Source organism: Cupressus sempervirens, chromosome 4 (genome assembly GCF_028749045.1).
Source record: "Cupressus sempervirens isolate cs-2001-9-10 chromosome 4, ASM2874904v1, whole genome shotgun sequence".
Taxonomy (NCBI): Eukaryota; Viridiplantae; Streptophyta; class Pinopsida; order Cupressales; family Cupressaceae; genus Cupressus; species Cupressus sempervirens.
This window is the reverse complement of record NC_143121.1, coordinates 566,379,481-566,451,569: the sequence shown is the minus strand read 5'-3', so window position 1 is coordinate 566,451,569 and position 72,089 is coordinate 566,379,481.

Genomic DNA, 72,089 nt, shown 5'->3' with positions numbered 1-72,089 from the left:
TCCTAATAGGGTGAATTAAATCCTTTAGTAGGATCACACCTAACAATGTGGTTTGTAAACTTTAACAGGGTTCTCTCCTAACAAGGCTCACTTCAGAAGAGTGAAAAATAGTAACTAGTTGCAATTGTTGGTTTTCCCCAAATTGGCTTTCCATGTTAAATCTCGGTTTCTCTTGTGTTCATGTTATTTAATTTATTCAACTAAGTTAATTAAGGTTAAACACACTAAACATCTTAATAAGTGATTATTTCAATGGTTACAGTGTGTTCATGTGTTAACCGAGTTACAACAGTATCTCAGTTTCAGTACAGTTTTCATTTTTGTATTGACATCTTAAGGGATCTTGGATTTTTTTTTGTAGTAACTGATTCACCCCTCCCCTCTCATTTACTCCTCTTATATTTCCAACAATATATGCACAAGAAGATGGAATTGACTATGGAGAGACATATTTCCCAATTGCAAGATAAGGAGTAAGAACTTTGCTTGCTTACTCTACTTACAAAGGATTTAAAATTTATAAAATCAATGTTAAGTTAGCATTTTTGAATGGTATACTGAAAGAAGAGGTTTGCATAGAGTAACTTGAAGGTTCTTTTGATCCAAACAAAAATAACATGGTGATTAGACTACACAAAGCTTTATATGGTTTGAAGCAAGCTCCCAAACCATGGTATGAAAGATTATATAAATATCTTGTGAAGATTGGTTTTGAGAAGACTAATGACAATAGCAATCTGTAATTAAAGATAGAAGGAAGTAAAGGAATCTTACTAGCTAAAATATTTGTTGATGATATCATATTTGGAGGACAAAATGCATTGTGTAAGACATTGGCAAATGAAGTGATGAAAGAGTTTGAGATGTCTCTATTTGGAGAAATAAAGTTCTTTGTTGAATTACAAGTTTATTAGATAAAATATGGTATTTACATCACTCAGTTCAAGTATGTAAAGGAAATATTGAAAAATTTTGGTATGGAAGATTCAAAACTAGTTAGTACTCCTATGGTGATAGGACATAAACTATCCAAAACTGATGATTCTACTTAAATAAATCAAACATTGTACAAGTCTATATTTGGCAAATTGTAATATGTAGTTCATGGCAGACCTAACATTGCACTAGCTATTGGGTTTCTTACAAGATTTTTTACAAATCCTAAGGAGAGTCACTTAATGGTTGTTAAAAGGACTATGAGATACTTCTAAGGTACAGAATACAATGGTCTATTCTACATGAAAAACGACAAGTTTGAATTTAGAGCCTACATAGATGTTGATTGGGCTGGAAACATTGATGAAAGGAAAAGTACAAGTGGTGGAGAATTTTTATTAGGAAAAATATTAGTCTCATGGACTAGTAAGAAACATAACTATATTTCACAATCAACTATTGAAGATGAATATGTGGCTGCTATAGTGAATTGTACAAATGTGGTATAGATTAAATAGTTACTCAAAGGAATGAATGAAGAAATCACTAAACATGTGGTACTCTACTATGATAATACAATTTCTATAAACATATCTAAAAGTCCTATGATGTACACAAAGACAAAGCACATTTCAATCAAGTATCATTACTTGAGAGAATTGGTTCAAGACAAATAAGTGAGAATGGAATATGTAAACACAAAGGAACAAATAGTTGATATATTCATAAAGGCTTTACCTAAGGATACACATGAATACCTTAGATGTAAACTAGGGGTGATTCCCCTATCCAAAGCTACTTAAGAAGTAAGAGTAGCACCTTGCATCAATTGAGTTGAATATAACATATTTTACAATTTGATGCAATAGATCTTACTTTAGGAGATGCCTAAATTAAGGAAGAAGTTGGAAATAGAAGATTTATAGCCACATGAAAGGTGATAGAGGGAGAACCTAAATTGATTATATCTACATGTATAAATGAAAATTCTTTGGCATTGTTGTCAGAGAGGGAGATATCAAAGAAATTAGGGAGATATCAAAGAAGGAAGGATAAAGATTGCCAAAGAGGGACAAGACTAGATGAGGGAGAAATCTAAGAAAGAGATCAAAGTATACAGAGGAAGGCACACATATTGATAGAGGGAGAGATTTCAATATAAGGTATTAAGTTTCCTTTTGGTATTGTTGTTGGCATTAGTTTTTTATTAATGCCAAAGAGGGAGATTGTTGAAGAAGATTTTTGAAGTATAGAAACCTATCATAGAAAAATCATTATTTTGTCATTGGTTTCAAATCTTCTACTTTTTGGTGAGATAATTTCTTACTTTGGTCTGAATGCTATCATTTGGTTGATTGATGAAGAGGATTTGAAAATAAAAGATAACAAAAAAATCTAGAGAAAGGTTGAGTTATATGGCGTATAAAAGGAGCACTAAGACAAAACAAGACTTTGATGATATAGCGTATTGTTTATCTACTTAAGGCTATAATAAAAGGATACTTGAGAAAAGAAAAGAAGAAGGATAAGCAAAGAAATGTATCTTCCAAGCCTGACCGAGTAAATAGTGGAAGATGAGAAAGTTAGTACAGGATGAGCAAAAAGTTAGTTGAAGTCATGCAAAGTAAGTTTAGTATGTGTCAAGAAAAGAGAAATTTAGTAGGTGCTAAGTGAAGAAAGTTTAAAATGTGCCAAGAAATAGTAAAGGATTAGCTTATGTCAAGAAACCCAATGTTAACCAAGCATCAAAAGACAATTTTTTTGAAAAAAAATGTTATTTTTGAGTGATAGTATTGGTGTTTGAAACTACTGAACAACAAAATGCTCAATACCAACATGGTAATACTCATACAACCTAAGGAATAACCGATTCCTATTAGCAATTATATGTGAAAATCATTTGGATCCAACTTCAACAAAACCAAAGATGGTTTTCTACTCTTTAGGTTCTGCTAAACCAAGATGGGTATACCTAAGGGATAATTTACCAGGATACTATTTTATGAAACTTAATTTAGTTTCATTCTGATTTTCATCTTTTACCCTATCACATATGAAATTTACTCATTTATTGATACTCTTTAATTCATATATATCCCTTTTAAGTAGATTTTGGTCATGACAATTTTCCTTGAGTTTATAAAATCCTTGGTAATAGTAGCTACCTATGACTTAGAAATAATGTATAAACGAGTGCTGACCAACAATACAACCTTGACTAAAAATGATTTTGAATTTAAAACTGATTTGGCATGCAGAAGCAAGATTTACTCTCATCTTTCATTGATTTCTATGACTAGTTCCTTATCCATTGGAAAAAAAATTACTATTGGAGGGAGATCTAATTCAGACAACTTTTGAATGAATTTATCAATAGAAATCACCCATTCCCATTCTTATAAAATATCCTTCCCATAAACTCATGAATTCTATTGATCTACTGAAGCATTCATATAATTCATTGAATTAAAAGCAACAATAGAACCAATACACAACCAATCCAAATTGCATTTAGCCACATGAACCTCATTCAAATGACCTCAAAATAAACAAGCTCATGGAATGGAGACAGGAAATGATGACATAGAACAATGGTGTAAATACCCCTTTGTATTACCTATTTGAAAAGAGTAATATAGTAACCAATAGAAATTCAACAAAGACCAAAAAATTCAACTAGTTATGTTATATTTTCTGAGAAAAGTACACTTGAGAGTATCTAAAACTACTACATGAAACAGGACCAACTATACTATTTCTTGACAATTTCAAAAAAATACATCAGAATTTAGACCATCATATTACCTTGAAAACTCATTTATATAGGCATGAGTTACAACAAGAAAAGGGAAAATGTGATTGATAGGTGTCCCTCAAAAAAATACTTACATACACCTATCACAAAAAGACAAACTGCGACTAACATAAAGACTAATACATCAAACATTTTTTTGGTGGGTCCCTTTCTATTACTCCACTTGGAAAGACAAAGACTATGATCAGATTCTTTGATCATTCTAATTCCTCAGAGTAAGTGGTCATCAAGCTTGAAAATGATGAGTCATCTCTAGTTACCTACAAATTTACCTTCCTTGTCTTTATCATTAACTATAAGGATGACTTTTACTTTAGCACCTTCTTCTTCCTCATCATCTTCTACCTCATCACCTTCTACCATCTACTCTATCAAGATAAATTTATCTTTCCACTCATTATAGGTAGTGTCATCTAGCCAATCAAAACCCAAAACCTCCTTGTGTACAGTTATTAAGGAATTTCCAATTGCTTCCACATCAACAAGATCATTCCTGATAGTATTATAGAATAACTATACCTTTACCAGCTCCTCAGTAGTCATTTCCCATAGCAAATGACTAGTTTCATTAATGATTTTATTCATCCTTTCATAAAAAATCTCATCCAACTCCCTCTTCCACTCTTCATTTTCCCTCACTTTATCAACAGTTTTTAGAGCACAAGGAAATAAATCAAATTTTCTTTAAATATACTTGGAAAAAAAAATTATTAACTTCTTTTGAAAAGAATCTTTCTTATCATCAAAACCTTGTAATTTATTTAATAAATAAAAAATAGTTTCAATTTGATGACAAGATAGCTAGATGACAAATATACACATTATAGTAATATCATTATTTCTTTCTATCCAATTTTACACAAGAGGTTTGAATTTAGCCTCATTTCTCTTTAATTCATCCCTAATACCTGCAATCCTTGCTGGCAAGTCAAAAAATGATGGCCATTCAATTATTTCTACTAAATACAGGATACCCTAACTCTACTTTTCTTCATATTGATTATTAAGTTCTACATGCAATGCATATAACTTATTCTTCTCCTCTTCAAAATCCTTTGCAGTATAGAACTCAGACCTTTTCGAGGTATCTGGTATTTCAATAATTGGGGTTGATTTGAAAGGTTTAATAGGTGGCTGTGAGGGGTATGCAATCCTAGGTCTACTAGATTCTCCCACTTTTCTTTTCCCAAGTATTTTCTCCATTTGAGTTACTTGGTTCTCTAGTGACTATATTTGCATACCCCTCTCCTCATATGTTTTTAAGACTTCTTCAAATCTGGCATTGAGTTGTGCAAACTTATCTTCTTCCTGGCTAGACACCACACTGCCCAATTTTAACATCTCTAAGGTCATCCCAATTATTTGCTTGCTACAAACCTCACTAGCCCTAAACACTGTTAATGCACCAGTATGCTCTACAATAGAAATTTCTTGCATTTTGGTCTTATCCCTTTTCTCAACAGACCAACTAACAAGGGCTTGGTGGTCATCACTAAACTTTACTCCTCTATGAGCTTGTAACACCTCTTCTTCAGTCTTAAATTGGACATCCTTTTGTTTCCTTATTGAATCAAAGACCATGGCAATTACTATATCCAATTCTGCTAATATGAGGACTCCTAATTGTCTAACTATTTTCCTTCTGACCTTAGGTGTAAATTAAGCAAAATCATTCAAAATTTTAGATTTCACCTCTTCTTTTATAATAGAGTTTGGTTTGTCAGGTTGCTCTGCCTTTATTTTTTGACAATTCTTTTCAAAATTGCCTATGTTTAATCTCCACAAAAATTGTTCAAAGGCTCTAGACTTGACAAAAATTTCATCATTAATAAACCTCTTAGGGGCTTGAGAAACTATAGGATCTATTTCCTTACCCTAGTAATCAGCAACAGTGAGATCCAAGGAAGGTGTAGGGGGCTCTTGTGTTTCTCCAATCTCTAAATCAATGGAAGTAACAATTACATCCCCCTCCCCACCAATTTATCTAAGTTTTTCCCTTAAAGATGCTTCATCATCTATCTAGATTGGGCACTGGCTTGGGGAGTACTATTCTACTTGAGAAGAAGAAGATCCTTGCTCTAACCTCTACCTTTTTGGAGCACTGGCTATAGATAGACTTTTTGGCCTTGCACTTTGAATCATCACATAACTTGCCCTTCTCTGCAAGGTATGCTGGCCAAGAGCCACTATATTTCTGCTATTTATCCTCCTTTGCACCTCTGCAGCCCTATTTGGATATGTCTCAACATATGTGACCTTCTTCTCATTCATGGTTTGGATTATCACATCAAAATTATTCATTAATGCTTGCATCTTGGATCCCCAATATTTTTTATCTTTCAATGGGTCATAGCTGGAGTCAAAAGCATTAATGAATTCTAAAGTCTTACTAAATACTATCCATTTCTCTTTTCTTAATTCTTGCTCTTGTAGAGAAAAAACATTTCTAATAACATCCTCAAGATAGTATACCTAGTGCACCATGCGAGTAGCCTTTGTCCTCTCTCTTAAGAGGTCATAGAATCCTTCATGGTCAATAAATCTGGCATGAGATTCTACCATGTTGTATCTATCTAGGAACAAGTTGAGATGTTTCCACCCTTTCCTCATAAAAATGGAATCATGCACTATAGTAACAACTGGAAAGAATGTACCCTTCTTTGGCAAATCTCTTTCATCAATAGTGCCTATCTTCCATAACAATTTTGCTATCCCTATTTTCAATGGCACATGGAATGGTAACACATGAGGCTTTCCAAAAAAGCCATATACTCTTATTACTATTGAAACATTGTAAGGGATTATATCCCCCCTAGTATCCCTTGTTCATGGTCCTTAGGTCTGACCAACTCTAATAGTGCTTGTGGAATTCTAGGGTTGTCCCCTCTCAAAAGAAATCTAAGCTTTGATGCAAAGTATCTATCAAACCTAACAAAACTGGCATCTCTAGCCTCTGATGTCATATCCACACTCCACAATTGATTCGGATGCCTCTCTCCATCCTTGGTTATTTCTAGCTCTATACCCTTGGAAAATAAAGTATATCCCTTGTACAAGCATATATACATAAGCAATGAATACCAATAGAAAGGTTTGCTTACTTTCCCCCGGGCTATCCCACTAAACCATTGTGAATTTCTTGTGCTAGGAAAGTACCAAAGTCCAAAATAGTGCTCATCCCAAATTGAAGAGTCTAAGCCATAATGAAAACAATAGAGCCTTGGATATGCTTTGCTTCATCCATTCCAAGGATCTTGCACAGAGAAAAATATAATGCTTCATCCCTTAGATTAAGATGTCTTCTCATTAATGGCTCAAGTGTGCTGGCAGTGATTACAAACAATGTGCCCACCTTAGCAACATGCTCTTGCAATGGCCCTATTCTCAAGTATATCCTTTAGGCATCATAGCTTTCTTGGAGGTCACCCATGTCAATTTTTTCATGGACAACATGGTTAGGGTTTAAGTTGAAGACCTCTCTAATTAACTCAGGGAAAACTCTAAAAAGATTAACCCCAACATGATTCTTAACCCAATTTTTAATAGGGTCACACTTTTTAGCTAAGTCAAACAAAAAATCACTATCAAAGAAAATAGTAGGGACTGTTAATTTTCCAATGTCGAATTCCCATACATTGCTCATGGAGGTATCTAAATTCCTTTCTGAGAACCATTTTCTAAAAAATTCTAGGCCTCCCATAGATACTTGGGCATCTCTTACCCAATTTTCTTTGTCATAGAAACCCTCCACTACAATTTCCCTAGAGTCTTTTGGAATGAGCTCCCTCCCCTTAGTTATTTCATGTACAGATAAACAGAATTGTTCAAGAAAATCATCATGTACAGAACATTTCAGATAATTTTTCTATCCCATGAATTCTTTTTCAGGGAGGCATTTTAAATAAACCCTAGAAAATGTATAACAACAGAAACTCAATTTCAAGGAGTCACAGAGTACTTACCTACTAAAATTTTCAATTTTGCTCTATATGATTTCTGCTGCAACTCACTGGATCGCTGGATAAAATTTCTATGCCCTAGCTATGAAATTTTTCTATGATCTGATAATCTTTTTGCACTTTGGTGGCTCGTTAATGGTGAAATCATGAATTTTATTTAGGCATTGAAATCACACGAATGAGATTTGCAAATTATTAACTCTCAGTAACTATTACCTCCAAATTGCACCCAGGTTTAAATCTTAACCATAGATTTCACCAAATTGGATCGTTTTAATTTAAAAAGCAATGAGCTTTATGGCTTTAAGATCATGGCCACATGTCACATTACCACTTACTCACATTCCTTAGATTTCTTGCATCTTAAAATTGTGGGTGAGCACTATCCATTGATCAAGACAAGATCGACGATCACACAAGTTTACAATTGATTAAGGCTCAGTCAGCTGAACTAACCAATAGGAATTCTTTATGTGAGTCTATGCCTCTTGGAAAATTCCATGCAAGTGGGTCCCATACCATATTCTGAGTGAATGAGTATTTGACATCATTCTTTCCACTTGTCAATCTGGTGCATTCCCACTTTCCTTATTGAATGAGCATTTCCTTATTGTGGGCTTGGCCCAACCGTTGATCTTGGAAAGATCAACAGTGAAACTACTCAAATCCTATAAACCTTCTAAGATGGGGATAGTGACATCACCACAAACACATGTCTACATGGCGCATACCTACTTTGCTTAAAATTCCTTCAAGTTCTTAATGTGGGCATGCACCTTTCATTGATTTGATCAAGATCGATGGTAGGTAAAACTTTGAACTTATGGTCACATCATCCACTTGGACTAATGAAATAACTCTTCTCAACCCTCATGCTCTAACCAATCTAACTCTTGCATTAATTGCTAAAATTTTCATGCTCATAGTATAAGTACTTCCAGCTAAGCACATGTTTCATATAGCATGGAATGACTTAGCTCTTTCTCCTAATCTTGGCCCCACTATGACATGCAATGCAAAGGTGCATACCTACATTCTTTATTGAACAAGGAATTTCTTAATGCAAGCATGCACCATTCCTTGATCTTTGAAGGATCTACAGTCATAGAATGATGTGTCCTAAAAATACCATGTCAACAAAACTAACGAATAAAATAATGCCACTTGGTCCAACTCATCTAAAAACTGCCACGAAAGATGCTTCAATTTCATCTTGCTGAAAGGTGGGGCCATGATGTCAGATCCTGCTATGTGTCCAATTTGAAATTCCCTACACTATTTAATTCTCATGCATCTTCTTAATGCAGGAAAGTGTTGGCCATTGATCTAAACAAAACCAATGGTTGATGAATCTTGGTCATAAAGTGATACCTCTGTTAATATATCAACCAATCACATTGCAGGAATTCTAGAACGTGTATGAAAGGTACTGAAAAGTCTTCAAAAAGGTTTTGGCAATTTATGACAAATCACAATCTTTGTGGAACACTGAGACTTTAAAAAGGCAAGGGCTATGTGTCATCAAAGCGCATGCCCATTTAAAAACCTTGCATCTCAACATTATGGGAATGCGATACCTATTGATCTCAACAAGATCAACAGTCACACAAAATTTGTATCACATAAGATATTTCTCAATAAAATAATCGAGAAAATTGTAAACAAAGCATGAGCAATAAAGGTTTAAACAAGATGTTAATGAGTTCATGCATGTGTAAGCCCAACCTTACGGTAAAAGTGATATGACTTAAAGTTATTTTGAAAAATTACTTTCGAAAGTTTTTCAAAACTATGGTAAAATAAGCTAAGGCATTAGGGTTTCTACACACTTAGGGGTTTTTCAATTGATTACTCGAATGACAAACCTTAAGAATTTGATAGAATTCCAAAAATATAGAGACCAAGACAAGAACTAGGGCAACCGAAGAATTTGAAAAATAAAAGGAACAAAAACCTTAATCAGCATGACACTGTGTCTTAAATGATTTTTCACTAAAATTTCAAAATTTCTTTGTACTGTGAAAAATCAAACCAATAGATAAGATAATGGGTTTGATCAAAGATTTGATGAATCAAGCTGACAAAGTTGATTCTTGAATTTTGTGAAGCATGTGGAAATAAGTATGATGAGTTTGTGGCATAGAATTCAAGATAAACTATTTTGAGATGAATTTGAAGAGGATTATAAAGGAATTTTCTAGAAGGGAATGTAATTGGAAAGAGACTAGATTTAATGAATCTGGCCTAAACATAAGATGAATGATTGTGGTTAAGTAGAAAAAGATCTAAATTCTCTACTTAAGGAGATAACATGCCAAAAGCAATGTGTTAAGAGCATGAACCAAAGATACATAAGAAGTTTAGGGTGTTGCTTCATATGGTGGCTGAATGAATGAGTTTGTAGTTGGCATACTAAGCAAGAAGGCTTAAGGAGATGAAGGATTGAAGGGTGAACAAGCTATTGAGATGAAGAGGGTGAATGCCAAGTAGTATGGAGGACTGAACAAGTCATCTGTAATCTACAAATGAGTTATTTTATTATCAGATCAAGTCCTAATGTTACTTTCTAACAATTGTATCAATTTGGATAAATCCTTTGGACTAAGGTTGACTTAATAGTCATGAGTAAATCCTTTAATAGGGTGACATTCTAATGGAATGTTCTAAATTCCTCTAACAAGGATCACTCCTAATAGAGTGATTAAAATCCTTTAATCAAGGTCATATTTAATAGTGTGCATTGTAACCTTTAATAAGGTTGTCTCCTCACAAGGCTCACTTCAGAAGAGTGAAAATTGGTAGCATGTTACTAGTGGTTTTTCTCAAATTGGGTTTCCACTTTAAATCCTTTTGTACAAATGTTTGATTGATTTTGTGGTATTTCATGTTTACATTTCTACAAAGTTATTTTGACCTAAGACAACAATCTGCAAAATTTTAAGATATTGAATGATCAATGCATGCATAAGTATAAGTTGAAGTACTGAAAAGTTTTATTTGAACATTTGGACCTTGGATAACTGATTCACCCCCCTGTTTAGTTATTCTAAACATTCCAACATCTTTTTTTGTGAATATTTTATTTAAGAATTTGTTATCTGTAGTTGTTAGAATTTTTGGAATTTATTTTAATATCTTGGACTGAGCATTTAAGTTTGATAACCCTAAATTATTGAGTATATTAGAAATATGTTAGACAAAAAAATTTAGAAATTTCTTTAGGGTTTTCAGTTATTCTTCCTAATTGGTCCTTATTTTTTGTAATTTTGTTAATGTTCTTCTACTGATAATATTATGAAATAATTTTGTGTTCCTATCACCTTTGAGTAACTGGTTTTCTCTTGATTTTTGTCTCCAAAAGACTTCTTCCTTGGCTAAGATGTATTTTTCTTTTTTATATTTTTCATTATCCATTCCTACCTTAATAATTTCTCCATTTAAATCTTTGAGTTCATTTTCATTTTCTAGTTTCTCTTCAAAATTATTATTAAAATGTTCTTTGCTCCATTTTTTAATTTTCCTTTTTATTGATTTTAACTTAGATATAAAACAAAACATTTTTGAACCTTCATATGTTTTTTCATTCTTCCATTGTTTAATTTTTTCTAAAAAGTTGTTATCTAGGAACCACATTTTTTCACATTTAAAGAGGTCTTTAATGGAACTTCAGGATCCCCAGTATATAGCCTTATTGGGAAATGATCAGAACCTACATGTGGGAGAATGTCTAAACTAAGAGATAAACTAAAATAAATTAAGTTACCTTCAAAGAAAATTCTATCTAATCTTTCAACTATGTAACTAAAATCTAAACATCTACTATATCAAGTAAATGTGTCATTGATCAAAGGGATATCTAGTATAAAAAATTGGTGAATCATTCTTTAAGATCTAACATTACTTGTTTTGTACTTTGTAACCCACTTGCTTTTTATAAAGGATTAAGGATTGCATTGAGTTCTTCTCCAATTAGAAAATTCTCAAAAGATTTAGAATCAAAAAAAGGGTTTATCTCATTCCAAGTCTCTTTTTTGCTTGATGTGGATATTGGACCATAAATATTCATTATTAGAAGTTGTAGATTACTCTTATAAATTTTGACTATACCTCCCATCCAATTCTTTTTGGATATAAGTGGAGAATAATAAATTCACCTAGGATCCCATAAGATTCCAATACCTTCTAGAGCTCTAATTGATTCAACTAGATCATTTTCCATAATCCTAAGTGTTTTTTAATTTTTTTCTCCTTCCTCATTAATTTTAGTTTCTTGAATTATTATTATATATGATTCAAATAAAGCTAAGTCCCTTTTTAATATTGTATTTTTATTGGGAGCATTTAACCCCCTAATATTCCATATTGCTATCTTCATGGTTCTATGGAGAGGGTTTTGTACCTTCCTAAATTTAGAAGGGTATTAATGTTTTTCAGGTTCCCTACCAAACCAATAGCTGCTCTAAGTTCAACTAAGGATTTTCTTCCTCTTTTTCTTTTATTTTTTCCATGGTTTGAGAAGTCTCAACCACTTAAATTATCTTCAATTCCAAGATTATCTAAAAGAAATCTGCATTTTGGATACTGTTTTAAATACACTTTCTTCTTCATTATCAAAGTACTCTTCTTCTAGCTCTCTCAAAATTTAATTACTAATTACTTTATCCTTATTAATCTTAGTGTCTAAATTTTCATTTTGATTACTTATTGAATCTAATGCTAGAATACCAAATTCTTCCCAATATGTTTTTGGGTTCACCTTTTCTTGTGTGTTGGAAGGAATTTCAAAATCCCTAAGTAAGTTTTCTACCTCTATAGGAAGGTTGAAGATTTTACTAGTCACTTCATGATTAATATTATTATTATTATTTTCCATTGTAGTTTCTTTAAAGATACTTTTTGGACTATTATTTTTAATTAATAATAATTTATCAATATTTGGATAGTTTAATGGGTTTTGATTAGTCTACATTTCTTCTAACATTTTTTTGTTCTTTATCTAATTCCAAGATTCTCTCTATAAACCTTTTTTTTCCTTTTTGAGCTTCTTCATTAGTCATATCTTCATTTTCAATGTTCTTATCTTTTTTCTGATAGAAAATCATTTCACTTCTTTTGTTCTTTTGATTAAACAATTCATGGGTTTTATTTTATTTCTTCTTCTAAAGTTTGACTTTTATTAGTTGGTGTTTGTCAAAATTTAGTTCTTTATTAGATTCTTTAGTAAGGGAGCAATTTTTATTTTTTGGATAATTCTTTTATTTCATGGTTGATATTGATTTATGGTTCTTTATTTTTCTTTGAAGATCCTTCTAAATTTTGATTCTCATTAATGTTGATAAAGTTAGAATTACTTACACTAATCTCAACTCTATCTGTCCCTACCAATGTATTATTTTTAGAAATAATGTTACTAGCTATATTTTTCTTCTTTTTATCTTCCTTTATATGATGCTTTATCTTAGTTTTATTGAGTTTTTTTTTCTTCAAAATATTATTATTGTTTAGACTTTTAGATAGTTTGTCTAAGTTGTTTCCATCCTCTTGATTTATAGATATGACATTTTAAGTTCCTTCTTCTAAATTATTTAAGGTTGGATTAGAATTGTAAGGTAAAAGTAAATTATATCTTTCATTATTGTCTTTAATTATGTGAGGGTTGTGATCTTTTTCCAAGATAATGAGTTGGTCAGATTTATCATTATGAATCAACATAATTTCTTCTATAAGTTTATTATATAATTTTAAGTTTTACATAATGTCTTTAATGAATAGACCTTGTTTTCTACAGAATTCACATTGCTCTAGTTTCTTAATTTTTTTTTTATATGTTGAGATATCTAAGTGTTATATTCTATTATCATTTATGTTTTTTTGATTCTTTTGTTATTTGCATATTAAGTTTAATATTATTATAGGATTTTCTATTTCTATACTTATTTGTAAAGAATAATTTGATAGAGCAAAGTCCTATATTTCTATTATTTCTCCTTCTTCTATCTTTGTGGAGGGATTTTAAATTTTACTTTGTAGAAGTAAGATTTTTTGTTGAGATGTTTCTAAATGATGTGAATTATTTGATCTAGTTGAGATAAGGTTGCTACATAATTTTTTATGCTGATTGAACTTTCTTAATTCTAGAATAGAGGATTGATTGATTACTAGATAGAAATTGATTGATTATTGGATAGAAATTGAAGTCATGGGTTCTAGAATCAGAATAAAAAAACCAAATATTTTGTACTGGATATAGATAAATAGATGGTTCTAATAAGTATATAGATCTATTTGTGATCATTTTAATTTCTTTTAGCTAATGGTTTTCAGAATTTAAATTTATTAAAATGTTAATGTTATGAAAGGATGAGAAATTATACCTGGAAATTCACCTATGGAGTTCCCATTTTTTTTAAGGATTTGAATATGAATTAATTATTTAAGGACATTTTTAAAAATGATCCAAGTAGGTTTGATCATCTTGTTAATTATAGTATCATCAAAGTTTGCAACTCAATTACGAAATATTACACTATATCCATTAAGAAAATGTATATGTTCATGTAATAATTCCTCTTTAATATGTTAATTATTACATTGAATAAATAATTACATAGTCCTTGCATCCTTCTTTTATCCATTTTTTCAGAGCTATTTTTTTAGAGTTGGGTTGTTCCAGATTGCGTATACTCCATAGTTTTTACAATTGAACCACTAGGTTTCTAAATTATATTGCTTATTATTACTGTATTTTCTTCTTTTTCAGGAAGATCGATATTGCTTACCTATTTGTGTATGTCTAGATTGATTTTATTTCTTATGATCTTACTTTTCATAGGTGTCTTGCCTTTGTTACACTTTCCTTTTGGTACACTTATTTCATTCTTAATATTTTTTACTAGAATAATATTTCTTTTTTAGGGCTTATTCTCAATTTTGTCCTCAGATTCCCCTTTTAATCTACTATCTTCTTTTGGATCATATTGTTATTTGTTGTCAGGTTCAACTTCTTTTCTATTCTAAACAAGTCCTTTGTCTTTTTTTCATTGATTTTATTACTCCATTGTTTAGTCCTTTGTCTTTTTTTCATTGATTTTATTACTCCATTGTTTAATTTCTTTGATGAGGGATTAATCATTTCTCTTTTTAGATACCACTGACTTGATTGATTGTTCACTAGGAGATCTTGATTTAAGAGTTCTAATTTTTTTCCCAAGCATTGGAAAGAATTAAGATATTGTAATGGATAAGTAACAATTTGTGTTAGATTCCTGGTCTTTCCATATTTTGTTTTGGAGAAGAAATCTTGTTATTTTTTTCATTTTTTATTTAACTTGGAACCATTTTGATTCATCCTTCTAATTAGGGTTTGATATATTTGTTGTGTCTAATTTTTTAATTCTTATCACTAGGCTTTTCCTAGATCTTTATTCAACAATGAAAAATTCTGAGTTGAGTCTTCCTAGATCTTTATTCAACAATGAAAAATTCTGAGTTGAGTCTTCTTTGTTCTTTCTGGTGTTTGTAATTTTAATCAGACTTCTTGCTTCCAATACACTAAATTTGTTTCAAACTAGAATATGAGGGATTTTCCTTCCTAGGAGTTTCACATATTTAGTATGCGTAAAGAATTTTTCCTGCTTTTCCTAATTTTGATTATCGAATATTTCATTATCTTTTAGGCTTCAATGTTTCGAGTAGTTTGTCATATTCAGAGAAGAGCATTTTTGAAAAATAATTGTAGAATTAATGTTATTACTATGTATACATATTTTTATTGAAAATTCATTATCTCCAAAAAAAAAAATTATATGTATTTATACAAAATGAATTTTCATAAATAATTAATATTCATTTTATATGTTTCTTTAATATATTATTTTTTCTTAAAATAAATAAATAATATTTTATTTATTCTTTATTCTTTTTTTTATTCAAACATTTATTTTCCTTAAATATGAATTTATTTTTCAATGAAAAGGACATCCATGTTAGGCAAGAGTCTATAACACTAGTAATTTTTGAGCCTCTCATGTGGGAGGCATTGGGTTTGCATCTACTCAACTTTAACAAATACTAATAATTAATCTTGATAAATAATAATAAATAATTTAGGATTTGACCCTTCAATAAAAAAAAGGACATGTGTGGATTCTCTATAAATTTATATTTTTAAAAGATAATGTAGAATTTGAAGTCAACAAAAGAAAATGTTCTTTGCTAGGGTTTGTACAACTTCTATCTGAGCCCTCACTAGTTTCTCACCTGTCATATTGCATTTATAATGGCCTCGGCCTTCTCTAGTTTAGCAGTTGATGCTAGAGCTAGAGTTGCTAATGTTGGGGAGAATGACACTACCAAACAAATGACCATGCAAGTTTGTCCACAAGGTATTTCACAAGGTAATTCCTCTTCGGATATTGTTTTGAATGTTAAGGAGTCTGATAGTGCATGCACTTGGTTAGAATAGCAAACCCTCATTGGGTATTTTGTGGGTTGCATTCCTTCTGAAAGCATGTTACAGGAATGGGTTTCCAACATTTAGACACCTCAGGGTGTTTGCCTTAAAGGTGTCATTCAAAGCCTTACCAAAGGCTTTTTTCCTTTTTCACTTTGGCATCTTAGGCCAAGCTGAACATGTGTTTATTCGAGGTCCCTAGACTGTTAGGTCCTCCCTCTTGTTTTTTCAATGTTGGTCATGTGATTTTTCTATTTTTGATGATAGAAAGCTTGAGGTCCCTATTTGGGTAGAGTTCCTTGGACTGCCTATCCCATGTTGGTCATTTTTGTCAGTCATTGTACAAACTATCGGCAAGGTTGTTTTCCTTGAACCAAACAAGTTTTTCAATGCTCGACCCCTGCATAGGATTTGTGTTGAGGTTGACCTATCTAGGGACCTCAAAGACTCTATGGATATCCAGATTGGTGGTACCACCTTCACTAAGAAGGTACTTTACCTAAACCTTTTGATTACCTATTATTGGTGTTAGTCCACTAAACACAAGATTAGGGATTGTCCTTTGTTGGACCTTAACTATCCACCCATTTTAGAAGCCAAGCCAGCTACAGCCACTAAGAAAGATGAATGGACTATGGTGGTGAATAAAGGAAAGGATTCGGCTATGGCTAAGGTGAGCTCTTTTCCTATGGATAATTGTAGGCCTAGCTCAAGCCTAGTTCAACCAAAGCCTTCCATCCCTTTTCTTCCTTTGTATCCTATTTTAAACCATAGAGTATAAAGGACAATGGGTATTCATACTCATGATCCTCATCCTTTATAGATTCGAGTGCCACAAGTGGTGTCGATGATTTCTTAGAAAACCCTACATCAGTCTTGCAATCTAGATGGCTATGATGAGTATCTTGATAATGGGGAGAAGATTTAGAGGGTCATCTTATTGGAATTACAATAGGAAGGTAAACTTCTAAGAGGGGAGGTGAATCAGTACTTTAGACTTTGACCCATAAAACATTCACCACACATCCATCTCATACATTTAATAAGTAAACTAAAATACCAAGTAAAGCATATACATCTAAATCATGAAAACAAGTAAACATTCACACATGTATGACAATAGATATGATTACCCAAAAACCCTCCAATGAGAAGGTAAAACTGGGGTGGGGATGACACCTACAAATCCTCACTACTGTAGTAATAAAGTGTATCCAATGAAGGTTACAATGTTTTGATCATCTATCCTATGAAAGGTATGCCCTATTAAAGACCTACAAAGATTGTTAGGTCTCACCCTATTAAAGGATTTCAACACCTTGTTAGAAGTGGGCCTTGCTAAAGGACTTCAACTCATAATTAAGTAATTACCTTATTAAAGGATTTCAATATAGCCTGTTAGGACTACTTTCTTAGGAGATTTGACTGATTCACTTGTTAAAATATTTCAGCATTGATCCTATAGTTAGCACTTGGTTGCTTGATGACAGATCACCTCTAAATTGATGTACTCTTGATTCATCTTGATTAGATGTCTCTCTACTATTTGTTATTCCCTTCCTCTATTCTCCTTTAATTGATTATGTAATGCAATCTCAAATCATAACTCCTTAGTCACCATGAATACTCTATTTGTGCATGCAAACTACTCTATTCCCTTGTTCACAGACCTTAGAAAGTTTAGGGTTTGTCCTCCTTAAGAAGACATAGGTGACTTAGAGTAAGGTATGAATCAAAAGCTATGATTCATCCATTTTTCTTCTTAAACATTCCCTCTTCCTGATTGGCTATATGTAATTCATAGGGATTCCAACTTAAGATTTGTCCTTATCTCCAATATATCATAAATTAATCTTTAATTTGACTCAAAAATGGTTTACATAGTTGTCTATGTCATTACAAACAACTATGAAAAAACTATCTCACTTGGCATCTAAAGTCTCTGATGCTCAACATATACTATCTTCTATACTGTGACTCAGCATCCATATCACTCAGCATGCACTGCTTACTTGACTCATGAATCACTTGGCATACATTGTCTACTTGCAACTTGAGTGACTAGGCACTCATTGTGGACTCAAGATGCTCTATCATATACATGTTTTTCTTAGCATGTATTACTTTTTTGGCATAAACTAAGTAAATGACTTAAGTGTGTAGACACTCATTAGTCAAAATAATATGAGATCAACAATCTCCCCCTTTCACATGAGTGTTAAAAACACTTGGTCATGCATTAATATCCTTTATCCTTACAAGCATAACATATCTCTTATTCAGCTTATGTAGAAAACTCCAAAACACCAAAATTTCCTTTATCCTTATGAGCATAACATATCTCTTATTCAACTTATGTACAAATCTATATATACCTTAAAATCTGATAACTCCCCCTGAGTTGATAGGTCTATTTTGTGTTTAAAATTTTGTACTCCTTTTGAGTAAATGTGTCTCAATTGATACTATTTTATCTGATACTCTTTCATGTAATACTCTTTCATCTTGATGCTTTCTCCCCCTTTTTTTATTCTCTATTCTTCCTTTTTCTTTTACTCTCTCCCCCTTTTACTTTATTCTCTCCCCCTTTTTGACACTTATGTAAATGGGCTATGCACTAATATTGTGTTTGTCTAGAAAAGATTTATGGACATCTAATATAATCTTGAGAGTTGCATCCCAATTTTCACATGCTACATCCAAAGACTTTATTTGGATGGCTAGCTTAGCAACAAGGTGAACTAGGCTATCTAATGTTGAAAGATTGGCATTCTTTCTTCATAAGATTTTTAGCATAACCTAATTCCTTGTGCAAAATTTCCATATGTGGGGTTAATGATGTTTGGATGCTAATCAATTTAGCCCTAATATTGGCTTCTTTTGTAGATAATGCTACTAATTGACTCTAGGTTTGTAGTAAAGTGTTGAAGTTCTTCATTTCCAAACTCAAAATGTGACTTCTAGTTTCTTGGGTGAAGAGTGTTGGATTGCATAGTTTTGTGTACAATGAGAAAATGCTCTCAAGTACCTTCTTCACATCCTCAACCTTAGTTTCCAATGCAACTTGTGTGAGTGTTATGTCACTTGATATTTTCTCATTTACTTTATTCTAAAATTTCTTTTTAAACCATTCTAATAGTTTAGCATTTGTGTCAAAGTCTACATCACTAACCTTTTCCACTAATTTTTTTAGTTTTTCAATGAGTGGCTTGGTCCCATCTAGAGTTGGCAAAATAAATGCATCCAAAAAGATGTCCTTGATATCCATCAATGCTTGCTTCTACCTGTGCTCCCTTTTTACCAATTCCTGATGCTTCTTTCTTGCTAGGGCTTTCTAGAGTATGTCCATCTACTCAATGGTCATTGTGTCAAAATCATACTTGGGTAACACAATCCCTTGCTTCAAGCTTACATCTCCATATTTATCACTGCTTTAGCCTTTGATGATCTTGGACTCAGCACTGAGCTCTACAATGGTGTTGAATCTATGCTCTACTTCTAAAGAGTATTACTTGAAGGAGTGTCAAATTCTAGTAAAGTTACCAAGGCTTGAATTGTTATTTGCTCCTTCACCTTTTGTGTCAACTCTATCTCTTCAACTTGTACTTATTATCAACTATGCTTTGAATTACACCTTGTACATTTATTGAAGATGCAAATAAGATTGTCTAACCTATTTGACTTTGTGCATCAGTAGTGGCTTGGATTTGCACTATATTCTTCTCAATTGTGTCAACCTTTTCTAATGTAGCTTAGGTGTTTTATCCAAAGGTTGTACATTAGTGACTTGAGGGGTGATAGCAAGTGGTTCTTGTGTATTCACCTCTTCCCTTAGAGTTTCAATCACTGATTTCTTTAGCTCATGTACACTCACCAAAATAGGATTATCACATAATTTTTCCTGTAGTGTAGACATATCAAGTATCTTTTTCAGATCTTCCTCTATAAGGGGATTGATATTCTGAGTTGTGAGATTAGAAACATCCTTCATTGTAATTTTTTTAGCACTTGTTACGTTTTGAGGGCTGATGTTAGGCAATTTTGTATCATGTACACTCTATTCTTCTTGCTACTCTACCTCAGTTGTTGCCTAGTCATCTTCTTTCATTTATATATCCCCATTAATAATGTCTTTACTGTTACCATCTTCTTCATCATCATTTTCCTCTATGGGCTCTTTTTCTCCTTCCTTTACTGTAGCTAATCCATATGTTGCTTTCCACATCTATGTGGGCTTCTTCACCATATCTTCAATATTATTTTGCAATATGTTGAAGGCTCTATATTTAGGTACAAACCTAACTACATATTTCTTCATAGCCTTAGCAATATGTACCTTGTTGAGTTTAGGCATGACTTTTGCAAGGGATGTCTCGCTTATTGTCTTTTCTAAATCCAAGCAATATTTCCATTTTTGCTCGACTCTCTCATATAAACTTTTAGGCACATAGCAATTTCTAATGGGGCTTTCTTAAAATTTTCCATCATGGCATATATAGCTTCCTCCACTTGATTCTTTTCAACTTTACCAAGAGTATCAAAATCAACATGAGAAAATCCTGACAAATCTGCACTATTCTTAACATTTTCACATAGATTTTCTAGATCTAGAAGTGGATTATGTTCACCACTTTGAATTGGGTACTATAATCTAATTTTATTCTCTCCTCATCAAATTCTACTTGTGCAACATATTTCCTCCTAGGCCTTTTCTGACCTCCTCCTTCCTACTCGGCTAATGTGGCCTTCTCCTTAGCCTTTTGTGCAATGGCATTGATGCAAGAGAATCCTGGGTGTAAGGGAAATCTTGTATCACCCAAAAATATTTTAATTTCAGTCTTTTCTATTTTAATAAGGACTGGTAGACAAGGTGGCTACTATTTATAGGAACTTTCTATTTTTAGTAATTTTTTCATATGAGCTTGGAATGTTCTCATTTTCTATGGGAAGGTTCATTTTAGAGATATAAGCCTACCATAAAAATATCATTGCTCCAACTTAAGTATCAGAGAAGTTATTATAGATTTTTGATGGAACAATTTGTAAAAAAATCTATAGGCTCACTATTGGAGGCCCTAGAGTGCCTGGATGAGCTCCAAAAACTTGATGAGAGGGTACTAGCATGGTTCTAAACATATAGATCAGGAGTTGGCATTTCTAAAAGGTGGTTATAATAGCCAATCGGAGCAATAGTTCCAAAGGAGTTTGTTTTGTATATTGATCATCAAGCTTTGCAATATTTGAATAGTCAAGGAAAATTGAACTAAAGGCATTTAAAGTGAGTTGGGTTTTTTCGGAGTTATACATTTTTTTTGAAACACAAGAGTGGGAAGTCTAACAAAGTTACAAATCCTCTTAGTAGAAAACAACTCTTGCTGACAAAAATATATATAGAGGTGATTGGGTTCAAGGAGCTTAGAACATTGTATCCAAATGATCTTGATTCTAGTGAAGCATGGAAGGCTTGGAACCTATTACACTTGATAGGATAAAGTGGTTGGATTTCATGATCCAAGATGATATGTTGTTCAAAGGAAGCTAGTTACGCATTCACAAAAGTTCAATGAGAGAGAATCTCATCAAGGAGAAGCATAGTGGAGGATTGGCTAGACATTTTGGCAGAGATAAAACCATAGCTTTGGTTGCTGAAAATAACTACTAGCCACAAGTGCAGTAAGATGTGATGAAGTTTGTATAAAGTTGCATAGTATGTCAAATGACAAAAGGAGTGAAGTAGAATACAGGGTTGTATCAACCATTACTTGTACCAAAGAAGCTATGGGAGGATAAAAGCATGGATTTTAATCTTGGATTACCGAGAACATGGTGTGGACATGATTTTGTTTTTGTGGTGGTTGACAGGTTTTCAAAGATGGCACATTTTATTCCTTGCAAGAAGACTAGTGATGTTGTTTATGTAGCAAAGTTGTTTTTCAGAGAAGTGGTGAGATTACATGGTCTGCCAAAAAGTATAGTTTCATATCAAGATACCAAATTTGTTGGGTATTTCTGGCATACATTGTTGAAGAAGTTGAAGATAGATTTGAAGTTCAATTCATCACATCATCCAAAGATTGATAGATAGATAGAAACTATAAATCATAGTTTGGGAAACTTGTTGAGATGCTTAGTTGGAGATAAACTAAAATGGTGGGATATAACTTTACCACAAGCATAATTTGCATATAATAATTCTATTAATAGGAGTACTGGTAAATCACCATTCTAGATTGTAAATGGGAGTAGTCGCAGAGATGCTTCTGAATTGAGGTAGTTGGATAAAGGAGAGATAAGTAGTGCTAAAGTAGAAGATTTTTTTGAACATTTAAAGAATGTCCATGAGGAGGTAAGGAAGCTCATCATAAAGATGAATACATAGTATAAGGCTAAGGTAGATGTGAAAAGTAGATATAAAGAATTTTAGATTGGCAATGAAGTCATGGTTCATTTGAGAAAGGATCATTTTCTAGTGGGTACACATAATAAGCTGAAGACAAAGAAGTTTGGACCATACAACATAGTGAAAAGGCATGATTCTAGAAATGTATATGAAGTGGAGTTGCCCGCTGAATTGAATATTTCACTAGTATTTAATAATTTTGATTTGATAGGGTATTATGAAGGAGGTGATGGAGATGAAGTTGTAGAAGCGCAGTGGAGTATTCTAGCAGCTAGTTTGCCTGCACAAGAGATTGAGGAGATAATAGATAGTCATATTGGAAAAAGCTTTAGAAACAAAACTTATGAGGAATATCTAGTCAAATGGAAAGGGAGGCCAATTGAGGATTCATCATGGCTAGCAAAGAAGGAGGTTAACCATCTTGGTTTTTCACTACACACCTAAGATGTGTCAAGGTTACTTCTCAAATTACCTCGGGTGTCTGATGCAAGAACATCTTGGGTGTAAGGGCAATCTTGCCTATTTTTATTTTTTAGTCTTTCCTATTTTAATAAGGACTAGTAGACAGGGTGGTTACTATTCATCGAAACCTTCTATTTTTAGCAAGTTTGTCATATGAGCTCAGAATGTTTTCATTTTCTACAAGAAGGTTCATTTTAGAGATATAAACCTAACATAAAAATTGTATTTCTCCAGCTTAAGTATCAAAGAAGTTATTGTAGATTTTTGGTGGAACAATTTGCAAAAAAATCTTTAAGCTCACCATTGGAGGCCTTAGAGTGATAGATAAGGTCTAAAAACTCAATGAAAAGGAACAAGAGTTGTTCTGAGCCTATAGATCAAGAGGTGGCATTTTCAAAAAGTGGTTATAATAGCCAATCAAAGCAATAGTTCATGAGTTATGGCCTTTCGAAGCTGGGTTATTCAAAACTTCTAAAATAATTGTCAAAGATGTATTTGGTTGATCTATATGTTTTGTTAGGGTCTGTCAGCCCTAAGTATTAATTTTTAGCATCTAGAACCTTCTCGGGCAACATAAAAGTGTCTATTGAAGAAAGCTTCGAACATTGTCTAGGACAACTCTAGGTGATAGTTCACAGCTTTTCTTGCAAATTATTGTATTGAACACACCTATGTGGGTTAACATATTTTATTTATGAATTCTATAATTTTTCATTTATAGTGCAACTAAGAAGTCCATATTTTGTTGTTTCTATGTTTCTATTATTAGTTTATGGTATTAAGGGAAGTCCCCTATATCAAGTGGTATCAAAGCTAGAGTTCTTGAGTGTGTAGACAAATTGTGATTTTGAGGTAGTTTGCACCAGGACCATGGTTTGGGCTAAGCATGTAGACAAATCGTTAGTTGTGAGGCAATTTGTACTAGGGTTCTAGCAAAAGCATGAAAATGCCTCCACAAAGAGAGCATGGCAAAAGAGTTGTAGGTGTTACACTTGAGGATTTTTGAGCCCTCCAAAAACAAATACAAGAATTAGAAGAACAAATGCATAGAGGAATGAATCTTCTCATAAGAGATGAAAGTGAGGATGAGGATGAAGTAGAAGAAAATGCCAAAGTAGAGGCATTTTAGGGCAATCTCTAAGATTGGAAAAAGACCTAAGTTTGAGGTTCCTACACTTTTAAGAAATCTTAACCTAGAGGAGCTAATCGATTGGATCAATGAACTAAAGGATTACTTTGAGTATAAAGAAATTGATGATCCTAATACGATCATGTTTGTGAAGGAAAAACTAAAGGAACATGTGAAGGAGTAGTGGTAGGAGGTTCAGTTGGAGAAAAATAGAAAGGACAAAATCACTAGATGGGATTGGATAAAAGAGAAACTTAAGTGACAATTCATTCCCATGGATTATGAGCTTGATCTATTGAAGAAGATGCAAGGGTTAAAGCAAGCAAGAAAATCTGTTCAAGAGTATACTGAAGAATTCTACTGAGTTCTCATTAGAACTAGCCATGCAGAAGTTGATAAGGAGAAAGTTGCCTATTATCTTAATGGATTAAGGCCTAGCATTTAGGACATCTAAGTCTAGTTTGAATGAGAAATATTGAGGAGGCATACCAGTCTTCCCTAAGAGCTAAGGAGAAGCTTAGCAAGAAGTTTGATAGTAAGAACAGTGGAAGAGGCCATGATGGAAGATCTAGTGGATGATCTTATGGTGGTCATAATGATAATTAGAAGAACTAGGATAAGGTTGGAAGTAGTAGTCAAAACTAGAGGGGAAACAATTTCAATCATTTCCATGATCAAAACAATAGAGATTAGAGAGGAAGAGGTAGAGCACAAGGATCAAGAAGAAGAGGCTTCCATGGAAAATATTTTCACTACAACAAAGAAAGGCATAGAGCAATTGAATATACCCAGTGCCAAGGAAAGATAGATCGAAGATCAAAAGGTCAAGCGAGAGTTGCACATGTTGATGAAGATGCTAGATCCTCATATTCTAAAGATGTTGAAAGAGGAAAATTCCTAGTTAACCAAAGAGTCTTGCTAGGTGGTGAAAATGAACCTAAGATAAGAAGGAGCTTATTTCGCACAAGGTGTAGATGTAAAGATAAGTGTTGTGATGTGATCATCAATGGTGAAAGTACTAAAAATCTAGTGTCAAAAATTATGGTCACTATGATGAAGCTGAAGAGGTAGAAATACACACATCCATACCATATTACTTGGGTGCAAGATGGCCACAAAGTTATGGTCAATCAACTATGCTTAGTGAAGTTGAAGATTGGAAGCTAGTAGGATAAGGTACTATGTGATATTATACCTATGGACATATCTCATATGTTTTTGGGCAAGCTATGGTAGTTTGACAGGCATGTTGTACACAATGGGCGAGCAAATACTGATACTTTAACTAAGGATGGAGTGAAACATAAACTGAAACCGTTGAATGATAAAGAAGAAAAGGTATGTAGTGCTGCTAGAATATGTTTTGCTAATGGAAAAGAGTTTCTTAAAGGTATGAAACATAAGCATATGTGTTTTTCTATAATTCCTAAAGATAGTAAAGAAGAAGTAGAGGAGGTACCTATAGAAGTTTTAGATATGTTGGAAGAGTTTTCTGATATAGTATTAGATAATGTACTTGAAGGATTGCCCCTAGTAAGGAAGATCAATCACTAGATGGATTTGGTTCTAAGAGCTAGTTTTCCAAACAAGGTAGTTCACAGAATGACACCAATAGAAAGTGAAGAGTTGAACAGGAAAGTTCATGAGTTGTTGTAGAAGGGGTTGATTTGAGAGAGTTTATGTCCATGTGCTCTATTGGTAGTATTATCATGAAAGAAGAATAGAGAATGGATGATGTGCACAAATTCTTGCACTATCAACAAGATCACAATAAAATATATATTTTCATTGCTAAGGATGGATGATTTTATGGATTTTTTAAGTAGAGCTAAGTATTTAACAAAGGTAGATCTCAGGAGTGGGTACCATTATATTCATATCAAAGAAGGTGATGAGTGGAAGACTACTTTCAAGATAAGGGAAGGACTATATGAGTGGTTAGTCATGCCTTTTGGGCTAACCAATGCACCAATCACTTTCTATGAGGCTCATGAATGAGGTACTGAAGGAGTTTTTAGGTTATTTTTTCATTGTTTACCTAAATGATATATTTATTTTTAGTAAGACATTTGAGGTGTATATTGTTTCATATTTTCAAGGTGTTTGATAAGTTGAGGGAAGAAGAGTTGTTGATAAACCTAAAGAAGTGCAGTTTTGTAAAGAAAGAGTTGGTGTATCTAGGATTTTTTGTCTCTACAGAAGGTCTAAAAATGGACTCAAAGAAAGTGAAGGCTATCCTCAAATGGCCTACTCCAAGGAGTGTGATAGAGGTGAGATCTTTTCATGGACTAGCTACATTTTATAGAAAGTTCATAAGAAGTTTTAGCAGTATTTGTGGACCCTTGACTGAAACAATGAGAGGGGATAGGAAAGAGTTTATGTGGACTATAGGAGTAGATAAGAGTTTTAATATGTTGAAATAGAAAGTTACTGAGCAACCTATTTTAGCACTTCTTAATTTTAACAAGGTGTTTCAAGTAGACTATGATGCTAGCGTTACTACAATAGGAGCTATTTTGAGCTAGGAAGGTAGACCAGTTGCTTATTTTAGTGAGAAGTTGAATGATACAAAAGAAAAATGTTCAGTTTATGATCAAGAATTTTATGCTATAGTTAAAGCATTGAAGAAGTGGAGACACTATCTTCTTCCTAAGCAATTTTTTTTGTATACTAATCATCAAGGTTTTTAATATTTGAATAGTCTAGGAAAATAGAACCAAAGGCATTTAAAGTAGATTAAGTTTTTGCAGAGTTATACATTTGTTTTGAAACACAAGAGTGGGAAGTTTAACAAAGTTGAAGATGCTCTTAGTATAAGACAGCATTTGTTGATAGAAATGTAGGTAGTGGTGGTTGGGTTCAAGGAACTCATTACATTGTATCTAAATGATCCTAATTTGGGTGAAGCATGGAAGGCTTGTACAAAACCTATTACACTTAGCAGGATGAAGTGGTTGCATTTCATGATCTAGGATAATATGTTGTTCAAACGAAGCCAATTGTGCATTTCCAGAAGTTCAATGAGAGAGAATCTCATTAAGGAGAAGCATAGTGGAGGATTGGCTAGACATTTTGGTAGAGATAGAACCATAGCTTTGGTTGCTAAAAATTACTACTGGCTATAGTTGTAGCAATTTTTTATGAAGTTTGTACAATGTTGCAAAGTATGTCAAATGGTGAAAGGAGTGAAGTAGAATATAGGGTTGTATCAACCATTACCTCTACTAGAGAAGCCATGGGAGGATATTAGCATGGATTTTTTTCTTAGATTACTGAGGACACAATGCAGGCATGATTCTATTTTTGTGGTGGTTAAAATGTTTTCAAAGATGGCACATTTATTCCTTGCAAGAAGACTAATGATGTTGTTCATTTAATAGAGTTTTTTTTTTAGAGAAGTGGTGAGAATATACGGTCTACCAAAGAGTATAGTTTCAAATCGAGATACCAAAATTGTTGGGTATTTCTAGTGTACATTGTGGAAGAAGTTAAAGATAGATTAGAAGTTCAGTTCATCACATCATCCACAAATTGATGGATAGACAGAAGCTATGAATTGCAGTTTGGGAAACTTGTTGAGATGCTTGGTTGGAGATACACCAAAAGGGTGGGATATTACTTTGCCATAGGCAGAATTTACATATAATAATTCTTTCAATAGGAGTATTAGGAAATCACCATTCTAGAGCGTATATGAGAGTAGTCTCATAAATGCTTTTGAATTGAGACACTTGGATAAAGGAGAGATAAGTAGTGTTGAAGTAGAAGATTTTGCTAAACATTTGAAGAATGTCCATGAGGAGGTAAGGAAGCACATCATAAAGATGAACACACAATATAAGGCTAAGGAAAATCTGAAAATAAGATATAAGAAATTTCAAATTGGTAATGAAGTCATGGTTCATTTGAGAAAGGATCATTTTCTAGTGGGTACATATAATAAGTTGAAGATGAAGAAGTTTGGACTGTGCAAGATAGTGAAAAGGCATGATTTTGAAAATGCATATGAAGTGGAGTTTCCTATTGAATTGAATATTTCACTAGTATTTAATATTTTAGACTTGAAAAAGTATTATGAAGGAGGTGATGGAGGTGAAGTTGCAGAAGTGCAGTGGAGTATTCTAGAAGCTAGTTTGGCTACATAGAAGATTGAGGAGATACTAGACAATTGTGTTGGAAAAAAGCACCAAAAATAGAATTTATGAGGAATATCTAGTCAAATTGTAAGGGAGGCCAGTTGAGGATTCATCATGGCTAGCAAAGAAGGAGGTTAACCATCTTGGTTTTCCTCTGCACACCTGAGATGTGATAGGGTCACTTCTCAAATTACCCTGGGTGTCTAATGCAAGATCCTTTTGGGTGTAAAGGAAATCTTGCATCACCCAAAAATATTTTATTTTCAGTATTTTCAATTTTAATAAGGACTAGTAGATGGGGTGGTTACTATTTATGGGAACTTTCTATTTTTATTAAGCTTTTCATATGAGCTCGAAATGTTCTCATTTTCTATAGGAAGGTTCCTTTTAGAGATATAAGCCTACCAAAAAAGTCTCATTGCTCTAACTTAAGTATCAAAAAGTTATTGCATATTTTTGGTGGAACAATTTGTAGAAAAATCTTCAGGATCACCATTGAAGGCCTTAGAGTTCCTAGATGAGCTCAAAAAACTTGACAAAAAGGCACTAGCATAGTTTTGACCTAGTAGATCAGGAATTGGCATTTTTGAAAAGTGGTTATAAAAGCCAATCAGAGCAATGGTTCATTAGTTATGACCTTCCAATTTTGGGCTAACTGAAACCTCTAAAATAATTATCAAAATTGTATTTGGTTGACTCTCTATGTTTTGTTAGGTCTCTCGCTCCTAGGTATTAAGTTTGAGCATCTAGAACCTTCCTAGGTAGCATAAAACTATATATTTAAGAAAGGCCTGAACATTGTTTGGGATAGCTCAAGGTGATAGTTTGCAACTTGTCTTGCAAATTATTGTACTAAAGCTACACATGTGAGTTAGCATATTGTATTTATGAATTTTTTAATTGCACGTTTGTGGTACAAATAACAAGTCCATATTTTGTTCTCATATTTTATTTTATTTCTATGTTTTTGTTATGAGTTTATGGTACTAAGGGGATTCCCCTACATCAAGTGGTATCAGAGCTAGAGTTCTTAAGTGTGTAGATAGATCATTGATTGTGAGGTAGTTCACACAAAGACTATGATTTGGGCTGAGCATGTAGACAGATCACTGAGTGTGAGGCAGTTTGCACTAGCCTTTTAGCAAAAGCACAAAAATGTCTCCATAAAGAGAGCATGGCAGAAGAGTTGTAAGTGTTACACCTAAGGGTTTTTTATCCCTCCAAACAAAAATGAAAGCATTGGAAGAACAAATGCATAGAGGAATGAATCTTTCCATAAGAGATGAAACCAAGGATGAGGATGAAGTAGAAGAAAATGTCAAAGAAAAGGCAGTTCTAAATCCAGAGGAAGAGAGGCTTTTAGGGCCATCTCCAAGATTGGAAAGAGACCTAAGTTTAAGATTCCCACATTTTTAGAAAATCATAAACCAAAGGATCTAATCAATTGGATTAATGAACTAGAGGAGTACTCTAAGTATGAAGATGATGATTTTGATAGGGTCAACTTTGTGAAGCCAAAACTAAAATGACATGTGAAGATTTGGTGGTAGGAGGTTTAGTTGGAGTGCAATAGAAAGGGAAATGACAAAATAGCCAAATGGGATTGGATGAAAAATAGGCTAAATTGATAGTTCAATCTTATGGATTATGAGCTTGATCTATTGAAGAAGATGCAAGGATTGAAGCAAGAAAAAAAATCTATTCAAGAGTATACTAAAGAGTTCTATCAAGTTCTCATTAGAACTGGCCATGCAGAAGCTGATAAGGAGAAAGTTGCCCGTTATATTAATGGGTTAAGGCTCATCATTCAGGACAAGCTAAGTCTAGTTCGAATGAGCAATATTGAGGATCCATACAAGTTTTCCCTAGGAGTTGAGGAGAAACTAAGCATGAAGTTTGACAATAAGAATAGTGGAAGAGGTCACGGTGGAAGATCTAGTGTGTGATCTTATGGTGGTCGTAATGATGATCAAAAGAATAAGGATTAGGCAAGAAGTAGTAGTCAAAAATAGAGGAGAAAAAATTTCAATCATATCCATGATCAAAACAATAGAGATCAAAGAGGAAGAGGCAAAGGACAAGGATCTAGAAGAGGAAGCCTCCATGGAATATGTTTTCACTGCAGAGACAATAGAGATCAAAGAGGAAGAGGCAAAGGACAAGGATCTAGAAGAGGAAGCCTCCATGGAATATGTTTTCACTAGAGAGAAGAAGGGCATAGAGCATTGAATGTACCTAATGCCAAGGAAGGATAGATCAAAGAATAGAAGGTCAAGCAAGAGTTGCACATGTTGATGAAGATGTTAGATCCTCACATTTTGAAGATGTTGAAAGAGGAGAAGCCCTAGTTAACTAAAGAGTCTTGTTGAGTGGTGAGAATGAACCTGAGCAAAGGAGCTTGTTTTACACAAGTTATGAAACATGAGCATATGTGTTTTTCTATAATTACTAAAAATGGTAAAGAAGAAGTAGAGGAGGTACCTACAAAAGTTGCAAATATGTTGGAAGAGATTTCTGATATAGTATTAAATAATGTACCTAAAGGATTGCCCCAAGTGGGGAAGGTCATTCACTAGATGGATTTGGTTCTAGGAGCCAGTTTATCAAACAAGGCTACACACAAAATGACACCAGTAGAAAGTGAAGAGTTGAGTAGGCAAGTTCATGAGTTTTTATAGAAGGAGTTGATTTGAGAGAGTCTGAGTCCATCTGCTCTACCAATAGTATTAGCACTGAAGAAGAATATAAAATGGAGGATGTGCATAGATTCTTGTGCTATCAAAAAAATCACAATAAAGTATAGATTTCCATTGCTAAGGATGGATGATATTATGGACTATTTGAGTGAAGCTAATTATTTTACAAAGATAGACCTAAAGAGTTAGCACCAAGCCTTTTGTGCTAACTCATGAAAGATAGACCTTGTTAAAATCAAGAAGTGCTAAAACTACAAATCCTAGATACACCAACTCTCTCTTTACAAAATTTCACTTCTTCAAGTTTATCAACAAATTTTCTTCCCTCAAATTATCAAACAACTTGCACATATGAATCAAATACTCCTCTAATGTTTTACTAAATATCAATATATCATCTAGGTAAACTATGACAAACTTACCTAGAAACTCCTTCAATACCTCATTCATGAGCCTTATGAAAGTGCTTGGTGCATTAGTTAGCCCAAAAGGCATGATTACTATATGAGTGGCTAGTCATGCCTTTCAAAATGGACCAAGCACTTTCATAAGGCTCCTGAATGAGGTATTGAAGGAGTTTCTAGGTAAGTTTGTCATAGTTTACCTAGATGATATATTGATATTTAGTAAAACATTAGAGGAGTATTTGATTCATATGTGCAAGGTTTTTGATAATTTGAGGGAAGAAAATTTGTTGATAAACTTGAAGAAGTGAAATTTTGTAAAGAGAGAGTTGGTGTATCTAGGATTTGTAGTCTCTGGAGAAGGTTTAAAAATGGACCTAGTCAAAGTGAAGGCTATCCTCGAATGGCCTACTCCAAGGAGTGTGACAGAGGTAAGATCTTTCCATGGACTAGGTAAATTTTATACAAAGTTCATAAAAAAATATAGTAGCATGTGTGGACCATTGACTGAAATAATGAAAGTGGGTAGGAAAGAGTTTAAGTGGACTATAGGAGTAGATAAGAGTTTTAATCTATTGAAATAGAAAATTACTAAGCAACTAGTTTTAGCACTTCTTGATTTTAATAAGGTGTTTCAAGTAGATTGTGATGCTACTAGTACTGCAATAGGAGCTATTTTGAGCCAAGAAGGTAGACCAGTTGCTTATTTCAATGAGAAGTTAAATGATGCAAAAAGAAAATATTATATTTATGATCAAGAATTTTATGCTATAGTTAAAGCATTGATGAAGTAGAGACACTATCTTCTTCCTAAGGAGTTAGTTTTTTATAGTGATCATCAAACTTTGCAATATTTGAATAGTCAAGGAAAATTAAACCAAAGGCATTTAAAGTGGGTTGAGCTTTTGTAGAGTTATACATTTATTTTGAAACACAAGTATGGGAAGTCTAAGAAAGTTGCAGATGCTCTTAGTAGAAGACAACTTTTGCTGACATAAATGTAGATAGAGATGGTTGGATTCAAGGAACTCAATACATTGTATCTAGATGATCCTAATTTTGGTGAAGTGTGGAAGGCTTATACAGAACCTGTTACACTTGATAGGTCAAAGTTGTTGGATTTCATGTTCCAAGATAATATATTGCTCAAAGGAAGCCAATTGTGCATTCCTAGAAGTTCAATGAGAGAGAATGTCATCAAGGAGAAGCATAGTGGAGGATTGGCTAGACATTTTGGCAAAGATAAAACCATAGCATTGGTTGTTGAAAATTACTACTAGCCATAGTTCCAGCAAGATGAAGTTTGTATAAAGTTGTACAGTATGTCAGATGGCATAAGGAGTAAAGTAGAATATAGGGTTGTATCAGCCATTACCTGTACCAAATAAGCTATGGGAGGATATTAGCATGGATTTTTTTTTTGGATTACCAAGGACAAAGCATGGGCATGATTCTATTTTTGTGGTGCTTGATAGGTTCTCAAAGATGGCACATTTTATTCCTTGCAAGAAGATTAGTGATATTGTTCATGTAGCAGAGTTTTTTTTCAGAGAAGAGGTGAGATTACATGGTCCACCAAAGAGTATAGTTTCAAATTGAGATACCAAATTTGTTGGGTATTTCTGGTGTAAATTGTGGAAGAAGTTGAAGATAGATTTGAAGTTCAATTCATCACATCATTCATAGACTAATGGATAGAAAGAAGTTATGAATCATAGTTTGGGAAACTTGCTGAGATGCTTGGTTGGAGATAAACCAAAAGGGTGGGATATGACTTTACCATAGGAAGAATTTGCATATGATAATTCTATCAATAGGAGTACTAGTAAATCATCATTCTAGATTGTATATGGGAGTAGTCCCAAAAATGCTTCTAAATTGAGGCACTTGGGTGAAGGAGAGATAAGTAGTGTTCAAGTAGAAGATTTTGCTGAACATTTGAAGAATGTTGGTGAGGATGTAAGGAAGCACATCATAAAGATGAATACACAGTATAAGGCTAAGGCATATATGAAAAGGAAATATAAGGAATTTTAGATTGGCAATGATGTCATGGTCCATTTGAGAAAGAAACATTTTCTAGTGGGTACATATAATAAGCTGAAGATGAAGATGTTCGGACTATGCAAGATAGTGAAAAAGCATGATTCTAGAAATGTATATGAAGTGGAATTGTTGGATAAATTGAATATTTCACCAGTATTGAATATTTTAGATTTGATAGAGTATTATGAAGGAGGTGATGGAGATGAAGTTGTAGAAGTGTAGTGGAGTATTCTAGTAGGTAGTTTAGCTATAGAGGAGATATTATACAATCTTATTGGTAAAAGCACTGGAAACAGTACTTATGAGAAATATCTAGCCAAATGGAAAGGGAGGCCAGTTAAGGATTCATCATGGCTAGAAAATAAGGAGGTTAACTATCTTGGTTTTCCTTTGCACACCTAAGATGTGATAGGGTCACTTCATAAATTACCCCAAGTGTCTGATGCAAGACCATCCTAGGTGTAAGGGCAATCTTGCATCACCCAAAAATATTTTATTTTTAGTCATTTCTATTTTAATAAGGACTAGTACACAAGGTGGTTACTATTTATGGGAACTTGCTATTTTTAGTAAGTTTATCATATGAGCTTGGAATATTCTCATTTTTTGTAGGAAGGTTCATTTAGAGATATAAGCCTACCATAAAAAATCTCATTACTCTAGCTTAAGTATCAGAGAAGTTATTTTAGATTTTTGATGGAACGATTTGTAGAAAAATCTTCAAGCTCACTATTGGAGGCCTTAGAGTGCCTAGATGAGGTCCAAAAACTTGATGGAAGAGCGCTAGTGTGGTTTTGAGCATGTAGATCAGGAGCAAACATTTTCAAAAGGTGGTTATTATAGAAAATCAAAGCAATAGTTTATGAGTTATGGCCTTCTAAATTTGGGCTACACAAAAATTCTAAAATAATTGTCAAAGATGTATTTGGCCAACTCTATATGTTTTGTTAGGGTTTGTTGGCCCTAAGTATCAAGTTTGAGCATTTAAAACCTTACTGGACAACATAAAACTGTCTATTTAAGAAAGGTTGAGACATTGTCTAGGATAGCTTTAGATGATAGTTTATGGCTTGCCTTGCAAATTATTGTACTAAAGGTGCCCATGTGGGTTAGCATATTTTATTTATGAATTCTATAATTTTGCATTTGCATTTCAAATAAGAAGTCCATTTTTTTTCTTGCATTTTCTATTGTTTCTATGTTTCTATTATGAGTTTATGGTATTAAGGGGAGTCCCCTGCATCAAGTGGTATCAAAGCAAGAGTTCTTGAGTGTGTGGACAAATAACTGACTATGAGTCAGTTTGTACCAGGACCATGGTTTGGGTTGAGCATGTAGACAGATCATAGATTGTGAGGTATTTTGCACCAGGGTTTACATGAAAGTCAAAAATGCCTCCATGAAGACAGCATGGTAGAAGAGTTGTAGGTGTTACACCTAAAGATTTTTGAGACCTCCAAAGACAAATACATAGAGGAATGAATCTTCTCATTAGAGATGAAAGTGAGGATGAGGATGAAGTAGAAGAAAATGTCAAAGTAGAGGCAGCTCTAAATCTAGAGGAAGAGAGGATTTTTAGGGCCATCTCCAAGATTAGAAAAAGACCTAACTTTGAGGTTGTCACATTTTTGGGAAATCATAACCCAAAGGAGCTGATTGAATCAATGGCTAGAGGAGTACTTTGAGTATGAATATATTAATGATCTTGATATGATCAAGTTTTTGAAGGAAAAACTAAAGGGACATGTGAAGATCTGGTGGCAAGAGGTTTAGTTAGAGTGAAATAGAAAGGGAAAGGACAAAATCATCAAATGGGATCAAATGGAAGATAAACTAAAGAAACAATTCATTCTTGTGGATTATAAGCTTGATCTATTGAAGAAGATGCAAGGGTTGAAGCAATTAGGAAAATCTATTCAAGAGTATACTGAAGAGTTCTACCAAGTTCTCATTAGAACTGGCCATGCAGAAGCTGATAAGAAGAAACTTACCAATTATCTTAATGGGTTAAGGCCCAACATTCAAGATGAGCTAAGTCTAGTTTGAATGAGTAATATTGAGGAGGCATACTAGTTTTCAATAAGATTCAAGGAAAAACTAAGCAAGAAGTTTGACAATAAGAATAATGGAAGAGATCAAGGTGGAAGATCTTATGATGGTCATAATGATGATCAAAAGAACAAGGATGAGGCTAGATGTAGTAATCAAAAATAAAAGGGAAACAATTTCAATCATTTATATGATAAGAATAATAGAGATCAAAGAGGAAGAGGCATAGGACAAGGATCTGGAAGAGGAGGCTTCCATGGAAAATGTTTTAGCTATAGAGAATAAGGGCATAGAACATTTGAATGTACCCAATGCAAAGGAAGGATAGATCAAAGAATAGAAGGTTGGGTGAGAGTTGCACATGTTGATGAAGATGCCAGATACTCCCATTCTAATGATCCTAAAAGAGGAGAAGTCCTAGTTAACCAAAGAGTCTTGCTAAATGGTGAGAATTAAGCTAAGTAAAGAAGGAGCTTGTTTCACACAAGGTGCAGATGTGAAGATAAGTGTTGCAATATGATCATTGATGGTGGAAGTACTAAAAATCTAGTGTCAAAAATTATGGCTACTAAGTTGAAGTTGAAGAGGCGGAAACATCCACATCCATACCATATTGCTTGGGTGCAAGATGACCACAAAGCCATGGTCAATAAGTAGTGCTCAATGAAGTTCAAGATTGAAAGCTACCAAGATGAGGTACTATGCGATATCATACATATGGACATATGTCATATGTTGTCAAGTAGGCCATTTTAGTTTAATAGGCATGTTGTACACAATGGGCAAGAAAATACCTATACTCTAACTAAGGATGGAGTGAAACATAAGTCAAAACCACTAAAGGATAAAGAAGAAATGGTATGTAGTGCTGCCAAAATATGTTTTGTTGATGGAAAAGAGTTTCTTAAGGGTATAAAACATGAGCATATGTGTTTTGCTATATTTCCTAAAGATAGTAAAGAAGAAGTAGAGGAGGTATCTATAGAAGTTTTAGATATATTGAAAGAGTTTTTTGATACAGTATCAGATAATGTATCTAAAGGATTTCCACCAGTGAGGAAGATCAGTCACCAGATGGATTTGGTTCCAAGAGCTAGTTTGCCAAACAAGGCAACGTATAGAATGACACCAACAAAAAGTGAAGAGTTGAACAGGAAAGTTCATGAGTTGTTGCAGAAGAGGTTGATTCAAGAGAGTCTAAGTCCATGTGGTGTACTAGAAATATTAGCACCAAAGAAGAATGGAGAATGAAGGGTGTGGACAAATTCTTACATTATCAACAAGTTTAGAATAAAGTATAGATTTCCATTGCCAAGTATGGATTATGTTATGGACTATTTTAGTGGAGCTAAGTATTTCAAAAAGATAGATCTGAAGAGTGGGTACCATCAGATTCATATTAGAGAAAGTGATGAGTGGAAGACTACTTTCAAGCCAAGGGGAGGACTATATGAGTGGTTAGTCATGCCTTTTGAGCTATTCAATGCACCAAGCACTTTCATAAGACTCATCAATGAGGCAATGAAGGAGTTTCTAGGTAAGTTTGTCATTGTTTACCTATATGATATATTCATCTTTAGTAAGACATTAAAGGAGCATTTGATTCATATTGACAAGGTGTTTGATAAGTTGAGGGAAGAAAATTTGTTGAGAAACTTGAAGAAGTGTAGTTTTGTAAAGAAACAGTTGGTGTATCTAGGATTTGTAGTCTTAGAAGAAGGTCTAAAAATAGACTCAAAGAAAGTGAAGGCTATCCTCAAATGGCCTACTCCAAGGAGTTTGACAAAGGTAAGATCATTTCATGGACTAGCTATAGTTTATAGAAAGTTCATAAAAAAATTTAATAGTATTTGTGGCTCTTGACTAAAAAAATGAGAGGGGATAGGAAAGAGTTTAAGTGGACCATAGGAGTAGATAAGAGTAATCTATTCAAATAGAAAGTTACTGAGCAACCTTTTTTAGCACTTTCTAATTTTAACAAGGTGCTTCAAGTCGACTGTAATGCTAGTGGTACTAAAATAGGAGCTATTTTGAGCCAAGAAGGTAGACTAGTTTCTTATTTCAGTGAGAAATTGAATAATGAAAAAAGAAAATATTTTGTTTATGATCAAGAATTTTATGCTATAGTTCAAGCATTGAAGAAGTGGAGACACTATCTTAAAGTGGGTTGATTTTTTGTAGAGTTATACATTTGCTTTGAAAAATAAGAGTGAGAAGTTTAACAAAGTTGTAGATGCTCTTAGTGGAAGACAACTTTTACTAACAAAAATGCAAATAGAGGTGGTTGGGTTCAAGGAACTTAGTACATTATATCTAAATGATCCTGATTTTGGTGAAGCATGGAAGCCTTGTACAAAACCTGTTACACTTGATAGGACAAAGTGGTTGCATTTCATGATCTAGGATAATATGTTGTTCAAAGGAAGCCAGTTGAGCATTCCTAGAAGTTTAATGAGAGATAATCTCATCAAGGAAAAGCATAGTGGAGGATTGGCTAGACATTTTGGTAGAGATAAAACCATAGCTTTAGTTGCTGAAAATTACTAGTGGCCATAGTTGTAGCATGATGTGATGAAGTTTGTAAAAAGTTACAGAGTATGTTAGATGGTGAAAGGAGTGAAGAAAAATACATGGTTGTATCAGCCATTATCTATACTAGAGAAGCCATGGGAGGATATTAATATGGATTTTGTTCTTGGATTATTGAGGACACAACATAGACATGATTTTATTTTTGTGGTGGTTGACAAATTTTTCAAGATGACACATTTTATCCCTTGCAAGAAGACTAATGATGTTGTTCATGTAGTAGAGTTTTTTTTTAGAGAAATGGTGGGATTATATGGTATTCCAAAGAGTATAGTTTTAGATTGAGAAGATACTAAATAGTCGTATTGGTAAAAGCACTAGAAATAGAACTTATGAGAAATATATTGTCAAATGGAAAGGGAGGCCCGTTGAGGATTCATCATGGCTAGCAAAGAAGAAGGTTAACCATCTTGGTTTTCCTCTGCACACCTGAGATGTGATAGGATCACTTCTCAAATTACTCCAAGTGTCTCATGTAGGAGCATCTTGGGTGTAAGGGTAATCTTGCATCACCCAAAAATATTTTATTTTTAGTCTTTTCTATTTTATAAGGACTAGTAGATAGCATGGTTATTATTTATGGAAACTTGATATTTTTAGTAAGTTTTCCATATGAGCTCAAAATGTTCTCATTTTCTACAAGAAAGTTTATTTTAGAGATATAAACTTACCATAAAAATCTCATTGCTCTAGCTTAAGTATCAAAGAAGTTATTACAAATTTTCGGTGGAACAATTTGTAGAAATATCTTCAAGCTCATCATTGGAGACCTTAGAGTGCCCAAATGAAGTTTAAAAACTCAATGTAAGGGTACTAGAATGGTTTTACCCTATAGATCAAGAGCTAGCATTTCCAAAAAATGGTTATAAGAGCCAATTGAAGCAACAGTTCATGAGTTATGCCTTCTGAAGTTGGGTTACCTGAAACTTTTAAAATAATTGTTAAAGATGTATTTGTCCAACTCTATATATTTTGTTAGGGTATATTGGCCCTAGGTATTAAGTTTGAGCATCTAGAACCTTCTCAGGTAGTATAAAACTATTTATTTAAGAAAGGCCCAAACATTGTCTAGGACAACTCTAGGTGATAGTTTTCAGCTTGTCTTGTAAATTATTGTACTAAAGGTGCCCATGTGGGTTAGCATATTGTATTTATGAATTTTTTAATTTTGCATTTGTGGTGCAAATAAGAAGTCCATTTTTTTCTCACATTTTCTATTGTTTCTATGTTTTTATTATAATTTTATGGTATTAAGGAGAGTCCCTTGCATCAAGTGGTATGAGAGCTAGAGTTCTTGAGTGTGTGGACAGATTGCCAACTGTGAGTTAGTTCGCACTAGGAATGTGGTTTGGGCTGAGCATGTAGATAGATCATCAATTGTGAGGAAATTTGCATTAGGGTTTCATGGGAAGTGCAAAAATGCCTATGCAAAGAGAGCATGGTGGAAGAGTTGTGGGTGTTACACCTAAGGGTTTCTGAGCCCTTCAAAGACAAATGCAAGCATTGGAAGAGCAAATGCATAGAGGAATGAATCTTCCCATAAGAAATGAAATCAAGGATGAGGATGAAGTAGAAGAAAATGCCAAAATAAAGGAATTTTTAAATCCAAAGGAAGAACGGCTTTTTAGGGCCATCTCCAAGATTGGAAAAAGACCTAAGTTTGAAGTTCCTACATTTTCAAGAAATCTTAACCTAGAAGAGTTGATCAATTGGATCAATGAACTAGAGGAGTACTTTGAGTATGAAGGTATTGATGATTCTAATAGGGTCAAGTTTGAGAAGGTAAAACTAAATGGACATAAGAAGATCTGGTGGCAGGAGGTTTAGTTGGGGCAAAATAGAAAGGGAAAGGACAAAATCACTAGATAGGATTGGATGAAAGATAAACTGAAGTGACAATTCATTCCCATGAAATATGAGCTTGATCTTAATGGGTTAAGGCGATATAGAAGCCAATAAGGAGAAAGTCACTCATTATATTAATAGTTTAAGGCCCAACATTCAAGACAAGCTAAGTCTAGTTCAAATGATTAGGATTGAGGAGGCATACTAGTTTGTCATAAGAGTTGAGGAGAAACTAAACAATAAGTTTGACAATAGGAATAGTGGAAGAGGTCACAGTGGAAGATCTAGTGGATGATCTTACGGTGGTGGTAATGATGACCAAAAGAACAAGGATGAGGCTAGAATTAGCAGTCAGAACTAGAGGGAAAGCAATTTCAATTGTTTCCATGATTGAAATAATAGAGATCAAAGAGGAAGAGGCAAAGGCAGAGGACAAGGATCTAGAAGAGGGGGCTTTTGTGGAAAAAAATTTCATTGTGGAGAAGAAGGGCATAGAGCATTTGAGTGTACCTAGCACCAAGGAAGAGTAGATTAAAGAACAAAAGGTTAGGTGAGAGGTTCACATCTTGATGAAGATGCCAAATCCTCCCAATTTGAAAATGCTAAAAGAGGAGAATTTCTAGTTAACCAAATAGTCTTGCTGAGTAGTGAGAATGAACCTAAGAAAAGAAAGAGCTTGTTTTGCACAAGGTGTAGATGTGAAGGTAAGTGTTTTAATGTTATCATTGATGCTGGAAGTACTAACAATCTGGTCTCAAAAATTATGGTCACCAAGTTGAATCTGAAGAGATGGAAACACCCACATCCAAATTGTATTACTTGGGTGCAAGAAGACCACAAAGTCATGGTTAATGAGTAGTGCTCAGTGAAGTTCAAGATTGGAAGCTACTAGGATGAGGTACTATGTGATATTATACCTATGGACATATGTCATATGTTGGTGGGTAGGTTTTGGTAGTTTGATAGGCATGTTGTACACGATGGGCAAGCAAATACCTACACTCTAACTAAGGATGGACTGAAACATAAGTTGAAACCGTTGAAGGATAAAGAAGAAAATGTATGTAGTGATGCTAGAATATGTTTTGTTGATGGAGAAGAGTTTCTTAAAGGTATGAAACATGACCATATGTGTTTTGCTATAATTTCTAAAGATAGTAAAGAAGAAGTAGAGGAGGTACCTACAAAAATTGTAGATATGTTGGAAGAGTTTTCTGATATAGTATTAGATAATGTACCTAAAGGATTGCCCCCAATGAGGAAAATTAGTTACTAGATGGATTTGGTTCTAAGAGCCAGTTTGCCAAACAAGGCAGCACATAAAATGACACCATCAAAAAGTGAAGAGTTGAACAAGAAAGTTCATGAGTTGTTTTAGAAGGTGTTAATTCAGGAGAGTTTGAGTCCATGTGTTGTACCAACACTATTAGCATCGAAGAAGAATGGAGAATGGAGGATGTGCATAAATTCTTGTGCCATCAACAAGATCACAATAAATTATAGATTTCTATTGCCAAGGATGGATGATATTATTGACTATTTGAGTGGAGCTAAGTATTTCACAAAGATAGATCTAAAGAGTGGGTTTCATCAGATTCATATTAGAGAATGTGATGAGTGGAAGACTACTTTCAAGACAAGGGAAGGACTATATGAGTGGTTAGTCATGCCTTTTGGGCTAACCAATGCACCGAGCATTTTCATGAGACTCGTGAATGAGGTACTAAAGGATTTTCTAGTTAAGTAATTCATTGTTTACTTAGATGATATATTGATCTTTAGTAAGACATTGGACAAGCATTTGATTCATATTCGCAAGGTGTTTGATAAGTTGAGGGAAGAAAAGTTGTTGATAAACTTGAAGAAGTGCAATTTTGTAAAGAAAGAGTTGGTGTATCTAGGATTTGTAGTCTCATAAGAAGGTCTAAAAATGGACCCAGAGAAAGTGAAGGCTATCTTCATATGGCCTACTCCAAGGAGTGCGATAGAGGTAAGATCTTTTCATGGACTGGCTACGTTTTATAGAAACTTCATAAGAATTTTTAGCAGTATTTGTGGACCCTTGACTAAAATAATGAGAGTGGATAGAAAAGAGTTTAAGTGGACTATAGGAGAAGATAAGAGTTTTAATTATTAAAATAGAAAGTTACTAAGCAACTTTTTTGAGCACTTCTTGATTTTAACAATGTCTTTCAAGTAGACTGTGATGAAGAAGTTTAGACCATGCAAGATAGTGAAAACTCATAATTTTGGAAATGCATACGAAGTGGAGTTTCCTACTGAATTGAATATTTCACTAGTATTTAATATTTTAGAATTGAAAGAGTATTATGAAGGTGATGGAGATGAAGTTATAGAAGCATAGTGGAGTATTCCAATAGCTAGTTTGACTACACAATAGATTGAGGAGATACTAGATAGTCATATTGGCAAAAGCACCAGAAATAGAACTCAAGAGGAATATCTGCTCAAATGGAAAGTGAGGCTAGTTAAGGATTTATCATGGCTAGCAAAAAAGGAGGTTAACCATTGTGGTTTTCCTCTGCACACCTGAGAAGTGATAGGGTCACTTCTCAAATTACCCTTGGTTTCTAATGCAAGAGCATCCTAGGTGTAAGGGCAATCTTGCATCACCCAAAAATATTTTATTTTCAATCATTTCTATTTTAATAAGGACTAGTAGATAGGGTGGCTACTATTTATGGGAACTTACAATTTTTAGTAAGTTTTTCTAATGAGCTTAGAATGTTCTAATTTCCTACATGAAGGTTCATTTCAGAGATATAAGCCTACCATAAAAATCCCATTGCTCCAGCTTAAGTATCAAAGAATTTATTGCATATTTTTGGTGGAACAATTTGTAGAAAAATCTTTAGGCTCATCGTTAGAGGCCTTAGAGTGCCTAGATGAGGTCTAAAAATTTGATGGAAGGGCACTAGCATAGTTTCAAGCTTATAGATTAGGAGCTGGCATGTCCAAAAAGTGGTTATAATAGCCAATCAAAGCAACGGTTCGTGAGTTATGGCCTTATGAATTTGGGCTACCCAAAACTTCTAAAATAATTTTTGAAGATGTATTTGGCTGACTCTATATATTTTTTTTAAGTCTATTGGCCCTAGGTATTAAGTTTGAGCATCTAGAACCTTTCTAGGTAGCATAAAACTATCTATTTGAAAAAGGACTGAACATTGTCTAGGACAGCTCAGGGTGATAGTTCACAGCTTTTCTTGCAAATTATTGTACTTAAGGTGCCCATGTGGGTTAGCATATTATATTTATGAATTCTATAATTTTTCATTTGTGGTGCAAATAAGTTCATACTTTGTTCTCGCATTTTCTATTGTTTCTATGTTTCTGTTATGAGTTTATGGTATTAAGGGGAGTTCCTTGCATCAGACAAGTACTAGCCCTTGTAGTAGGTACTATAGGTTTGGGCTGACTTGGTTTAGTAGTTTTTTTAGCCCTTATCATAGGTTGTGCCTTGGTATTTCTCTTCTTTTGATTAGTGGGAGTAGGTGCTTCCTCAACTTCTGCTTCCTTAGCACCTTCAACAACTTTTGTCTCTTCCTCTAGGTAATCTTCTCCCATTCCTTGTGTAAGAGTGTGTGGTGCTTGTGTTTGGATGTCTTCATCCTCTTCATACTCTTCTTCCTCTTCCTCTTCTTGATCAAAACCTTGGTAAATACATTGTAAGATCTAATGAAATAGTGATGAATTGCTACTCAAATCTTGTGCAATTGCTTTAGATGAATTTTCATATCACCTCTTGCTCTCCTTAGTCTTTCTCAATTTTGAAATGATGAAAAACCGAGTTGAAATTGATCAAATACCCTTTTGAAACACTATAATAAATGTTGAGTGTTTACATAGTTGTAGGTTTGGCATCACCCAATTTTAGGCTCACTCGGCATCCATTAGCATTTTCAATCATTCGACAACCATTATGAGCTTGATATCAACTAGCTAGTCTGTTAGCTTGGTATCCTCTTGCATTCCACTTGGCACATAGAGGAAATTTTTCATGTTTAGAAATAACATTAAAAAATTTAAGATTTCACTTTGATTCCTAATAACATCTTGCATCTTTACTCATGCTAAGTTAATATTTTCAGTACTAACTCCTTTGGAACTGATGTATGATATAATTTTTGAATATCACTCCCACATACATCTTGATTGCTTAGTTTGATGAGGTGTGGTCACCTGACCCATTGGGTGAAGTGATCCCTTCTCTATTTGATGTGCCTCAGTCATCTTTCTTCTTCCATGTCTTGTTCATTTCATTTCTGACATTTTCAACATTTGTCTTTCCTTTGCCTTTATCAAACTCACAACTTGGTGTCTTTGACCTTGTGAGACAATATTGACTAATATGACCAATCTTCAAATAGCTAAAACATATGGTTTGACTCAACCACCTTTTGTAGTCAACTCTAAAGTGTGTTATGATACAATTCTCAAGAACATATCCATATTCTTGACAATAATTGTAAGAATTTTTCTTAGGAAAAAATCACCCAAGATCAAGGAACTCAAGCACTAGCATAGAATAGACCAAAGTATGATCAGAATAACAATATCAAAATAAATTGATCTAATTTCATGTCCATACACACTAGGAGTGCCTAAATACAAATGCCTTTGGAATGCTTCTAGAATGCCTAGGAGTCAATACACTAGTAAGTCTTACAACTAAGCACATGTCCACCATTAGTGGATTATCCTCCATTAAGCATAGGAGAAAGTGTGATGATGAGAGGATAAGTCTACAAAGGTGTATCACACAAAATTATGTTGTAGACACCATGTTGTCAACATGATAACTCAGTTAATTATGCAAACTCTAGTGTTGTAGACACTAGTGCTAAATTAGAGTTTCTAACTCCTATGTTGTCAACATGACAACTCATAAGAGTACACAAACTCCTAGATGTCAAACTAATAAATAATAAAATAATGCATTGACCTAAGTAAAGTGTAATAAGTAAATACTTATTCACACTAACACCTCCCCTTAAGTGCAACTTAGAGGAATGCACTTAAGCTTACAAAAGCTAGGATGAAAATGCATGATGGGTCTCAAGTACCCATGTACAAAATGCAATGCAATCTCTCATAAAGCAAAGAAAGAAGGAAAACATCATGGGAAAAACCCTCCCCCAAAAAGAGAAATGAAAAAATAAAATGCATGGATGGATGGAGTAATCAAGACCTCCCCATTATGACATACATCAAGTATATACAATAGAGAAGTATGAGAACACAATCCCAATAGAGGAAAAGGTCCCCGTAAAAGAGAGAAGAAGAAAGGCGACAAGGTAGCGCCTCCCCCCCCCCCCACAACAAATGTAGAATGTCCATCAATGATAGCTGCTCCAATGTAGAAGCTAATCCATAACTGCTGAATAATGTTCCTCCCCTTTGGAAGAAACAATATCATAGGTACATATGAGATGCTTCCCCAATGTGTAGAAAGAATCTCGATGATGAATGGTGTCTCTAAAATGTGCTCAGTTGTCCCTATGTCGATACTAACTGTTGCCTCTTCCAGTGCTACCAAAAAGAAAAATCCCATATCAGGATGGATGTAGAACATATTCCAAAGAACCATGTGTCTCTCAAATGATAAAGAGACCTCCTTCAACTATTGTACATAAGGATCCACAATCATATCAATCTAGTAATACTGATCATGTATAGAATGGATAGGAGGTTCAGAGTGAGCCCTTGCAACACCTGTAGAAGGATCTTCTACATCAAAGACAAGATGTATATCATCAATGATGTCCCCCAAATCTGCTATGTATGACTCCACAAACAAACCTGAAATATCTACTATGTAGTCATCCCCTGAGGCTATAGCTGGAAGACAAGGTGTACCCAACTATACTAATTTTCATGGACCTATCACTGTAGTAATGTATGCATGCAGAATGTGTTGATGTTGTGATGTTGTCCTGTATCTATCAATAGGATCCCATATATCTGAATATGTTGAATCACTATCATTGTTGTCACTATCAGTTTCCACAATGTATGAAGTATGAAGAGGATTAGAGGATAAGCTAGGTGAACTTTCCTCAAAGTGAACATTCCTCTCTATGAAGATCTCATGAGTCTTAGGATCCATAAGTCTATATGCCTTCACACTATCTTCATATCCAATGAAAGTACAAGGCCTTGGTGGTGGTGCCTTGCATTCCCTTGAAGATATGTTTTCCCATGCTAGAAAACCAAAGACTCTAAAGTGTTTCACAGCTGGTTTTCTATTGTACCATGCCTCAAAATTAGTTTTTCCATCTAAGAAATTGTGAGGAGATCTATTAAGTATGTGATTGGCACTACTTATAGCTTCAACTTCAAGTGATGGATTAAAAGACTTGGCTTGAATCATACAACTTTCCATAGACTTGAGAGTTCTAATCCTCATTTCTGCAACACTTGTCTTTTGCGAACTAAATGCTACTAGATTCTAAAGATCAATACCCTCAAATTGACAAAAGTCTCTAAGTCTTGAGTTCACATATCTGCTTTCATTATCCATACGAAGACTCTTGATGGCTTTATTTGATTGCTTCTAAACATGACTCTTGAAGGCTAGAAACTTATCAAACACTTCATTCTTGTGATCAAGAAAGTAGACCCATGTGTAGCATGAAAAGGCATCAATGAAAGTGAGGATGTAGCAACCCTTGCTAACTAATGTTACTACAAAAGGACCTGCTAGAACTATGTAAACCAACTCAAGAGTGACTGATGCTCTCCAAGTCTTCCCTTTATCAATTTGCTCTTCTAGATGCATATCCATTAAACAATTTGAACATTCACCCTTAGAAAAGTTAATTGTAGGTAGACCTTTGACCATTTTTTTGAGTTAAGTTTCTGAAGATAGTGGAAGGAAAGATGACCATACTACTCATGCCATAATTTACTTTGTGAATTATCTTGAGTCAACAAGGCATGTGAATAAGACTTAGGCACAAAGTGGGAGAAAGAATAAAGCCTTTTGTGATGATTGACTTTACCCACTACAACCAATGAATCATCTTTAAGATTGTGCACCATTACTAAATCAAGAAGGAACTCAACTTTGTGGCCATCCACATAGTGAGTGACTTGGTAGATTGGAAGGAGATTAGAGATAATGTTGGGAACATAGAGAAATTCTTTGAACTCTCCATTTTCCATCTCCACATGTCCTTTCCCTTCAACTTCCATTTTTGTATCATCCCCTACAAAGATGTGTTGTACCTTAGACTACTTCAATGAAGAAAAGTCTCCTTTTGAAGAACCCATATGATATGAGGCATCTAAGTCAAGAATCCATTCCCCTGAAGAACTTGAACCAACCATAAGTGCTTTCCCTTTTCCCTTTGAAGTGGATGGATTTGAATCCTTGGAAGCATTCGGCACATTGATTTTGTTCTTACAAGTAAGTTTTCCAACTCATTGATTCTCCTAGTCTTGCAATGATTCTCATCATGATTTAGTTTCTTTCAATATGCACAAAATAGTTTATCCTTATTATCATTGTTTCCCTTCTTGTTAGAAGAAGCATTGCCTTGCTATGAGCAGGAAGATTGGTGTGTCTCTAATTATGATTTTTGCTTCCACTGCTTTTTCTTGCTGTTGGTAGAACTTTTGCCACTTTGATTTCATTGGTTCTCATTAGTAGCCACCAATGATTTTGTCTTTGATGGTTTGACAATTCCCATATCTATCAACTTGGATTGTTCCAATATCAACATTTCTACAAATCCATCAAATGTAGGCTTAGTGAAGGCACTTCCCATGGTCAACTTGTAAGTGTTGTAAACCAAAGATGCATACTCTAAAGGTAGCCTCTTCAAGATGCAATGAATCAATCTATAATCCTTCATGGGATTACTACAATCTTTAAGTAGTACTCTCAATTCATTGGCTTTATTGATATAGTCTTGAATTGTGTCAAAATTCTTAGGATCCAAGAGAAGTAGGTCATCCTCAATCTAGTATCCCTTCTCCTCATCCACCTTACCATACAATCATTCAAGTTTGTCCCAATAAGGCTTGACTTCCTTAAAGAGATGGAAATGTTGAAGAAGAGATCTCTACAAACACAACTCCTAATGATTTCTAAAGCCTAATTGTCTTTAATTTGTCAATCAACTAGTGTTGTAGCATTAGTGGGTTTTATTATCATACCATCAACATATAGATTTAAATCTTTTTCCATTAATCTACTACATACAATATTTTTCCATGTAATATAATTGTGTGAAGTTAGAAGTGGAGTTTTAGGTGAACCCATGATGCAAAAAACTAAAAGAGCACAAACAATAGAGACACAAGAACACAAGAGACATCCCCCTATTCACTCAATCAAAAGATCCCCCCCTGTCAAAAAAAAAAAAAAAGATGCTTTTGGCACTTTATATGTAGTGTGTTTACAATAGGCCACTTGTAAAAATAGACAAAGTGGACTTTTGATTTTGCTATTTACAACTACCTTTTGATGTTCAAATCTGGTACTAAGCACTGTAGCTTAGATGTATTACATTTTTGAAGAGTAAAATGCAAAAAAGACCTAATTTTGAAAGTGATATTTTAGTCAACACAAGCCTATAACATGATTGTAGATCTAGAAAGTAGATAAAAAATTAAGCATTTTAAAAAAAAATAGAACCTAATTTGGAGTTTGGATGAGCCCATACAGAGCATTTAAATTTTTAAAATGCAAGATTAGACAGGTATAGTTGCCAAAAAACACAATTCTTAAACAATCTGTACACCAAAACTAGAAAATAATAGCACCACTAAAAAGTTCAATAAATTCTACCCAAAATTAAAAAAATTGCACCTGATTTGGAGTCTAGATGACTAAGTTATGGCCTCCCAAAGTTGAATTGTCAAATCAAAATTACATCTAAAGAGGGGTCTACATAGCAAAGTGTGAGATTAAATTTGACAGTTAAACAATTGTCACAATAGTTCAATTTAGTCTAGAAATGACTGTCAGATGAACGTCAATTTTAGCACAACAAAATGCTTTCATCAGCAAAAAAGGTAGCCCTAGGGTGATGTGGCAAGGTCATATTGTATGGATTGTATAGATCCTACTAACATGGCTTATGGATGGATGAATAGTTGACACATGTCACTGAGCTAACAAAAAGTTGACATAGATAATGAACCATGTGGTTGGGTTATACGGATGTGTGTAGGACACATGGCATGCTTGGTTATCGCTATCATGGAAGATGAGCTAGCACTGTCACTTGGTTGTTCAGAGGATGTAGCACTTGTCTGCTAATGCCTAATGGTGGCATTTGAAGTTGCAACATGCCGGAAAGGTTTATCAGCACTAGCAAATTGGTGGAAGATTGGCGGGGAGTTTGCAATCGCATTTCGGTTGGTATTAATCCCACATTGATAGTGTGTGGAAGTAAGAGGGGAAATAAAAGATGGATTTTTCCATAGTGAAAGAAAAATGGAGCCACAGGAAGGTAGTTAAAGCCACTCACTAGTTGTTGAGGAGCTGTCACAGTCAGTGTGTTTAGTCGTTAGAATATGGTTAGTGATCAGTTAGTTTTCAGTGTGTGACCAGAATGTGCAGTGCCAAAAATATAAGGAATATTTCAAAATAATAGCAAATATTCCCTATGGGGGTTGGTGTTTCACCACTCAGTTCCTACAAAAAACTTTTCTCTATAGGCCCTATAGGCCTAAAAAATTTCAAAAAATTATGTTCAAAAATTGTAAAGAATAAAATACCAATCTGAAAAATAAATTTCTAGATCTAATAAATGTTCATACTAAATTTGTAAATTCGGCCTTTAGGTGTCAGTTTGCAAAAATAATTTGCCTCAAATTTGACTATGGCCTAGGGTAGGCAAATTTATAGTCAAATTTCATCGAATTGATGTTCCAAACACAATGGTGAGATCTACTTTGGCTCTAGATGCTCTCAATGACTCTGATACACTGGATCTGGGTCAAGTTCCTCTAAGAGGTGAAGCAAGAAAATGGTCTTCAATGGCTATGTGAAGAGAAATTTCCCTCAGCTCTAATACCATGTAAGAATTTTTCTTAGGCAAAAATCACCCAAGATCAAGGAACTCAAGCACAAGCACAAAATAGACCAAAGTATGATCAGAATAAAAAAATTAAAATAAATTGATGTAATGTCATGTCCATACACACTAGGTGTGCCTAAATACAAAGGCCTCTAGAATGCCTAGGAGTCAATACACTAATAAGTCTTACAACTGAGCACATGTCCACCAGGAGTGGATTATCCTCCATTAAGCATAGAAGTAAGTGTGATGATGAGAGGATAAGCCTACAAAGGTGTAGCATGTAAAATTATGTTGTAGACACCATGTACTTAATTAAGAGTACAAATAAATATGTTGTCAACATGAAAACTCAGTTAATTATGCAAACTTCAGTGTTGTAGACACCATGTGCTAAATTAGAGTTGCTAACTCTTGTGTTGTCAACATGATAACTCATAGGAGTTTGCAAACTCCTAAGTGTCAAACTAATAAATAATAAAATAATTCATTGACCTAAGTAAACATAAGTAAATTTTACTGAGTAAATACTTATTTATACCAACAATAATGACAATTTAATCTTGTATTATAATCCTAGTTATAAGAGTTGTCATAGTTTCTTACCTTTGTTTGCTTGTTTGATGACCACATGGGTTTGGATCTACACTCAAAAGCTCTATGTCCATACTTTTTACATTTATAATAGTATCCTTGAAATATTTGAGTGTGCATGGTCTTAGTTTTGCATTTATGTGCCTAATGACCTTGTTTGTTGCACTTATGACAATGAATCATGCTCTTGTGTTTGATCTTCTAATCTACAATCTTGCTCCTGCATACATTGGCAGTATTTCCTTTCTCACCACAACTATGACAAGTAGGTTTATAGTTCTCACCTTTTTTACTCCTTTCTTTAGCACCTTTGGATGATTCTCCTTCTTCAATACTTGTATATCCCAATCCAACTGTATCATTATCAGATCTAGGGGATCTCAATAATTGCTAAAAATATTTGATGGCTTCACTTGGTTTATTGAAACTTTCAAAAAATTCATTTTCCCTCTTTAGGCCATTTTGCAATTGCTCATTCTACAAGTTCAATGTTGTTATCTCTATGTCCTTGACATTCAGCTCATAGTTGGCATTCATCATTTGACTCAAAGTATCCAATTGCATATTAGAAATCTTGGTTAGCTCTAATTATTTCTTTTCTAGTCTATTGCTCAAAAATATTTTGTCATCTACAATCATAGCTCTATCTTCCATAGCTTTCTTCTTTTACTCAGTTGCCTCACATAGTAGTATGACATGTGATTCTTGCTCTAACTTGAGATTTCTAATTTTCTCAACTTGGGCTATATTCTTTTCCATTAGATCTACTACTACTGCATCAAATTCATTGGAGTCTCCATTACCAAATAGCTTATTAGTGTCCATCTCTTTATATTGTGTGTCATTCTTGTCAATAGAAATTTCCTTCTTTCTCTTTAAAGATTTCTTTAACTCTTCTCTTGCTTCATTCAGTTGATATAGAATGAGATGTATTTTAATATCCCAATTCTCAATAATCTGTTTCAACTTGTAAATTTCCATTTCCAAGATCTTTTGTAAAAGTTGCAAAGCTTGTCTTTTAGATCTAATACCTATTGTTGGAATTATAATAGGAAAGGTAAACTTCTAGGGGGGTTAATCGGTACTATAAACTTGGACCCATAAAACATTCACCACACATCCATCTCATACATTCAATAAGTAAACTAAAATACCATGTAAAGCATATACATCTAAATCATGAAAGCAAGTAAACATTGACACATGTATGACACTAGATATGATTACCCAAAAACCCTCCAATAAGAAAGTAAAATTGGGGTGGGGATGACACCCACAAATCTTCACTACTACAATAATAAAGTGTATCCAATGAAGGTTACAATATTTTGATCATGAGACATGATCTAACCTATGAAAGGTCTACTCTATTAAAGGCTTAAAAACACTATTAGGTCTCACCCTGTTAAATGATTTTAACACCCTATTAGAAGTGTGCATTGCTAAAGCACTTCAACTCACAATTAAGTAAGCACCTTTTTAAAGGATTTCAATATAGCCTCTAAGGACTACTTTGTTAGGAGATTTGATTGACTTACATGTTATAATGTTTTAGCATTGGTCCTATAGTTAGCACTTGGTTACTGGATGGTAGATCACCTCTAAACTAATGTACTCTTGATCCTTCTTGATCAGATGTCTCTATGTTGTATGTTATTCCCTTCCTCCATTCTCCTTTAACTAATTTTGCAATGTAATCTTAGATCATAACTCCTTAGTCACCATGAATTCTCTATTTGTGCATGCAAACTACTCTATTAGCTCCTTCATATACCTTAGAAAGTTTAGATTTTTTCCACTTTAAGAAGACATAGGTGACTTAGGGTTAGGTATGAATCAATAGCTATGATTAATCCATTTTGTTTCTTAAACCTTCCCTTTACCTAACTGGTTACATGCAATTCATAGGTATTCCAACTTAACATTATCCTTATCTCCAACATATCATAAATTAATCTTTAAGTTAGCTCAAAAATGGTTTACATAGTTTTTTGTGCCATTACAAACAATTGGGTAAAAGCACAGATCTATGTTACCATTTGTGATACCAAAACCTGAATTTGGTCAAATCTCATTTCTTTATCAAAACTCAATTTTTTTCAAAAACTAAAAATACGCTTTTATAGATCTCAAATTCAATATCATCATTATATAAATTTTTGAATGTTTTGATTAGTTATAATATGTTCCAATCTCAAAATATCATAAGTTGATATTTCAACATTTCAGAATATACTCCCACAAAAAAGGAAAAAAATAGTAAATCATATCAAAAAAATTTAAAAATTATACTTATCTCTAGAGGATAGAATCCTCTTCACAAATATGTAATTTTTTTTCAAAAAGGTATAGATTTGATAGGGAAGTTTTGATGGGAGGAAAAAAATGTTGGATTCTGATAAAGTCAAATTTTTGTTCACTAGCTATACATATAATCTATAAGGTATTTTCAAATCAGAACAAAAAAAGAGGATCTGCATATACTTGTTTGATGGGAACTACACCCTATATTTTTTATAGTTAAAAAAGGGACTTCAAAATAAAATAAAATGAATAAATTCTTACTCAAAAAAATAAAAAAAATAAAAGGCATAAAATTCATTCGATTCTACACATTTCATTAGTTTGCATCATCTTCATATTTTAAACACAAATACCATTTTTTTTGTCATTAATGCTGAATTATCACATTCTGATAGCTCGTTTCTTTATAAAAAGTGACATAAGTTTGTGCTTTTACCCAACTATGACAAAACTATCTCGCTTGGCATCTGAAGTCTCTGATGGTCAGCATATATTGTCTTCTATAATGTGACTTAGCATCTATATCACTCAGCAGGCACTGCTTACTTGGCTTCTGAATCACTCAACATATACTATCTTCTCAGCACTTGAGTGACTTGATACATGAGTTGCTTAACACTCACTATGGACTCAACATGCTTTATCATATATATGTTCAACTCAGCATGTATTACTTGTTTGGCATGAAGTAAGTAAATGACCTACTTGTATAGACATTCATTAGTCAAAACCAATATGAGATCAACACATCTCTCTTGATGATTCTATTAGAAGATTGGTTGGAAGCATGAATGCTAATGATATTCCTATGGGGAAGTATTGTAGATATGTTACTATTATGATATATTACATTCATGACTAACTTTTTCATTGATGTCAACATAAAAAAAATTTGTGGTATCTGATAGAAGAATAGTAGAAAGATCAAGTTGGTACAGATGGCTAGTTGAGTATTCTAACTATCTAAGGTAATGGGAGATACATCTAATTATCTCATAAATGCACTTAATATTTGAAGAAGAAATTATAAATTTTAGAAGAAGTTAAGTAAGTTTTGGTGATGTCTATTCAGAGATAGAGTTTACAGAGGCATGTTTTAGTAAACTTGTTATATCTATTATCAGAGTTGTTATTTTGAGAATCAAGGTTGAGGATGTGTAGAAAACATGTTGATGATGATATGGGTAAGCTTGCTCATCATGATATCACATTTATAGAAAGTTATTCAAGTTACAAGATGAAAAATTAATGTTATCGCTAAGTGTAACATGTTCTTAAGGTGGTCCTATAATAATTAATTGAGAAAGGTCTAACAGCCAACTCAGAGAATTTTTTTATGGACTCAATATAAAGGAAGAATATTTTCCTTTATCATGGGATGGATGAGTATCGAGGAGAAGTAATTGTAAGTAGTAGAGAGTGCGGAATGTGAAGTTGAGTAGAGCAGTGTAGAAGTGAAGGAAACTTCATTATCAAGGTTTTTCTAAGTGATTTGAGGTTTGATATTTGGATCCAAGGTTCATGACCTAGTTTAAAAGGTCTGAAAATAATGTGTTTGGTTGATAGAACAAAGGAAAGAAGAACATAATAGTAAATTGCATGATTGAGTAGTGAGCTCTTCTTATAGTTGAAATTGCATATTTGAGTAATGGGCTCTTCTTGCATACATTATACTACAACTCCTAACAGGGTTGGAATCTCCTAACATGGATTCAATGTCTCCTAATAGTGACTCATTGTATTAAATGTTGTAATAGACTCCTAATTGTAGAACAAGAATTAGTATGCAAAGAACATTAACCAATAAAGTAAACATTCACAAACCAAAAACTAAATTCACATATATGCTTAGACAAAGAAAGCAAACAAAAAGTGCAAACCTCACAAAAAAAAAACACTCCATGCCTTCTGGATTCTGTAGATGTGTCCTTTTGCTGTGGATGTATGCTCAAGATGCTCAAAAGCTGCTTCAATGGGGATGGGTAATGGAAAATTGGTATCTTTGTGAGCTCTCAATTTTGCATTATAAGGGTAAGATTGCTGGCTTTGGTTCTCAAAATAGCATGGTAACTTTAGCTCAAAGATTTTTGATGAAATGGCTAGGGATGGGATTCAATTTATAGGCTAAGGGGTAGAGAGATGGAGGGCTTAGATGCAAGGATGGATGAAGGCTTAAGGAGGGCTAAGATGCACTCAAAGGGGAGCACATGTATTGTGCTTGTTTAGCACCAATGGGAAGGTGACACTTGTCACAAGGAGGATGAGCGTGAGAGGGTAGGGTAAAGGGTTGGTTAAAGGCATGATGAGTGGGGTTGAGTATGTAAGAGGGATGTAAGAGGAATGAGTGTGGAAGAGGGAAGAGTGTGGAAGATGGGTGTAAGAGTCATGAGTGGGCTTGTAAGAGTCTTTTATTTTTTGTAAGAGCACTCATGACTTAGTGGTTGGGTTTTTTTGAGGGGAGACTTTGGTTTGGATTAGGAAAGTCTTAAACTTGTTTAAGGAATGTGACAACATTAGGGGGTGGATTAGGCTTGGGTTTAGGATTATATTAGGGATGTTAGAGATGTGCAAGTGGATGGCATTAATGAAGGTGGGTGAGTTAGTGGCTAAGCTTGGTTAGTATGGGTGGATGGGGTGGATTAGGCTAAATGGAGGTTTAGAGATAGGTTAGGGGTTTTTGAATTTGAGGATTTCATTTATCAAATAGATTTATTTAATAAATGGGGATTTTTGGAATTAGATAGAAGAAAAGGATTTAATTGATAAATAATAGATTATTTGATTTATCAATTAGGACTATAGATGATTAATTAAATTAATCAACTAGGGGATGACAAAGGATTAGTTAAATAGAAATTTAATCAATAATGCCTTTTTAGATAACTAAATAGGATTACTAAATAGTGTAATCAAATTTAGGTGTCTACATTTTGCCCCTCTTTGACATAGTGTTAAGACAACACTATTTCAAAGAAGTTTGAATGAAGACGACACGAGGAAGATGTTTTAGCAACAAGGTTGCCCCAGTCTCGGATAAGAAGAGGAGAGACTAGACTTAGATGATGCCCCCTCAAGAAGGCGACGGGGAGAGAAATGAGGCTCGTCGACTTCTTGAAAAGTACAAGAAATTGAGATGAGCTGAGACGCAGGTTGGCGAAGAGAAGGGGCTGAGTTAGCTCAATCTCTCACTACGGGAGAATGATAAAGGGAAATCAGAGGCACAATAGTAAAGCAAGCTTAAGACTTTCCAGGATTAGGGGGGGGGGAGGAGGAGCGGAGCGCTATAAAAGGAATCTATGGTAGGGAGATGGATGATAGAATGATAAAGCTAATGCAACAAGATTTTAAAGAGTCAGATTAGCGGAAGATGGGTTTCAGGGATCCCTAGCACTAGGATTGTGGATCTCGAAAGATGAGGCTTGGTGGATTTATTTGATTGGTGGATCCCTAAAACTAGGATTGTGCATCCCTAAACCTAAGCGTGAGGAGTGATTCAAAGAGATACTGATGCATAAGTTGGGGTAGGAGTGACAGATGTAGGATATGGATGGGGGATAATGGAGATGAAGGGAATCCATTGAATCTTTTTGAGCGGGGGGATACTTCAAAGAGAAGTACCACCATGTAGTTGAGCACTAGATTTGCTATAGGACTGTTGGTTAATTGCCAAGGTTACCAAGAACATCAAGGCCTTTTCACCAACCGTCCAGAGGATTGACGAACTGACTCGAAACAAGCATGCAAGGATTGCCCCAGTATCACACATGAATCCCAGAGGAAGCAGTGTGGAAACGATATTAGGTAACCCACAAGCAGAAAAAGAAAACAAGAAAAAGACCTAATCAAGACCTTACACTCTAATTGCCCCATTCGCAGCATACCATGATATGGAAGATCATGGCAACCTTGAGGAGGAAAAAAAGGAGATTTCTTGGAAAAGATATTTCAAGACCCAAAAGGGAAGATCCCAAATCAAAAGAAAGCGAAAATCCAAAAGAGAACTATTTGCCAATGAGATGGGTAGGACGGGGAACCAACGGACCAAGATCAGACATGAGAAAAGCTATATCCTGCAAGGATCTATCAGAGAGCACCTAAGCTGATGGATCTGGATGAGTGATGCGTCTGGCAAGCTGAACTAAGAAGGATAACACTTTGGTGATAGGAGATCTAGTTAAAGGATGCATTGGAATATCTAACCAAGGTGTGCGATGTGTGCAAGATGTTGACCAAGGATGAACTAACATGAAAGTCGGATAGATACAATGATACTAAGCTAAAGAGGATGTACAAGCTGACAGACCAAGATATGTTACAAATGTACAAGTTTGTTCATGTTTTGGTTTTTTGTGAGATGGAAATGTTTGTGAAGGATGGGATGTATATAATAGTTGATAGGTGGATAGGTAGATGGTTTGTGAAAAGATTAAGGAAAATGGGATTCTGTGTGTGCATGTGATAGGATATAGGCTAGGATACAAAATTATTTACAAGCTAGAATATGGTACAAGCTTTGGACAAGATTTGGATATATACAAGGTATGGTACAAGATTTACAAGGTATAATACAAGCTTTGGTACAAGATTTACAAGCTGTACAGGAGGTATTGACAAGCTCCATCAGATTTTGGATATTTGATTGGAACACCAAGGGAACAAGCAGGTGTTTTATGGGATGGTGGGTGGATGGATGAGGGATAGGATAGTGATAGATAATGGATTAGTCTTTAGCACACAAGGTGCCTGAATTACCAGGTTTTTACCAAGGTACCTATCCAAGGCGCTTGAATTGCCAAGTTTTCACCATTGGACGCTTATTTCTCTTTACTATTTTTTTTTTTTTGTATTTTTTCAAAAGCTGGGTATACCAAGGATCTTCAAGCATAGAACTTCTTGAGATGAATGATGTTAGTGGGATCATTCAAGAGTTCTCCTTCTGGTGTAGATAATTGATAGGCTCCGGAGCCAAAGGAGGCAGTAACCACATAGGGACCAAGCCATGTAGGTTCAAACTTGCCTTTCTTTTCTCGATCTGCTTGGATTTTCATATTTTCTTTGAGGACCATGTCACCTGGCTGAAAGTGTCGTGGGAGCACCTTCTTGTTGAAATTCCTTTTGAGATGAGTTTGATAGACTGTGAGATGGTCATAGGCTTGTTGTCTCTTCTCGTCTAAGAGATCTAGCTGGGTGAGTCGAGCTACTCTGTATTCTTCATCTGAGATTTGCCCTCACAAAGATATGCGTAGTGAGGGAAGTTCAACTTCTATAGGTAATACCGCCTCGGCACCATAGACTAGGGAGTATGGAGTTGTGCCTGTGGATGTATGAAAGGAAGTTCGATAGGCCCATAGAGCCGGATTTATTTGAAGGTGCCAATCACGGCCGAAATCATTGACAACTTTCTTTAGGATTTTGAGGAGGGTTTTATTAGTTGCCTCTACCTGGCTATTACCTTGTGGGAAATATGGCTAGAAAAGTGGTGATGGATGTGGAGGGAAGTGCATAATTCTTCCATGTTGAGATTTTCAAAGTTACCTCCGTGGTCAGTGAAGATGGTGGATGGGATGCCGAAGCGGCAAACAATGTGGTACAAGATGAACTTGGAGACTTGAACTCCTGTAGCTGAGACTAGGGGAACTGCTTCCACCCACTTAGTGAAATAGTCTGTAGCTGTTATTATCCATTTATGTCCATCAGATGAGAGAGGTGTGATAGTTCCAACTAGATCAAGGCCCCAACAAGCAAAAGGCCAAGGTGGTGCAATAGGCTGTAGATCCTGTGCTGGAGCGTGCACAAGATTTGCATGCTGCTGACATGGGAGACACTTTCTAAAAAAGTCACAAGAGTCTTCTTCAATGGTAGGCCAATAGTAGCCTGCTCTAAGGATTTTTTGTGCTAGGACAATACCACTCGTGTGGGCATTGCAAAGTCTGGAATGTACTTCTTTTTAATGCCATCGTGGCCTCATTTTCATCTAAACATCGAGAGAGAGTATCGTGATAACCCCGATGATATAGGGTATTGGCTATGATAACATAGCGGGATGATTTTCGGATGAGGTTCTGGCATTGGGTACGTGTGAGGTGAGGGGATATGATACCATCGTTAAGGTAAGCGTGAATTTCATGGTACCAAGGGGATTGGGGACCAACCAAGATACAAACACGATTTGAATCCTCATTCACATAAGCGGGTGTGAGGAGCTGCTCAACTAAAAATTCATACTGCGTAGCTTCTTGGGGAATTTCTAAGAGCGAGCTGATAGTGGCCATGGCATCTGCTGCCTTGTTCTGCATTCGAGGCACTTGTGTAAACTGAAGCTTTGTAAAATGCTGGGTCAGTTGATCAACTAGCTCTTTGTAGGGTAATAGCTTTTCATCTTTGGTTTGATATTCATTTGAGACTTGTTTGATGATGAGCTGGGAATCACCAAAGACTTGTAACTCAGTGATATTCCATTCTGCAGCTATCTTTAATCCTGCTACAAGAGCTTCATATTCTACTATATTGTTGGTGCTAGGGAATTGTAGCTTGAAGGCTTTTGGAATGTAATCTCCTTGAGGTGTAACTAATAATATTCCTACCCCTGATCCATGAGAGGTGTATGAGCCATCAAAATAAAGCTTCCATGGGGGTTGTTCTCCAATTAGGCAGATATGCTCGTCTGGGAATTCTGTGAGCAAAGGATATGCATCTACTAGAGGTGCATCAGCTAGGTGATCTGCTATAGCTTGCCCTTTGATTGCCTTTCTATCCACATAATGGATGTCAATCTCACTTAGTAGCATAACCCATTTTGCTAGCCGACCTGTGAGTGCTGTTCTAGAGAGCATATACTTGAGAGGATCAATCTTAGAGACTAGTTAGATGGTATGACTTAGCATGTAGTGGCGAAGCTTTTGAGTTGAGAAAACAACTGCCAAACAAGCTTTTTCCATAGGAGTGTAGTTGAGTTCATAACCAACTAGGGTTCTACTGATATAGTAGATGGCTCTCTCTCTGCTATAATCATCATGTTGTGCTAGAAGTGCCCCTAGAGCAGTAGGTGTTGCTGATATATACAAGATCAAGGGACGACCAAGAACTGGTGGAACCAAGATAGGGGGATTGGTGAGATACTGCTTGAGCTGATTGAAGCTGCGCTGACATAAAAGATCCCACTTGAAGTTCTTATTCTTCTTTAGCAAGTGTGAAAATGGTGTACACTTATCTGCAAGTTGGGAGATGAAACGTCAGACAGATTGAAGTTTTCCCTGAAGAGAGCGAAGCTGTCACAGTGTCTGGGGAGGAGGCATGTCTAAGATAGCCTTGACCTTTTTGGGGTCAATCTCTATACCCCGTTTAGAAACTATGAAGCCTAGAAGCTTTCCAGATGTGACCCCAAAGACACACTTCTTGGGATTTAGCATGAGATGATATTGGGCCAACCTATCAAAGACTTTTTCCAAGTTAGCAAGATGATCCATGAAGGTGTGAGATTTGACTAGGATATCGTCCACATAATCTTCCAAAATGCTATGGATAAGATCATGGAAAATGGTTGTCATAGCACTTTGATAGGTAGCCCCAGCATTCTTTAGGCCAAAAGGCATCATGGTGTAGCAAAAGGTTCCCCAAGGGGTAGTGAATGTTGTCTTATGCTGGTCTTCTTCTACAATCTTGATCTGATTATACCTAGAAAATCCATCCATAAGGGACAGAATTTCATGTCTAGCTGTAAGATCTACAATCATATCTATGTTGGGCAAGGGAAAATCATCCTTTGGACAAGCTTTGTTAAGATCTCTAAAATCAGTGCAGATTCTAATGTCACCGGAAGGCTTAGTTACAGGGACCATGTTGGAGATCCATTCTGAGTAGTCGATAGGTCGGATAACCTTAGCAGCTAACATTCTTTCTAGTTCAGCTTTGACTAGTAATGCCACCTTGGGGTGCATTTTTCTAAGCTTTTATCTGACGGGCTTGATCTTTGGATCGATTGCAAGATGATGAACTAAAAGCTTTGGATCAAGTCCTGGCATGTCCTGATATGACCATGCAAATCGGCCAATGTTATCTCGTAAAACCTCAAAGAGGAGGTCAGCTTGGTCTTGTGATAGGGATGCAGCAATGTGAACAATTCTAGGGATCTCTGAAGAACCAACGTTGACTTCTCTAGTATCCTCTATTAGAATAGAAGACACCTCTGGTCGATTATCTTGAGGAGGCAATACTAAATTGTCATGTTCTTCTTGTGGCTCTGGATTTTCTTGCTGAGGGGTTCTCTTCGCTGCCTTAGCTAGTCCCAGATTTACCTTAGTTCCAGTTTTGGGTGTATCGAAACTAGGTTGGGGATTTTCTCCAAAATACCCCTTGGGATCTAGCTTGTAGATGTAGGTAGAATCTGGCTTTGTCTTCTAATGAGGAGTTTCAGCTCCCATGAATCTTAGAAGCGCTTCCTCTGATGCAAACTCATCAATATGTATGACACTTGGTTGGTCCCAATCTATGAGTTGTGGATGAGCAAGTGGTAGGTCAATGAGATGGATGGATAGTTCTCGGAGAACAGAGTCTCCTAGGAAGATTTGGTCTGTGAAATTGTCGTAGGCTCTCTTTTCAACTTCCTCAGGAATGTCTTTGATTTCGACAAGGTCACGGTGGATGTTTGAAAAAGCGTGACCGTTCTCGTTGGTGCCCCCAGTTGTGGGTATGCCAAAGCTAAGACCTGACTTTATTTCCCAATTATGTGCTTCGATGAGACATTTCATGCCCCTTTCTTCTGGTCCTAGTCCACCTCCTTGATAGTTCCATTTTTCAGTGATGAGCTTATGTTGTTGGGGATACTTCTGGCTGAAGTGATCAAGGTGTGCTTGATTTCTTGGAGGTGCATCCTTATGTAGCCAATTGTTGATATCTGGAGTGAGCTCCTCATGAAGAGGGGTTTTTGAGGACACAAAGGTGGTTGGGCCAAACTGTTTGTATCAAGGAGGTGGAATCTCCTTAGCTTTTTGATATGTTGGCCATCCATGGGTATGTGAATCAAGTGGGATTGCTCTGACAGCAAATGCATCTGATAGACTATATTCTCCACAACCTTTGATGTTGATCTTTACAGTAGATAGGGTGGAGGCAAGGATGGTTTCTGCATCATTATAAGTGTGGGATGAGCTGGCGATGGCTGTGCCGATGTCTATTCCAGGACAATGGTTTGTATATGAAGCGTCAACCGCATTGTAGTAAGCAAAGGGTTCTGGATCGGCATGGATGGTTACCTCAGTGCCCTAATGCGGAAATTTGATGCATTGATGGTAGGTGGATGGAACGGCCTTCATAGCATGAATCCATGGGCGACCAAGGAGGATGTTAAATGGTAGGTTTAGATCAACAACATGGCAAACTGTCTCTTGAATTACTGGCCCAACCTTGATTGGTAGCAAAATAGTCCCTTCTGTGGTCCTTTCCAAGTTGTCATAAGCTTTGATGGTGATAACCTCACTGATCATATCTGCCTCAGTATACCTAGCTTGTTTTATGAATTTTAGGGTGCAAATGTTCAAGGCTGATCCATTATCTATCATTACTCTTTTCATGGCAAAATTGGATACCATGATGGCTATGCAAAGCAGAAGGGTGTGATCTGGCTCAACCGCGGGTATGTCGGTGGCTTTGAAAGATAGGCCACATGAGGATGAAAGGTGTCCAACAAGATTACAAAAATCAGTAGCATTGATATCAGAAGGGACACGAGATTCTATGAGAGCACTGTCAAGGATGTCTTTGTACACAAGACTAGTGCGAAGAAGGTCTAAAATGGATATTTGGGCTGGCATGTTCCCAAGGTGTTCCAAGATATTGTATCGGCTTTTTGATGGCGCTGATGGTGTTGAAGAAACTGGTGGGCCTACGATGTTAAATTGCGCTCTTCGAGTGGTGACTGCACACTCATTGTCTGGTCCTCGAATATTGATAACATTGATAGAAGGTTCTTTCTTAGATATACAACCTATAAGGCTACCATAGTCTATATAGGATGAAGTGTGGTCATTGTTCTTACCATGCTGTTGGTTTGGCTGGCAGTTGTTGGTGTTGTTCTAGATAGGTGCTTTTCCAGGATTTTGGTTGTTGTGTGGAGGAAAAGCATTTTGATAAATTTGTAAGCCTGCATTGGGAGAGGTTTGGGCATCAACAGTGATTTCCTTCTGATCAATGAGGTCCTGCACATAGTCTTTCAGTTTCATGCATCTAAGGGTGGTGTGACCGTTTACCCTATGGAACTTGCAATACTCATTGTACCATGCAACTTTGGATTGCCTTGGATCAATTTGCTGGGTAGGTGGAAATTTGATGAGGTTTTCCTTAGCCAATTTCTCAAAAATAACATCCAATGGCTCACCAAGGGGTGTATAGTTTCTAGGTGCAGGTTGGAATCTGGGCTTTTGCCCTGCAGCTATATTGATGGCATTAGCTTGATTGTTAGACCCTTGAAAGTTGGGTCTTGTATTGTGGTTTTGATAGCTTTGGTTATTTCATTGCTGGTAATTGATAGCTTGTTGGTTGTTTGTTTGATATGGTGGATTAGACTGGTTTTGAGAAGGACCAACGATATTCACATGTCTGGTATCAGTAACCCCATCTATTGCAACATGCTTGTTTTTGTTCCAATACCTAGACTTGTCATTAGAATGTGATTCATTTTGGTTGGCCTCTTTGTAAATATTTACCACACCATCTTTGATGAGTCCTTGCTCAAGAATCATTCCTTTCTCTTTGATATCCTTATAGGTCTGTAAACAGTTCATGGTCATGTGGTGAGCCAAGCTGGGATGTGCATTATCAATAAACATTTTCACCACATGGCATTCTGGCAAGGTGCAGGATATGCGGGTGGTAAGGGTTTTCCATCTTTGTAGGTATTTGGCAAGGCTTTCTCCACCTTTTTGCTTAGTGTGGACAAGATCAACTATTGATAGCTCTGTTTCAACAAGATGGGCATATTGGGCTACAAATGCCTTAGATAATTCAGCAAAATTTTTAATTGTGCCATAGGGAATTCTATAAAACCATTCAAGAGCTGGTCCAGCCAAGCTTTTGGGAAAAAGGTGCAAGAGGAAGACATCATTGTATGCCACGTCCTGGCATTGCATGTAAAATTCTTCGATATGTGTGACAAGGTCTCCTTTTCCTCTGAATTTGTCAAATTTAGGTACCTCAAAGTGTTTGGGAAATGGTGTCATGGTAATGGCTCTGTCAAATGGGTAAGGAGACACATTCTCAAACTTGAATGTCTTTGGATCATTCCCTTCTTGGATGGCTTTCAGAGCTGTCTTCATTTGCTCCCACTCTGAATTGATAGGTGATGGTTGGGGTGCCCCCAATGTAGGAGTTCCTTGAGGTAGGTATGTGCTGGATGAGGCCACTGAATATGGATGGCTGTGAGGGATTTGCTGATAGGGATTGTACATTGTTTGGGCAGCTGCATGGTGGATGACGGGTTGTTGAGGGGGAGGTGGCGCATATTGTTGCATGTGCTGCGAGGCTTGCTGTTGATATGGGATTTGAGGTTGGGGTTGAGGAACATAAGCTGGCTGTGGGATGAATGTATTGCTTTGTAGAGGGAAGGTATAAGATGGTTGTGAGGCTTTGGGAAAGGATCAGAGGGCTTGTGGGGTTTGACCAATATATGTGGGTTGTGCCCCCATTTGGGATGGTATCTGCAAATAATTGGTGGTTGGCTGGGGTGGTGGATTACCTCCTAGAAGTGGCATTGAAAAGTAGTTGGTAATAGGAGGTAATGGATTAGTTGGTGGTGGAGGTGGTGGGAACTGAAAGCTTGGGAATGGAATTGATGGGTTTTTATAGCTTGGTGGCTGGATTTGGAAGCTTGGTAGAGTGGTGGTGGGAGCTGGGGTTACTTGGGAGCTTGGTAGAAGATTGGCAGTAGCTTGTGGGTTTTGATAGATTTGTGCAGTGAAGGTAGTAGCTTGTGGATTTGTGGCTGGTGGTATTGAGCTCCCAAGACTTAATGGAAATGATGGAATTGTACTTTGGGCTATGGTGAACAAGCTGGGGGCGATGAAAGGTTGATTACTTGGCCCCATGGGTGGCATCCCTGTTGTATATTGCTAAGGTTGGCCAAAGATGCTAGCACTAATTTGGGAGATGGGTGAATTTGGAAGGCTAGGTGTGGGAGCAGCAGCAATAGTGAAGGGGGTGAATGGTGAGGTGTTTTGAGTAAAGGGGGTTTGGAGCGGAGAGGTGTGAACCAAGGATGGAGTGGTGGTGGCTGGGTTGGCTTGCGGCATGGAGATTTCAACTTTGGTGGATGATGGTATGTTTGGGTCTGTTGGGTCATATGGATTGGCTGGAGGCTCTTCTTTTGGAATATATTTAGGATAATTTGGATCATAAGAGCCTATGGGTGGTGGTAGCTACCAAAACAATGGGTGATATGGATCTGATAATGGAGGGGGTCTTCCAAAGTCAAAGGTTCCTACATTGTCCCTTCGAAAATTAGCCATGATTGTCTCTTTGTTTTTGTCTATAATGGCGTTTACCAATACTGCATTTCCTGGTTGGTTCATGAAAGCTTCAATGTCAGTAGGTGATGGCATAGCTTGCTCTGGGCTGAAGGATGGCTGAGTGCTCAAGGGGGGTGAGGCTGTTCGATCCAAATGATAGGGCTCCATTGTTTCTTTCTTCTTGGCTAAGCGAGTGACGGGTGGCATGAAAAATACTCTTAGGGATGAGATGCAATAATGCTGATGGATGCAAAAGGGGGAAGGCTTTTCTATGCAAATGATTTCCTAGGTTGAGGCAAAGCTATATGACAAAACCTAAGGAGGATTGGGTTGGGGATTCTAACTTCAAAGATATGTTGTCAATGTATATGAGAAATGTTAGTATGCTAATAGAAACTAAATTTAAATAAAGCTTCTACAAACTAAACAAAATTCATAAACTTCAAGATAGACTAAGATGAACTCTCAATTGAGAATATGAGCCATTAATGTGCTCTCTCAATGAGAAGCTCTCTTTTTGAGTAGCTTTGTCTAAATAGATAGGATGTATGCTCAATATGCTTCCAAAGGCTTCAATGGATGATTGTGGATTTTTGGTGTGGATAGATGGCGTTAGTATGGATTTGGCTCTCAAAATAGCATTATAACTTTACTTCATGGATTGTGTTAAAATGACTTGGGAGAGGATTCCTTAAATAGGCTTAGGGCTTGAAGGATCAAGGGCTAGGATGCAAGGATGTGAAAAAGCTTATGGAGGGCTCAGATTGCATGAGAGGAGAGCACATGGATTGTGCTTCCTTATAGCCAATCAAGAAGTGACACATGTCGCATGGTGAGAGGATGGAGGAAAGGGGAAGGATGAGTCAACAAAGGAGGCTCAAGGGATAAAATCTTCATAAAGACCCTCATAATGACTTGTAAGAGCAATAAAAGGGCTTGTAAGAGTCATTTATGACCTAGTGGACTTCATAAAGTTTTATGGTTGAGATATTTTGAGGGTGATGAGAGCAATTTCAACTTGGACTTGATTAAGAAGGTTTTAAGCTTGTTTAGGCTTGTGCAAATGATTAGAGGATGGATTAGGATGGTTTAGGATTAGCTTAGGGATAGGCAAGTGGATGGCATTTAATGAGGGTGGGTGAAGGAGGAGATATTTGTTAACTTTGGCTTGGGTTAGTAAGGTTTAACCCATGTTTAGGGAATGTGACAAGCTTAGGAGGGGATTAGGATTAGGGTTAAAGACATCTTCTAGAAGAGTCTAGGCTTTGGATGAGGATGAAGAATTTCTAGAAGAGTCTAGAACTTCTTAGGATAAGATTTTATGAAATAAATAAAGTTTTATTTATTTCAAGGGTTTGGGTTGAGGAGATATTTATTAAAATATTTTTAATAAACATGAGGATTAATATTTAATCTTGATTAAATATTTTGAGTTGGGATTAGGGGTAGGAAATGATGGGATTAGCCTTTAATCGAAATTAAAGAAGGATTAGAAGATTTTGGAAGAGGTTATTGGTCATAAGGAAATTGGCCAAGTTTTGGGCAAAAATTAAATTTTTTATTTATTTTAGGATTTTTGGTCAATTTATTAATTAAATAATTAATAAATAAAGAAATAATGTTTAAATAAGATTTAAACATTTTTGGGAGGGATTCCTTAATTAAATATTTTTAATTAAGATAAAGGGATTTAATGGCATAAAAATTAATTAATTAATTAAATAATTAATTAATTAATAAATGATGATGTCATCAGGACTTTTTCAGAAAATAAAAATACTTTATTTTCTAAAGGTTTTTAGGTGTCTACATTTTTCCCCTCTTTGATGTGATGTCACAAGTGGCATGGCATCAAAGATAAGAAAATAAGATGCCCAAGGCTAGAGCAGAAGAGGAGAGAATGGACTGTGAGTTGTCCCCTCAAGAAGGTAGCGAGGAGAGAAAGCGAGGCTCGATGGCTTCTTGAAAAGTACAAGAATCCGAGATGAGCAAGGAGACTCAGATTGGCAAAGAGAAGGGGCTGAATTAGCTCAAACTCTCACTATGGGAGAATGATAAAGGAGAATCAGATGCACAAGAGGAAGCAAGCTTAAGATCTTAGGGAAGGTGGAGGATGAAGGAGTAGAGCGCTATAAAAAGGAATCTAGGATAGGGAGATGGATGAGGGGATTATAAAGCTAATGCAACAGGATTTCAAAGAGTCAGATTAGTGGAAGATGGGTTTCGGAGATCCCTAGGACTAGCATTGTGGATCTCAAAATATGAGGCTTGGTGGATTGATTTGGATTGGTGGATCCCTAAGACTAGGATTGTGGATCCCTAAAGCTAAGAGTGATGAGTGATTCAAAGAGATACTGATGCATCAGCTGGGGTAGGAGAGACGGACGTTGGATATGGCTGGGGGATAATGGAGATGAAAGAAAACCATTGAAGCTTTTTGAGCGGGGGGATACTTCAAAGAGAAGGACCACCATGTAGTTGAGCACTAGATTTGCTATAGGACTATTGGTTAATTGCCAGGGTTACCAAGAACATCAAGGCCTTTTTACCAACCGTCCAGAGGACTAAAAAACTAACCCAAAACAAACACACAAGGATTGCCCCAGCATCACACATGAATCCTAGAGGAAGCAGCATGGAAACAACACTGGAGAACCCACAAGCAGAAAAAAAAAACAAATGAAAGACTTGATCAAGACCTTACGCTCTAATTGCCCCATTCGTAGCATACCATGATATGGAAGATCGTGGCAACCTTGAGGAGGGAACAAGGAGATTGCTTGGAAAAAATACTTCAAGACCCAAAAGGGAAGATCCCAAATCAAAAGAAAGTGAAAATCCAAAAGAGAGCCATTTGCCAACGAGATGGGTAGGACAAGGTACTAACGAACCAAGATCAGACATGAGGAAAGCTATATCCTGCAAGGACCTATCGGAGAGCACCAAAGCTGGTGGATTTGGATGAGTGATGCGTTTGGCAAGCTGAACTAAGAAAGATAACACTTTGGTGATAGGAAATCTAGCTAAAGGATGCATTGGAATAGCTAACCAAGATGTGTGATGGGTGCAAGATGCTGATCAAGGACGACCTGACACGAACGTTGGATAGATACAATGGTACTAAGCTAAAGAGGATGTACAAGCTGATGGACCAAGATATGTTACAAATGTACAAGTTTGTTTATGTTATAGTTTTTGTGAGATGGAAATGTTTTTGAAGGATGGGATGTCTATAATAGGTGATAGGTGGATAGGTAGATGGTTTGCAAAAATATTAAGTGAAAATGGGATTTTGTGTGTGCACGTGATAGTATACAAGCTAGGATATAAGATTATTTATAGGCTGAAATATGGTACAAACCTTGGACAAGATTCAGATAGACAAGGTATGGTAAAAGATTTACAAGGTATAATACAAGCTTTGGTACAAGATTTACAAGCTATATAGGAGGTATTTACAAGCTTCATCAGATTTTGGATATTTGGTTGGAACACCAAGGGAACAAGCAAGTGTGTCTTATGGGATGGTGGGTAAATGGATGAGGGATAGGATAGTGATAGATAATGGATTAGTCTTTAGTACACAAAGCGCCTGAATTACCAGGTTTTCACCAAGGTACCTATCCAAGGTGCTTGAATTGTCAAGTTTTCACCATTGGACACTTATTTCTCTTTACTATTTTTTTCTTTTGTATTTTTCAAAAGCCTGGTATACCAAGGATCTTCAAGCATAGAACTTCTTGAGATGAATGATGTTAGTAGGATCATTCAAGAATTTTCCTTCTGGTGTAGATAGTTGATAAGCTCTAGAGCCAAAGGAAGCAGTGACAACATAAGGACCAAGCCATGTAGGTTCAAACTTGCCTTTCTTTTCTCGATCTACTTGGACTTTCATGTTTTCTTTGAGGACCATGTCACCTGGCTGAAAGTGTCGTGGAAGCACCTTCTTGTTGAAATTTGTTTTGAGACAAGTTTGATAGACTGTGAGATGATCATAGGCTTGTTGCCGCTTCTCGTCTAAGAGATCTAGCTGGGTGAGTCGAGCTACTCTATATTCTTCATCTGATATTTGCGCTTGCAAAGATATGCGCAAGGAGGGAAGTTCAACCTCTATAGGTAGTACCGCTTTGGCACCATAGACTAGGGAGTATGGAGTTGTGCCTGTGGATGTATGGAAGGAAGTTTGATAGGCCCATAGGGTTGGATTTATTTGTAGGTGCCAATCACGGCCGGAATCATTGACAACTTTCTTTAGAATTTTGAGGAGGGTTTTGTTAGTTGCCTCTACCTAGCCGTTACCTTGTGGAAAATATGGGCTAGAAAAGCGGTGATGGATGCGGAGGGAAGTGCATAATTCTTCCATGTTGAGATTTTCAAAGTGACCTCCGTGGTCGGTGAAGATGGTGGATGGGATGCCGAAGCGGCAAACAATGTGGTACAAGATGAACTTGGAGACCTGAACTCCTATAGCTGAGACTAGGGGGACTGCTTCCCCCATTTAGTGAAATAGTCTGTAGCTGTTATTATCCATTTATGTCCATCAAATGAGAGGGGTGTGATAGTTCCAACTAGATCAAGGCCCCAACAAGCAAAAGGCCAAGGTGGTGCAATAGGCTGTAGATCCTATGCTGGAGTGTGCACAAGATTTGCATGTTGCTGACATGGGAGAAACTTTCTGACAAAGTCACAGGAGTCTTCTTCAATGGTAGGCCAATAGTAGCTTGCTCTAAGGATTTGTCGCGCTAGGACAATACCACTCGTGTGGGCACCGCAAAGTCCAGAGTGTACTTCCTTTAACACCATCACGGCCTCATTTTGGTCTAAACATCGAGAGAGAGTATCGTGATAACCCCGACGATATAGGGTATTGGCTATGATAACATAGCGGGATGATTTTCGAATGAGGTTCTGGTGTTGGGTACGTGTGAGGTGAGGGAATATGATACCATCGTTAAGGTAAGCATGAATCTCATGGTACCAAGGGGATTGGGGACCAACCAAGATACAAACACGATTTGAATCCTCATTCACATAGGCGGGTGTGAGGAGCTGCTCCACTAAAAACTCATACTGTGTAGCTGCTTGGGGAATTTCCAAGAGCGAGCCGATAGTAGCCATAGCATCGGCTGCTTTGTTCTGTATTCCTTGTAAAATGTTGGGTTAGCCGATCAACTAGCTCCTTTTAGGGTAATAGCTTTTCATCTTTGGTTTGATATTCATTTAGGGCTTGCTTGATGATGAGCTGAGAATCGCCAAAGATTTGTAGCTCAACAATGTTTCATTCTGCAGCTATCTTTAATCCTGCTATGAGGGCCTCATATTCAGCTATATTGTTGGTGCTAGGGAATTATAGCTTGAAGGCTTTTGGAATGTAATCTCCTTGAGGTGTGACCAACAATATTCTTGCCCCCGATCCATGAGATGTGTATGAGCCATCAAAATAAAGTTTCCATGGAGGTTGTTCTTCAATTAGACAAATATGCTCATCTAGAAATTCTGTGATCAATGGATAAGAATCTATTAGAGGTGCATCAGCTAGGTGATCTGCTATAGCTTGCCCTTTGATTGCCTTTCTATCCACATACTAGATGTCAAATTCACTAAGGAGCATAACCCATTTGGCCAAACGACCTGTAAGTGCTGTTCTAGAGAGCATATACTTGAGAGGGTCAATCTTGGAGACTAGTTGGATGGTATGACTTAGCATGTAATGGCGAAGCTTTTGAGTTGAGAAAACAACTGCCAAACAAGCTTTTTCCATAGGAGTGTAATTGAGTTCATAACCAACTAGGGTTCTACTGATGTAGTAGATGGCTCTTTCTCTGTTGTAGTCATCAAGCTGTGCTAGAAGTGCCCCTAGAGCAGTAGGTGTTGCTGATATGTACAAAATCAGGGGACGACCAGGAACTGGTGGAATCAAGATAGGGGGATTGATGAGATACTGCTTGAGATGGTCGAAGTTGCGCTAACATAAAGGATCCCACTTGAAGTTCTCATCCTTCTTCAGTAAATGTGAGAATGGTGTACACTTATCTGCAAGCTAGGAGATGAAGCGCCGAACAGATTGGAGTTTTCCTTGAAGAGAGCGAAGCTGTCGCAATGTTTGGGGAGGAGGCATGTCTAAGATAGCCTTGACCTTCTTGGGGTCAATCTCTATACCTCGTTTAGAAACTATGAAGCCTAGAAGCTTGCCAGATGTGACCCAAAAGACACATTTCTTGAGATTCAGCATGAGATGAAATTTGGCTAACCTATCAAAGACTTTCTCCAGGTCAACAAGATGATCCATGAAGGTACGTGACTTGACCAACATATCATCCACATAATCCTCCAAAATGCTATGGATGAGATCATGAAAAATGGTTGTCATAGCTCTTTGATAGGTAGCCCCAGCATTCTTTAGGCCAAAAGGCATCATGTTGTAGCAAAAGGTTCCCCAAGGGGTAGTGAATGTTGTCTTATGCTGATCCTCTTCTGCAATCTTGATTTGATTATACCCAGAAAATCCATCCATGAGGGACAAAATTTCATGTCCAGCTGTAAGATCTACAATCATATCTATGTTGGGCAAGGGAAAATCATCTTTTGGACAAGCTTTGTTAAGATCTCTAAAATCAGTGCAGATTCTAATGTCACCGGAAGGTTTAGTGACAGGGACCATGTTGGAGATCCATTTTGAGTAGTTGATAGGTCGGATAACCTTAGCAGCTAACATTCTTTC